Source organism: Trematomus bernacchii, unplaced genomic scaffold, assembly GCF_902827165.1.
Source record: "Trematomus bernacchii unplaced genomic scaffold, fTreBer1.1, whole genome shotgun sequence".
Taxonomy (NCBI): Eukaryota; Metazoa; Chordata; class Actinopteri; order Perciformes; family Nototheniidae; genus Trematomus; species Trematomus bernacchii.
In genome coordinates, this window is record NW_022987720.1 from 1,673,387 (window position 1) to 1,745,475 (window position 72,089).

General features: G+C 40.0%; 3 protein-coding genes across 6 annotated transcripts; 2 read left to right on the forward strand and 1 right to left on the reverse strand.

Moving 5' to 3' along the window:
* The first annotated feature begins 556 nt into the window (after positions 1 to 556).
* Positions 557 to 37,646, forward strand: sgk1 (serum/glucocorticoid regulated kinase 1). 3 transcript variants are annotated; one of them, XM_034142998.1, is made up of 13 exons: positions 557 to 676; positions 5,105 to 5,344; positions 21,761 to 21,976; positions 24,916 to 24,979; positions 33,504 to 33,579; positions 33,786 to 33,861; positions 34,006 to 34,194; positions 34,285 to 34,416; positions 35,058 to 35,294; positions 35,385 to 35,480; positions 35,679 to 35,834; positions 35,943 to 36,032; positions 36,248 to 37,646. In XM_034142998.1, the coding sequence occupies exons 1-13, from the start codon at positions 572 to 574 to the stop codon at positions 36,413 to 36,415; spliced, it is 1,845 nt and encodes a 614-aa protein (XP_033998889.1). In that variant the 5' UTR covers positions 557 to 571; the 3' UTR covers positions 36,416 to 37,646. The 3 variants fall into 3 exon arrangements, with proteins under 3 accessions (XP_033998889.1, XP_033998888.1, XP_033998887.1); XM_034142997.1 differs by lacking the exons at positions 557 to 676; positions 5,105 to 5,344; positions 21,761 to 21,976; positions 24,916 to 24,979 and adding an exon at positions 31,387 to 31,563; XM_034142996.1 differs by lacking the exons at positions 557 to 676; positions 5,105 to 5,344; positions 21,761 to 21,976; positions 24,916 to 24,979 and adding an exon at positions 33,276 to 33,405.
* Positions 37,647 to 43,531: 5,885 nt separating this feature from the next.
* Positions 43,532 to 51,756, forward strand: slc2a12 (solute carrier family 2 member 12). Of its 2 annotated transcripts, none has more exons than XM_034143169.1 (6): positions 43,532 to 43,640; positions 44,340 to 44,454; positions 48,124 to 49,413; positions 49,692 to 49,814; positions 50,975 to 51,107; positions 51,200 to 51,756. In XM_034143169.1, the coding sequence occupies exons 2-6, from the start codon at positions 44,358 to 44,360 to the stop codon at positions 51,291 to 51,293; spliced, it is 1,737 nt and encodes a 578-aa protein (XP_033999060.1). In that variant the 5' UTR covers positions 43,532 to 43,640; positions 44,340 to 44,357; the 3' UTR covers positions 51,294 to 51,756. The 2 variants fall into 2 exon arrangements, with proteins under 2 accessions (XP_033999060.1, XP_033999059.1); XM_034143168.1 differs by having other exon boundaries at positions 43,542 to 43,649; positions 51,200 to 51,465.
* A 962-nt stretch (positions 51,757 to 52,718) lies between these two features.
* Positions 52,719 to 58,069, reverse strand: tbpl1 (TBP-like 1). The gene is made up of 8 exons (XM_034143170.1): positions 57,953 to 58,069; positions 57,172 to 57,268; positions 56,620 to 56,861; positions 56,402 to 56,484; positions 56,122 to 56,185; positions 55,460 to 55,563; positions 54,725 to 54,819; positions 52,719 to 54,150 (listed from the first exon to the last, which is right to left on the reverse strand). Exons 3-8 carry the CDS (start codon positions 56,752 to 56,754, stop codon positions 54,068 to 54,070), a joined length of 564 nt encoding a protein of 187 aa, XP_033999061.1. The 5' UTR covers positions 56,755 to 56,861; positions 57,172 to 57,268; positions 57,953 to 58,069; the 3' UTR covers positions 52,719 to 54,067.
* Between the last annotated feature and the right edge of the window lie 14,020 nt (positions 58,070 to 72,089).

A 72,089-nucleotide genomic window follows, 5' to 3' on the forward strand; every position in this document is an offset into this window, starting at 1 on the left:
CAGGGCAGGGGGACACCTGAGGAGCGAGGGGCTGGAGCATCTGATCTAGGACGAGTTTTCGGAGGATAACAAAGAAGCTGCAGTGGAACCAGCAAACGCAACAGCATAGGTATGTGTGCATGCTTTATACGCACAATTTGGAGAGATATGTTAATACACTTTGCATTTGAAAACAATAACACATGCATGGATAAAGTTCGCACACACCTCACACACATCTTGGCTGTAAACAGTGCTCCTCACAGCAACAGGAGCCAGTGCCTATCTTTCTGTTTTTGTCTCACTTTCTCCCTATCCTGACACCTTTTGTTGCTCCAGTTACATCATTCTCATTGCAGAGGCAGCAGGACTGTCCCTCACATGTTGGTCCATCTGTTTCCTCCACCTCCACCTCCTCTCACTCTCCTCCTCACACCCTCTCCTTTGCCATCCTGCGCTCGGCTCTGCGAAAGCGACGTCTTTCTCCTCATGACTTAAACAGCTCTCTGTCCCTCTGTGTTTGTTGTTACTCTCCGCCAGTCTGTCCGTCACCCTGGGATCTACGGAGGCAAGCGGAGTGCCGGCGTCGGCCATGAAGCTGGTGAACGGGGGAGGCGGGGGTGGACGAGGGGGAGGTGGGGAGAAGACTGCCTTTTCCTTTAAGAAGTGCTCCGCTTTCCAGTTTGTCAAGAGAAAGGTGAGTTTGGGTGACGCACACACAAACACACAAAACACACACACACACACACAACACACACACACACACATTTTGGGATGGATGCATTTGTCCCCAAACCATGCATCTACACAGCTAGAGTGAGAGGTATGTAGGAGAGAGGAGACGTCACAGCCACAGTGTTCCCTCTTTATTTTTGGTGTGTGTGTGTGTGTGTGTGTGTGTGTGTGTGTGTGTGTGTGTGTGTGTGTGTGTGTGTGTGTGTGTGTGTGTGTGTGTGTGTGTGTGTGTGTGTGTGTGTGTGTGTGTGTGTGTGTGTGTGTGTGTGTGTGTGTGTGTGTGTGTGTGTGTGTGTGTGTGTGTGTGTGTGTGTGTGTGTGTGTGTGTGTGTGTGCCAGAGATGATGTCATTGGGAAAGCTAAGCCGCGCTACTAAGGCACAAGACTCAGCTCCCTGCGTACTTGTGTTTACCGTGTGTGTTTGTCTCTCTGAGCGTGTGTGTGTGTGTGTATGTGTAAGTGCCAAAACACTGTTGCCTTACAGAGCCCACAAGTGTCTGCTGTGTAGAAATCATGACATCACTGAGCTGGCAAGTCCCACAGTTTAGGATCTACTCAGCATATTCGGCGTTTTGCTGCAGTGCTGTCACAAGCCTGGTGTCCTGCTTAGTGTTGATGGTTTGCATTCAATGGGTTCCTTGGTTGGTGCTTGGGTAATGAGTTTGTGTGCTGACATTTCCAAAAACAAATTCAGGAATTAATTAACCCCAAAACTGCACTTGAAGGATATTTCGCTTTCTAATTAGACATACTAAATATATAAGGTTTTATATATTATAATCCACGGCTTTAATAACCGATAAATAATTTGTTCTTGAATAAAACAGCTCTGTCTCATTAGCTAACTCTTTAATGTGGTAGCGTTTACATCTGCTGAAGTTTCTTCAAACTCCAGTTATATTTATTTAAATATAGGATTAACTACATTTATACTAATGCAACACTTATTCTAGTGCAATAATTATATACATGTGCAATAAGTACATTTACTCCAGTGCAGCAATGTAGAGTGATATTAAAATGGTTATTTATTTACTATTTCAAAACCTTTGTCTGTCGACTGTGGATGTTTGTTTGCCTTAGTTATTTTAGTTTTTCTGATGTGCTTCTTTATTTTTCGGCTGTTTGACTTACAGTATGTTGTATCTTTTAAGTGCACTTAAATAGCAGCTTATTGTGTTTTTTCATACGTATCTATGTATGAGAAAGAGCTGGTTAAAAGCAAAAGTACAGTTTGTTGATTCAAAGCCATTTATTAAAACTCGCTAATCCTTTGCTAAATATGCTGTATAAGGAAGTAGATTGTCCTGTGCTTAAATAAATAAATGCATTAATCAGATAAAGTTTTAGTTCTCGATGATTGTAAATGTTATGTAATTGGGTTTCGGACTGTTTGATGTCCAATGATTACTAGAGGAAGTAATTAAAACAACCATTAGTTCCAACCATAAACAGAAAGAGCACCTATTTAAATATTCATGTTAGTGGCACGCTGACAATCCTTGTGCCCAATGCTTCTAACATTAAATAAAAAAACATTGAATATAGATTAGATAAGTAAAACAGCAACAAAAGAGAAATGACGCAACTGGATGCCCATTGTTTTTATAGTTAATTGTTATATAAGTATTGCTGATAACTGAAATGTGAATGAATGCCAAACGAGTGGACATTATCAGGAGTGTGTTGGACACAGTATCCGATGACGTTTGTCTCAAGGTCCATTGCTGTAACAATCATTCAAAGCACGCCAAGCTTCAAGCAGTTCAACTTCTGCTGCCTCAATTTTGAATAATTTGCAGCTCATTTACATGAGATCAAAAGCATGGGTGTGTGGGGGGGGGGGTAAGATGGGAATGAAATGACTAACATTACTTCCAGCCTGTGGAGGAGAGGAAGATTGATGCATTTACTCAATTATCAATTTGTTGCTTTGGGAATATGGCATCACATTCATGTTTCCATTACCAAAACAGTGTTATATAATAAATCAGATAATAAAGTAAGGGTTTATTGCACAAGATGTTCAAGTTAACACATTTTCAGCCTTAGGGAGAGAATATGTGCCAGAGAAACAACTAATTGGGTACAATCAACTATAATTCACACTTGATAAATAGCACTTGGTTTATAGTTGGTGGGCGGATTTAGATCTGGCTGTGTTCCTGCCGTGTGTTCTTGCTCGCTGTAGGGTTTTCCAAAGTGTGTGTTGGTCTCAGATGGCGTACAGTATGGTGTGGATCCCTGATGCCTCGGCCGGTTAATATGGGCAGATTGTGTTGTGTTAACACCCACACACAAACACACATGCACTCCCACAGGCACAGGGATCTGCAAAAAATAAAAATAAATATGAATTGGTAATGAGGAGCCTGAGGATCTATCTATCTGTACATCTATCCATGGTAAATTAGGGCCTGTTTCTGTGAGAACAACAGAAGCTTCCAGATATGTTTCTGTCCCAAATGGGAATTCATGCAGTAGATGGTTAATTTCTCTCTCTGTTTGTGTCTAAATAAGACTAATTACATAATTGGAAGAGCAGGCCAGACAGAACACTGTATCATACCGGTGAGTAAGGGAAATTATGGAAGGAAATATAACATCAATGGCTGTGTTTGTGTGTTTTGGTCTGTGAACTCAGACTGTACACAACACATGTGTGTGTACAGACACATATTGATTATACATGCTTTTTTGGGCAACATTAGGAGTTTTGAAATGCAACATTTCCCTGAAGTTGCGTCAAGCTGCTTTTCAGATATGAAGAGTTTAACATATAGACATATATATGTATATATACATAATGCATTTTAAAGTAGAAAAAACCTAGAAAACATCTCCCTGCAGCTGTCAGCACCTCCGTGTGTGAGGTTGAATGAGTGTTATTCTTCAGATGACATGTCTCATCATTTTCATGGTCAGCATGACATGTTAAACAAGAGATATGACAGTGCACTGTTTGATTCTTGCGGAAAATGCCAAAACATTTCTAACTCTGGTTTGAATCTCTTAAGGAATAACAAGGGAAAGAACACTCTAATTGGATGTAACATCAATCCCAAGTTCATATTCGGTGTGAAGAAACGTTTGTCAATGTTCTTATTTTAGGTGTCTGTCATCTATATATAACACCTAGTTTGTTTTTGTGTTGACCTCCTGGACCTCTGTTTTCCTTTAGACTCAACATGCCTTGACGTGCTGTCTGGCTGCCCTTTGACTTAAGCATTCATTCATAGTGTGTATGTGTAAATGTGTTTGTGTGTGTGTGTGTCACAGCTGTCTGGACTTAGGCTACTGCCCCCGTGGTGTGTGTTTGCTAAATGTTCAGTTCACGCAGCAGGACAAGATCTCACAACGTTTTTTAATGAAAATGCTGCTTGTATTTCCCGGACTCTCCAATTTGTCCCTTGTGTTGTTATCTCTTTACTTTCACCACCTCTCCTCTATGTTCCTTTAAACTAAACACACCCACCAATAACAGATATTACGATTAGTGACAGTTAGTGCTGTTTTGGGAAGTCTTAGTCACTGCAGGAGGGATGTGTGTATGCAATTTACTTGTATTGTAGTACACACCAATATGAGTGAGATCTCACCTTATTACATCATTTCTGATTTAGTGTTTTTACCGTATGGCTGCATAAAAGGACCATCTGTCAGTGACAGGATATATTAGGATTTAACGTAGCAGTAAATCATCATAATAGCCACATGTGGATTACATTCTCTCTGAAATGTTGCCTATAACAAGTTGAAGGCATACATTTTGGAGAAAGTTAGACAAGACAGAAGTCGTCTTTCATCATTTACGTGGGGACCATCAGCGTTGTTATTGCATGCAACAGGTGTTGACATGCATGTAATTAAATGTGTGTTTGATTTCTGCATCATGTGTTCAATGTGTGGAAAAGCAGAGAAGTAATCATTACAAAGGGTGTGTGTGTGTGTGTGTGTGTGTGTGTGTGTGTGTGTGTGTGTGTGTGTGTGTGTGTGTGTGTGTGTGTGTGTGTGTGTGTGTGTGTGTGTGTGTGTGTGTGTGTGTGTGTGTGTGTGTGTGTGTGTGTGTGTGTGTGTGTGTGTGTGTGTGTGTGTGTGTGTGTGTGTGTGTGTGTGTGTGTGTGTGTGTTCTTCTTCTTTCAATGAGTCGATGTTTAGGGTGTTAAGGTGTTTATTTTCTAACATTTTGTATTTGTGACAATTCGATAATGCCTCATTTGCATATTTAAAGAAAACGTTCCACTTGTGACACAACATTTTATTGTGTTGATGTTAGTTATCAACTGCAGAATTTTTTGGGTGATATCTTTAATTAAATAATGTACTCTTTTCACCTGTATCGTCTCCCTTTACTTTATGCTTTTGGCCCGATCGCTTCTCTTCTGCGCAGGTACGGAGATGGATGCGGAACCCCAAGGTGAGCGTGGAGAAGGCCCAGGGGAAAAGCCACCTTCACTCCTGTCCAAAGTGTCCTCTGGCAGACGACCTGTGGTACACACACTTCCCCTCGCCTTATGGCTGCTGTCACTACGGGGGTCTGCAGGGCGGACAGTACTACCACCAGGATCCGTGCTCACCATGCCCTGCCAGCGGACACACCAGCGGCCATGACAAGAGCAAGGGCTGCAAGGTAAAGGGAAAAACAAATACAGAGAGTGGGGGGGGAGTGTGTGCGTCAAGGAACGAATCAGTCAGTCATTCGGTAACACTGCACCCTGACACACAATGTTACCCGTCACCTTCAGAAATGAATGCTCAGTCTTCTTTAAAGGATAATGTTAGAGCCAGTATTTTGTTTATATAAGAAAGGCCACCTAATCGTGACGTCTGTAGTCAACCAGAGTATAAAAGACTACAATTCCCATGGCGCCTCCTCCAAGGTGACAGAGATGTTAGAAAGACTCCGTCGAGGAGCAGTTTTTAACCGTTCAATTACCCTTTAAGTTATCAAGTTATACAAGCCTTAACAAAGAAAGAAAGAAAGCAAGAAAGAATACCTAAGTTGTTTGTTATTTTTATTTGAGTTTTGCCTCTTTGTTTTGACTATTGTAAAGGCCTCTTTTCTTTGTTGCATGTGTAAAAGTTTGTTATTTTATTTTGAGCAAACCCATTGCATAATATTATCCAAACCATTGGAGGCCAAGCAAGTCATCAACTGTAAGTAACACAAATATAAAGGAAAGAAAAACAAGTTAGAAATGTCTGTTTAAGGCATCTAGTGGCTTGATAGAAAAGTAAGTAAGGAAGCCACGACAGATAAAGTTAGAGTCTTTTCCTAGCTTGGTCACCATTTCTATTGATTATAACAACATTGTCTATCCTATATCATAATGTGTGTCATACAGAATACATTGGAAAAGTTCCTCCCGCCATCCTCTCACTACTTATGTCCTCTGGCTGCAGGTGCAACTATAACTAACAGTTATTTTACAGATCTCTCTCTGTTCGCCCATTAGCATTCATTAAAAGAAGCCAACGAAGCCAATTAGGTTCTAACAGGACTCTAGACATTGTTGTGTTTGTCTTTGTTCTCACTTTAAGCTCTACCGTGAGTGTCGTTATGTAATATAAACACTAAGAAGACAGGGGCGTTTTTCAAAAATCCCCCTGTTGTTGTTTTCTACTGCTCGCGGGCTGGTGTTTATGAAATTAGAGCATGTTGCATGTATTCAGCAGAGAATACTAAAATGTGTCAGGAAAAAAATACACACACACACACACACACACACACACACACACACACACACACACACACACACACACACACACACACACACACAACAAACGCCTTGCCCAAACAAACGTGCGTGCGTGCGTGCGTGCGTACGTACGTACGTGCGTGCGTGCGTACGTACGTACGTGCATGCGTGTGTGCGTGCGTGCGTTCGTGCGCGTGTTTTTCTCCAGTCCAATGGGCAACAGGAGAGAATGAGTCATCACTGTCCCAGCAGGACAAAGCCACACTGTGTACTGTGTGTGTTTGCATGTGTGTGTGTGCTGAGAAACAACACTGAATCATGTTAGAATATAAAACCGCGCCTCATTATTGTCCATCACACTGTTCTCTTTCCTGCAGCCCTATAGCTTAGTTTTTTCCCCCACATTTAGTTTAAAGTTGCTCTGGTTTTCTTCCAGGCAGTTCTCTATCCCTCCATCAATTTCACCTCTTGCCCTCACCACCGATAGATCTGTCACTAATGTCTCACTGGAGATAACAAATGTGTGTGTGTGTGTGTGTGTGTGTGTGTGTGTGTGTGTGTGTGTGTGTGTGTGTGTGTGTGTGTGTGTGTGTGTGTGTGTGTGTGTGTGTGTGTGTGTGTGTGTGTGTGTGTGTGTGTGTGTGTGTGTGTGTGTGTGTGTGTGTGTGTGTGTGTGGAATTGATGGGTGTTGAAGCGAGGTGGGAGAAGACAGGGGGGGGGGGGGCTCCATGGTGAGTCATAGCTAGCTTTCACTGCAGAGTGTGTGTGAAGTCAATCCAGGAGTGTGGAGTTATACAGGAGTGACCTATAGCAGCTACTAGTGTGCGGTGTTGTGATCATGACTCAATTAGTGTTACTTTAAGCCAAAAAAATCTACCTTCATACTTCCTCCCATTTTACTCCAAATATGGTCAGGCTTACTCGGGATATGTTTGATAGGTCAACACCACGCTCATATCTGTAGGCTAGGGATGTTTCATAATTAGCATGAAAACAAGAGTGGTATCTATGTTCTCATTTAAGTTTCAGCAAAAATACACTTTAAAGGTCCCCTATTATACTGTTTTTCATCAATATATTATAGGTCTCCGTTATATACAAACATGACTGGCTCGAAATACCAAACAGATCATGCATTGCAGCATCCCATAAACCCCTTTGTTTCAGCCCTGTTTCAAAAGTGCTGATTCTCTGTCTTTAGATGAAAATAAGGAGCCACTCCCCACGCCCCTCTGAGAGATATTTGGTTAAAAAGAACACAATGGTGCTCTAGGAGGAGATTCAGGTGATAAGGTGTGGGGGGGGGTGTTACCTTGGTTGGTTATTGGCTAATGGTTAAAAAAATTGTTATGACATCATAAAGTGGCCAAAATCTGTTCAGCTCAGGTTTTACTTTTTATATAAATGGATCAGGACAAAAAGTGAGCAAATCTTTTTTCCTGAAACTTTCAGAATCTCTTTACGCAGAGGGGACACATGTTGATGTAGAAAAGACATGAACAAGTGGATTTTGCATAATAGGGGACCTTTAAAACTACAACACACATTTACTGTAGAGAGACACAACCCAAATATCGACTCTCTTCCTGTATTTTAATCTGTGTGTCATACCAAGTATTCTATGACAAAACGTATCGCACACACGCCATGTTCTGTACTGTTTCCCACGCCACACACCATATCTCAGGAACCTCTGTGCAAACATGTCACAACCCTCGAAGTTGACTTGCCAAACACTAGCAGAGCGTGACACTTGTTCCACAAAATGGAACAGTAACAGAAACATTCCCCCACTTATTCCGAAGGCGCCACTTCGTGCTCGGGGAGGCCACCCACGGCCCGACTCAAATGCAAATGAGCAAAGCTTCACTATGAAATTTGTCAGCCCATCAAAGTGAACCGTATCAGTCGCTGTCTAACGAGTGTCGCAGAAACATATTTAAGAAAGTTGGGTGGTGACGCCGAGAGGCTGCTGTCTCATTTTCGAGGAGGAGGAGATGAAAAGGACGAGGTGTTGACAGACACTGTCAGCTTACTGTTGAGTGTGCAGAGACAGAAGGGAAAGCTCAGAGGACATTTGTCATGGTCTTTATACTTTACTTTTTATGCTGTTGCTTTAAGTATTCTGTATTGTTAAACACCAAATGCTCAACATTAGCTTTTCTGCATTACACTCAATGTTAGCAAAATCTTTGGAACTGTTACCCCTGCTTTTGATATAAAGCTATAAATAGACCAACTTTATGGCGCTGATCTTATTATATTATGAAATCAGTGTGCTAAGTTTATGGTGCCTGCTTTTTTTCCATCGAGTAATAACTGCGGAGAACATGATGCAGGACAGGAGTGGAGGTTTACTGTAAGTAGAAGGTAAGGTGAGTAGGGAATTACAATCAAAAAAGGTTAACAATAGAGGCTGCATAGGGAAGATGAGAAAAGTTGAGCAATTGGTGGAAGGGAAGGGAGAGATAAAAACACATTTAAAAAAAAGTGATATAGAGAGAGAATAATAAGAGAAGCTGGGAGGACAGTTTTATTGGAAGACAGAAGATGAGGTCAGAGCATCTGCCCCACTGCCTGAGCATGACTAGAAATCAAAGGCATATAAACTCTCCTGATAAGGACGTCCTGTACTGTGCTGTAACACCAACACACTGTCAGATAGTACACACAGGCACACACACAGGCACACACACAGGCACACACACACAGGCACACACACACAGCACACACACACAGGCGCACACACACACACACACACACACACACACACACACACACACACACACACACACACACACACACACACACACACACACACACACACACACACACACACACACACACACACACAAAGCTGATGCAAATGAAGCATTTCCACTATTGACATACAAGCATGTTTTATCAACATAGCCACTACCTAAGTTGCTTATGTCATGCCATGGCATTTTCTGGGAATGGATCTGGCGTGTTGTTAATGAGTCAGTGTTTTAACACCAACACCAACTTTAGCCAGAAAGGTTACTGTCCAAAAATCATTCATGCATAAGCTAAGGAAAAAGAGCAACAAAGGCAGAAAGTCAAAGACGAAGACGGTCTCGGAGGGTAAGGGTTGTTAAGAAATCCAAGAAGATGAGAGAAGCCAAGCATGTCCAAGAAGAACAGTCATTTTTATCCACTCCCTGAGAGATGTTGTCAGATGTATTGATTAGATCTCAGCCCAAAGTAAAAGGTGAAAAACTGCATATTAAATTCTAGAAAACTCATTTGTCTGTGAGGTAAGCTCATGTTGTTTATTTTTTGTTAGAGTCAGCTGGAACTAAAAGCTTGGTAATACTCCTCACTGTTAAAAAAAAAGTCCCAGCTCTGACGTTATTAAGAGCATGGTTCTCATGCTGGCTGGATTTACCAGTGAGTTCTCAGCAGTGACAAAACAGAGGGAGACGACCTGCGACGAATCACTTGTTCTCCCTCAGCAGTGACAAGGCCCTGCAGGTTAGGCTCTGTTAGAAGAATGCTAATGCAACATAGCATTTGATGGTGGACTTAATTCATTCAAAGATCCTGTCGAGTAAGACTGGGATGCAAAGTGCAAAAGTCAACTCAAGTGCCTAATCACATAACCATAGGGATTTGAGAGGCCATCACCTTTGGCCCACATATGGGTTGTCTTCTTGGGAAAGATTTGCCATTTTTATGGTGCACGTGTTTTTCTAATGTGAGAATATGTTTCTCTGAACTCTGGACTTTAGATCTTGATGTAGTTGCATCTGTAAACTGCCTTACTTGTGGATAATGAGGGGCAGTAGATCACTTGGAGCCAATGGTGAATGACATAAGGGTCAAATTAGAAGATCCCACTGCTTCACTGCTACTCTGACGGTTTCTGAGTCGAGGGAACAGACTCTGGATTGCAGCCATCTCCAGCAGCTGTTTAAACTTAAAGTGTGAACTCTTGATGGAAAATCTTGATCTGTTGGCAGGTTTTTCGTCAATATTTAGGTCAATATATTATGAAATCCAATAACACCACAAACTGCGGTGTACAACAGGACTATAGACTCTGACACAGTCTGGTTTATTGCAGGACTGTTGTTGTGGATCACTAGTTGCACATTACATTACATTTCATTTAGCTGACGCTTTTATCCAAAGTGACTTACAATAAGTGCATTCGACCAAGAAGATACAAACTTGAAGAAAACAGAATCATATAAGTACATTAGATTTCATAGAGCCAAACCATTTTAAGTGCTACTCAACTGGCTTTAGATAATAAGCCAGTCCTTTGTTAGTATATAAGTGCTTTGTTAGTATGTAAGTGCTTTGTTAGTATATAAGTGCATTTTATTTTGTTCTGTTTTTTGTTTTTCATTTTATTGCTCGAAGTGAAGTCGAAAGAGAAGAGTTTTCAGTCTGCGCCGGAAGATGTGTAAGCTTTCTGCTGTCCTGATGTCAATGGGGAGCTCATTCCACCATTTTGGAGCCAGGATAGCAAACCGACGTGTTTTTGCTGATGGGAACTTGGGTCCCCCTCGCAGTGAGGGTGCAGCGAGCCGTTTGGCTGATGCAGAGCGGAGTGCACGTGCTGGGGTGTATGGTTTAACCCAACACAGTCTCACGGCATTTCGTGTTATAGTCACGAAATTCATCTATTGATTTGTGTTCACCAACACGATTTCGCCATTTTTTTCGTGTCACACAGAACGATTTTAAAAGCAATGTAAATAATAACAAATTAGAAGGAAAAAGACATTTAAAAAAATACAGATTTAAGTATTCTGACACAGAACGATTTTAGAAGCAATGTATTTATATTGGTAGTATGTTTCGTGCCTGCACCAAATAATAACAAATTAGAAGGAAAAAAAGATGACATAAAATACAGATTTCAGTATTCTGAGGCTCTGAGCCATTTCTTTTCCTCACTGACGGCAAAAAAACTCAGACATTATACAATTTAAAATAAAAGGGATAGGGTTAGGCTTAGGGTAAGATATTGAGTAAGAACATGTTTTTATGAACCACACAGCTTCTGGTCTTCCAACACCCGACCGGACAAAAAGACGTGTTGCAGGCACGAAACATACTACCAATAGAAATACATTGCATTTAAAATCGTTCTGTGTGACACGAAAAAAATGTGAAAATCGTGTTGGTGAACACGAATCAATAGATTAAATAATTTCGTGACTAATAACACGAAATGCCGTGAGACTGGGTTGTTTAACCATGTCCTGGATGTAGGAAGGGCCAGAACCATTCACAGCATGGTACGCAAGTACCAGTGTCTTGAAGTGGATTCTAGCAGTTACTGGAAGCCAGTGAAGTGAGCGGAGGAGCGGTGTGGTGTGGGAGAATCTAGGAAGGTTGAAGACCAGACGAGCTGCTGCATTCTGGATGAGCTGCAGAGGTCGGATGGCACATGCAGGTACACCAGCCAGGAGGGAGTTGCAGTAGTCTAGGCGTGAGATGACGAGAGCCTGGACCAGAAGCTGCGTCGCTTTCTGGGTCAGGAGGGGACGTATCCTCCTGATGTTGTAAATAGTGTATCTGCAGCAGCGGGTTGTAGCAGCGATGTTTGCAGTGAAGGACAGTTTGTTATCTAGGGTCACACCCAGATTCCTTGCAGTCTGAGTCGGGGAAACAACAGAGGAGCCGATGTTGATTGTTAGGTCAAGAGTGGGACAATCTTTTCCCGGAAGAAAAAGCAGTTCAGTCTAGTCAAGGCTGATCTTGAGGTGGTGAGCAGACATCCACTGAGAGATGTATGCTAGACAAGCAGAGATGCGTGCGACAACCTGGGTTTCAGAACGGGGAAAAGACTAAATGAATTGAGTGTCGTCAGCGTAGCAATGAAAACCATGCGGGCTAATGACAGATCCGAGCGAGTTTGTGTACAGAGAGAAGAGGAGGGGACCGAGGACAGAGCCCATGTGAACCAATGAACTCTCTTCCCTGTGTCTGACACTGACAATTACTTATCACTTGCCTAAATGGTGACCTTACTGCAAACCTCATTTGAATTCCAGCTTTAGTTGAATTTGCCATCAATAGTGTTTGTTAGCTTTGATTTGGGAATAAGCGGAAATTAAAATGTACAACTCACTTGGTCCAATTATATTTGGAACTGGGGTTGAAAATCCTAATTGAAGTGGAAGTCTTGTCATGCAGAGTGTACCAATACCAGAGAGAAATGCCTCTTGTTCAACCTCTGTTTGTAGTTGTTCGGCTAGCTGAACAGCTAGCTCTGCCGGCGGGTCTCTGTGGTCTCGCGCTGACGGCTGCTGCCCTAGCAGCAGGAGCAGGACCAACATCCACACCATCGGAGGACTGGGGGCCCGCACAGAGGGCTAAAAACACAGCAGTGGAGAACCATGCATCACCGGCTGGCTTCAGACGAGGCCGGCTAGCTGAATAGCTAGCTCTGCCGGAGGACTGTGGGTCCAACACAGTCTCACGGCATTTCGTGTTATAGACACGAAATTCATTTATTGATTCGTGTTCACCAACACGATTTCGACATTTTTTTAAATGTAATAATAACAAATTAGAAGGAAAAAAAGATTTTAAAAATACAGATTTCAGTATTCTGAGGCTCTTTGACCCATTTATTTTCCTCGCGGACGGCAAAAAAACGTACATTATACAATTTAAAATAAAAGGGATAGGGTTAGGCTTAGGGTAAGATATTGAGTAAGAAAATGTTTTTATGAACCACACAGCTTCCGGTCTTCCAAGACCCGACCGGACAAAAAGACGTGGTGCAGGCACGAAACATACTACCAATAGAAATACATTGCTTTTAAAATCGTTCTGTGTGACACGAAAAAAATGCAAAACTCGTGTTGGTGAACACGAATCAATAGATTAAATTAATTTCGTGACTATAACACGAAATGCCGTGAGACTGGGTTGGTGGGTCCGCGCCGATGGCTAGCAGCCTATCGACAGAGAACCACAAACCAACAGCTAGCTTTGACTGCTCCACTGTCAACAACGGCACGGAGGTAAAGCCTAGAAATCTGGTATTTAAAAAACACCGTTACACAAAAATGTTTCAAACAGTGAATCAAGCAAAAATAGTGTGGGATCCTCGGTGCAAACCGAAGGGACTATTCAGTGGACATTTCAATTTCCGCAGCATCTGTAATAAACATGAACAGCTAGAACATCTCCTCCTTGAGTCCAATATTGACTGTTTGGGAATATCGGAATCTTGGCTAAAACAGTCGTCACCATCCACTCTTGTATCTATGTCAGGATATAATGTGTTTAGGAAGGAGAGACTGAAGGGAAAAGGAGGGGGTGTGCTTTATGTGAGGAATACCATAACTTGTAGGGAGATTGCACTCCCAGCTAATATTGAGTTTGATTGTGTTGGTGTGGAAATCACACTATCTGAGGAAATGTCCCTTACCATGATTTGCCTATATCGACAACCCACCGCTAAGGTGGATTTCTATGATCAGGTAAAACTCATGCTGAATTCCTGTGACTCCAACAAAGAGCTAATTATTCTAAGAGACTTTAACATAAACTGGAATGATAAACAAAATAGAAAAAGCTTAAAACGGATCACGGATAAACACAACTTAATACAACTAATGGATCAACCGACTAGAATAACCAAAACCTCCAAGACTATGATAGATTTATTATTTACTAACAAAGCTGACAGAATAGTTAAAACCTACAACTTCCTGACTGGTCTTTCTGACCATAATCTTGTTCTTTTTACCAGGAAACTCACAAAAAAAAAGGTTCATGGCCACACCTAAAACCCCTGCCTTCGGTTCACGCTTCATCCCCAAAAATCTGCAACAACGTTTTATGGATGCAGTGAACATAATTGATTGGGGGGACACTCTGTCCTCTGAAGACATTGGTGAAAACAGTCATCTGTTTATATCTAAAATTAATGATACAATGTCTTCCTTCTCAAGAATAGGGTGCCTTAGGGATAGGAAGGAACATCATCTTCCCTGGCTGAATCTACAATGCAGGAATTTAATGAAATCTAGAGACCAACTATTAAGGCAGAGCTTGAAATCCCTGTCTCTAAGATAGCTGAGAAATGGGTGTCAAAACTAATCACCAAACATTTATACAAAGGTTTTGCTCCACTCCACCCAATGCAGTTTGGTTTTCGTGCTCACCACTCCACTGAGGCAGCTAACTGTGTCTTTGTGGAAAAGGTTAAATGTATGTTGGACACGAGCCTATATGTAGGTGCTGTCTTCCTTGATCTCAGTAAGGCTTTTGACACTGTTGACCACCAAGTGCTCCTTACAAAGCTCACTCATTTCAACTTTTCGGCAGTTTCAATACATTGGTTTAAGTCTTACTTATCGAACAGAAAACAGTGTGTTTTGGTCAACGGTGCCAAATCCCCCTACCTTGTCAACCCTGTTGGGGTTCCACAAGGTTCCATTCTTGGACCGTTACTTTTTTCACTGTACATTAATGACTTGCCTAATGTATGTCCTGAGTTGAATGTGCCGATGATGCGGTCATCTTTGTACATGGGAAAAACACTGAAATTATCTCATCTTGTCTCTCTAACGCTTTGGACAAGGTTCAACACTGGCTGAACAACATTTGCTTACAGTTAAACGTAAAAAAACAGTATGCATGATGTTCAGTAAATGACCAGTCAAAATCGAAGGATCCAACGTGTTTTTAAACGGAGCAGAAATAGAACTAGTCCCCCACTTCAAGTATCTTGGAGTCATAATGGACTCGAACTTGACTTTTAAGAAACATATCAAGAAAGTATCCAATAGTATTAAATTCAACTTGCAACATTTTAAACAAATTAGTCCCTTCTTAACTGTCAATGCTGCAAAGTCATACCTCCACTGTATGATTCTATCCCACATTGAATACTGTTTTACAAACTGGTCGTTTGCTTGTGCCACAAACCTTAAACCAATAGAACAGCTGTACAAGAGAGCTATCAAGGTGTTTGACAGAAAGCCAAATTCATACCACCACTGTACCATCCTTGAAAAACAAAATGTCTTGAGCTTTGATAATTTTAAGTCTTTTAAAAGTATGTGCTTTATTTGTAAATGTTTACATGGACTGGCTCCCCCTCCCTTAGGGGAATTCATCCACAAAAAACACACTGGACGCTGCACTAGGTCAGAAACCAGAGGAGACTGTGAAGTCCACCATATAGACGGACTACTTTTGTACAAAATGTCCTTTCCATTAAAGGCAGCTCACTCTGGAATAGCCTCCCAACTGAGATACGGGATTGTCCCACTCTCAATAGCTTCAAAGGTCAACTCAAAGAATGGTTGAGAAACAAACATCCGTGTAATCAAATGCACTTTAATACAGGGGTATCTTCTCTTGCACTTTATGTAGCTCTTGTATCTTCTCTTGCACTTTATATGTCGTTGCTGCTGTATTGTATTACCATGTCATAAATACTTGTGTATGCTGCTCTTGCTCTTTTGCACTTTTTGCATATCATGTATTTTGTTTTTGCGATGTTTGTAAAATGTAATCTTCTTAAATATTTTATGTGAGGGACTGCGGATGGAAATTAGCTCAAAGCTAAATCTGGCACTGTCACGCTTGACACATTTTAATGTTTTAAGTGTTCATTACTGTGCATTGTCCCTGCCTAATAAACGATTAAATAATAAATAATAATAATTGACTCAAAACTTTTATTTTCTCTTTGTTAAAGACCTCAGCACATATTCACATTCACTCCATATAAATCCGAACCTCCTGAGTTTTTCAAACCCTGTTCTTAGTAATGAAACTGGAAAAGTGCTTAGCGTTGGAATAAAGCCAGTTCGTATCAGTTTGGAAAACATCCATCTCCTTCTTCTCCTCCTGGCAACACCTGAAGGAGTCAGCTGGCTCCCAGGTGAATACCTTGCCTCTGCCTGCATCTATAACAGCAAAATAATGCCCTGTATTGTTTACAAACTTGATCTTTCATCATCCATTGCCTTTGCTATTGTCATCTTTTTCTCTCCCCTGATTTAATGATATTCAAGCAGCATTTCAATGAGGGAACTCTCCCAGGGTCTGGAAAGCAGTTCTAAGATACCACTGTTTAGCATTCACTTAGCAATGGAAAACTGCTCATCCTTTTTGCTATTCTGCTGTCCCAAAGCCAAGTGCTCTGGCAGTGGAAGAATGTGGTTAGAGTAATAAATTGCCTTTTCTTGCTTGATTTATTCTATGCTCACAGTGGATGTACAGTATATATACAACCTAAAATGGCACTATGCAATTGTTTCCATTGCTACTGCAGCATTATACACACCCCCCGAAAAAGAGATGAATACAGAAGGAATTCATACCTTGGCTGTGGTTTCCTGGATTTGTCGTGACGCAGGGGGATATGTGAATTAGCTTTGTTGTGTTTACACAAACACAGCTATAACAAGATAGAGGCGAGCTGGAAAGGAAAAGTAAGGCAGCCAGCCTGATAATCTGTGTTTGGTTTGATACAGATAAAATGGCATTCGGTACATGTAGAGAGTGATATCTACATCTGCATGACTCCATATTCTGTAGTAAAATGCAAGGGAAGTAGTTGTGAGGAAGTGACTTTATATTCAACAATTCTTTAAGGGTTTCAGACTTTTGCATAAAGGGATTTAATGGACAAACTAAAATGACTGGTGGCTGGATATATTAGCTGATTTCAAATTGACTATGTTGCAGGATATATGTAATGTATAATCAGTTACCTTAATGATCACAAGACTTGTAAGAACGGAACATATTCTCCCCTCCCTCTACACTGACATTGCCCAACAAGAAAAATAGGTAGCTTCCTTTTTTCTGAATCTCATTGTGAGGGAATTTAGACATTATTCTTGTTCTAATCTACCCTGGGAACCTGGATAATCCCATTTTGCATCTTGATGTTCCAGAGCTAACGCCAAGAAAATGCTGCGCCACAGAGGCTCAGCAGCACCCTGACGAAGCAGTGAGACTTTTTTTTCTTGCATCCACACACTCCGCTCTATTGAAACTGCTTAGTGCAATGAGGTTTATAGGGGCTTATGGCTCACACTTGACAACTAAGCTTTGAGTTGACCTGATCTGCTTCAGCATTGACAATATGCTCACTCATGACACACTAGAGCACAACAAGCAACTGTTGTTGTGCTCTGTTACTTCATTCTTCATTGTTGTGAGCTGAAAAGGGATCAGACTTATCTTACTGTTTTTCCATTTCCAGTTCAGGTTGACCATGAGTCTTCATTTAGGTTTTGTGGTGCTAAATCTTTAAGATCCATGAACAAAATCCAATTTGTTGTACAGTTAGCACTAATAAGCAATCGCAGAAGTATAGACACATGCTTTGGGACCTTGTGTTGTTTTGTTGCTCCACCACTCCGGACAGAAATATCTCAGCTACTATTGAATTGCTTTGGCATTTTGTACGGACATTCATGTTCCTCAGAAGATTAATCCTATTCACTTTCAACTGGCACTTAAAATCCTCAGTCAAACTTTAGCAAATGTGCTAATGTTATCATGGTAAGGCCTGAACACTAAGTTAAGATGTTGAACATAGCAAATATAGCATGTTATAGCCTATAGCTTGCCTGCTATGCGTTAACATTTAGCTCAAAGCATTGCTGTGCTTAAGCTGCTCATAGTTGCTAGCATGGCTGTACACTCATTTTGTTAATGTGTATGTTAAATGATTATCCAATAGTACTATTCAAGAGGAAGTTGGCATCCAGTCGCTTTAGTCAAATTAGGTAGTTACCTTAAATCAGATCAAATGAGTGTTTTGAATTTAGTATTCCATGGTTTTCCCATTTGGCCAATTTAGTTCAACTGTGCTCATGCAATGGGAAATATGTAACTATCTCAGTAAGACAGGAGTAGAGACTTGAGACAAAAAGACACATTTAGCATCAGGGATTTAGGCATACTGAATGACTATGAATAGTAAAGCTTGCCAGTAAGTCCTAGGATCAGAGACGTCAGGATTGCTCAGGATGTAATACTGAAAAGAGTCCAAATATGACCGCAGATAATGATAAAATGGCCCCAAAGCAGCTTAAGTTCAAAGTCTCAATATTGAAATCCCAGACGTATCTCTTGGTGTGTTCCCATTCCTAACAATAACATTACAGTTCTCTGCATCCTGCTGTCTTGTTACTCAGATACTCACTCTCTTATTTCAGGTCCACTCTCTCTCTCTCTGGCTCTGAACAGTATTTGTGAGACTTAATCTCCCACGGGACATGCTGTAGCTGCATTTAAATTCCATTTGGACTGCATGAAACATCTTTCTCTCTGTACTCGTTTGGATATGACTACCCCGCTCCCTCAGTATTTAAAAAAAAAATGTGTGTTTGTGATAGGAACAGAAGACAAGGGGAGAAGAAAGAGCAGTGACCTTGGTGGTAATGAGCAAGTCTTATCTGTGACAGGGAATGGGACAGTTTATGTAAGACTATCTCACACTCTCATTTTCTTTGTTTATCTTTTTGTCTTTCAAACATATTTTTCTTTGTCTCATATTCCCTTAATCTACTTTTTGATTCTCCACACCAACGCTTTCTCGCCTTTCCCTCATTTCATTACTCTTTGATGCTCAGACATATAGGATGCCACACAGCTTGTTAGAGGTGGAGTAACACACCAAGGGGAGCTGGTAGAGGACAGAAAGGGAGATGAGGACAAAAAAAAAAGGCAAAAATGGGGTTACCAGGAAATAGGGCCATAGGCTGGCTAATAAAACTACTATAAACACTGTCCTTATCTACTTCATTTTACCTCTAGATCTATGAGGCAAATCTTAAGGGTTACATACATTGTTGTTTAACAAAAACATTTGAACACCGGGAAAGAACACTTAATGACTGATGACATCATGTTTTTATTTTTTTATTTATGGACTTTGTCACAGATGTGTACATGTTGGCCTTGGTATCCCTGGACCTTAGTACATCATGAGTTTATGAGGTTAAAGGACAGATCTCTAGGACAGGCATATGCAACCTTACTAATAGAAGGACCCTTTAAATGGTTGCAGCACAAGCCCAGGTCAAAGGGCAGGCAACGGGGTTAAGAGGAAGGGGAATCTGGAGATGGCATGCATAACTGTGTGTGTGTTATATTTCCTGTGCACATATTTTCTTACCCACTGAAGGAATGCATGTATACTTTCTCTGGAACAAGGTTCACTAAGAGGCTATACATTTAAGATAATCTGCATTATAAACAGTTTCAGCTTAGCCTAATAAAGAGCAGTTTATTAGTCTGTACATAACTCTGATAAAATGTTGCCCAGGGATACAATGTGTATGACCCACAAAGAAATAACTGCATTCCAGACATCCTTCACATGTATAACTTTTATTTGAAAAATAAAAATCTTATACCCATGTATTTAATATTTGCATACAAAAAGGCTATATTTGAGGTAATTCCTTACCTCATTATTCAGATATAAATTAAAAAGCAAGATCTAAAAAATACTGCCACATAAATGAAAAATAATGAAAAATGTGTGGAAACAAAATCCAACATATGCCTGTTTCTTGCTGAAGGTAAAAAGAATATAGTGCATACTGTAGGTTGCTAACTAATAACACGTTATATCTTGTTCATTCCAATGCACACAAAAATGAGTCTCCTGTGGTTGGAAGGTAACTGCTAGGAGCCAAGAAAATGTTTAAATTGTATAACATGTATACAGATTAAACAAAGAACAAGATAAGACATTTAAATAAATGAGTTTAGTGTTGGTAGGCAGAATCTGTTAACCTATAAGAGCCTGGCTAGCTATTTCTTCCTGTTTGTGCTAAGCTAAACTAGGCTAAGCTAAGCCAAGACAAGCTAGGCTGAGCTAACCGACCACTTGCTGAAGTGTATCTTTTGAGTAAACAACAACTTTTCCAAACTAAATTAAACTTCTGCATTTAGAATGTAATAGTTGGTCTAATGGTACGTCCACACGGCTCCGTCGCGTGCTTCAACGGAGACGCTTCCCATTCACTTTGAATGGGGTGACGTCAAGCTTTGCCGAACTGCATTTTGGTTCCGTCGCGTCACTTTGCCTCCGTTGCTCGCTTCGAAAGTTGAGAAAAGTTCAACTTTTCAAGCGTCGACTGAAGCGCTATCCAATCAAATCATATGCCAGTACAAGCGCTAGCCAATCAAACCGCGTGTGTCCGGGGCGGGAGATTAATGTGATTGGTTGTTGGTCGCGCACTAGACAGGCCTACCGGCAAGCTTCAACGCGACAGAGCCGTGTGGACGTACCGTAATTGTTGTGACTTAATACCATTTTCTCAACCTGGCAAAATGATACTGAACACACAAATACAAGTATATCTTGCTCACACACACACACACACAAACTCACAAATACAGAGTTATGACAGAACAGTTTTAAATAGTGTTTGACACCATCAGTAATTGCTTAGTTCCATTCTGTCCTTCCAGCACTGAGCTACAATTATTGTCAAGGGAGCAACCATTCGTACACGGGCAGTTTGCTTGCAGTTATTTTGCAGAGTTGCACGTTTTTAACTATACTATACACACATCCACGTGCACAATCACCCTCACACACATTTCTCTATCCCAAGTTGTTGTAAAATAGAGGCCAGCAGAGCAGGAGCCACTGATAGAGGCCTTGATAAGACTCATTTTAAACGGCCGCAGCCGATGAACCTGTACGCTCTGTGAGCCAAGGACACCATTAACCTTACATAACAGCCATTCTGGGTCAATGACACTTCTAACTATGCAATTCTGTTTCCCCAAGAACTATGTGCACCTTGACCTTCCAATGTCCTATGTATTTTATATTTCTCTCACGCACCTGATCTTTCCTGTGAGTATGTGTGTTTGAAGGGTATTATCAGGGTTTATGCCCATGATGAGTACTCAGTCAGTGTTGCCTGTCCCATGCTTAATGACTGAGAAGAAGTGTTTGTGATGAATACTCAGAAGAGTGTGTCACTGCAGCTGTCACACAAGAGGAGATTACTGTTAAAACTCAGACTAACTTACTCAATGCAACCCTCAGATATTTATAGTGTGAAGGTGTTGACTCTAGCTGTGGTAGTTAAATAAGTTTAATAAACCACCTAAACAATAATAGCATGCTATGTTGGGTTTTAGTCAGAAGTAGCCCCCTTTATTATAGGCTGTTATTCATTTCATTTCATTTCAAACCTTTATTTAACCAGATTGGTCCCATTGAGATCATAGATCTCTTTTTCAAGGGAGACCTGCATATATTATACGTTATAATAATTTATTCCTCATGATGTATATGGTTTTACATTTTTTGGGCTACTGCAAAAACATGTTTACCTATCTTCACTTATAGGTCAGGAAGTGGAAGATGCTGGCTCGGCATCACAGTGAGGGCACAGGAAAACAGAAGGAAGCAGAGTGCGATGTCCACCATGGTGGTTGTCAGTCCTGGGGGATCCACGCATCGCCCCTCATGGCCAGCCCCGTCATGCTGGAGTGCTCCGTCTGCAGCGGGCCCTACATCAGCTACACCCTGGAGGACACCTGGCAGCCACGGCAACGCACACAGGCAAGTTCATTCTGCCAATAGATAATTAAATTACAAGTAACAAACACTAATTTATTTCAGTAATCACTGCATCACAAAGAAGGGAACTTCCAGGTATCCACGACAGGATTTCTAGTAAATCCCCAATCTTTGTTAAGATAATACAAGAGGGTGACGATGTACAATGAGAGTCTTTACACTGTTTTTAAAGGTGGTTACGTCCAGGTAATATCTAATATGTCACTTACGTATAGGTCACTTCGTCTTGCCAAGTTACCCTGTACTTTTTCCTACTCTCCTGCAACACACGACTGCCACAAACCGGAAGATTATGTGATAACGTAAGAAATCATTGACCGTTTTTTTGCAATATTACATCGGATTAGGTAACTATAAAAAGCACAAGCACATGTTTGTTGTTAGTATGGGAAACTCTAAGTAAAGTATATATAGTAAAGTTAAAATGCTAACATTGTAATGAATAAAAACGGGGGCCTACTTTCTATTTTAATTGAGATCTGTTTCCTTTTGATCTCTAGAAACTTTCAACTTAACATTGAATTTCTGATATTTGATAGGCAAATCAAAAAGAATTCCCAGCTATTCTGGTGTTAAAAGTGATTTATCTTATCACTCAAAGTAAAGCCGTGCAAACCTCTACCTCTCCTTGACTGTCAAGAACTATTCCTCCCTGTCTCTCTTTTTGCCTCTGCTTGAACAACCCAAACTTTCTGGCTTCTTTTGGAAACATAGAACCGTTGAAATATTAATGAACTGAGAGCCTAGATTCACCATCTCTATGGATACCACTCAGTTAGATCTCTTCTGAATCCATACAGAGTGAAGAGCACAAGAGGTAAATTCAAGGAGAAGGGGGCACAAACCGTAAAGTGATTGTTGACTGCAGAGAGATGTTGACATTGTGAGGGGATAACAGCAAGCAATATGGGTTTAAATATGAATGAGGAAGAGATGGATAGACAAGACCACTGTGAGGGTATATTAATATGTACATGGATATGAAATGACAGGCAGATTGTTGAGTAAACAAAGTGATGATATTGAAACAACTCTCTCACACACAAACATGCCTTAGCTTGCCTGCAACGTCAAAGAGAAAACTAGGCTAAGACTGTTTTTAACAAAGACACTTTCAATAGCCCAATGGTTGACTGCAACATCACAACAAAAAAGGATATCTGACATGACAGTGCAGCTTTGTGAGCAAGTCCTGAGATGCAAACGCTGCAGGTCGCGTGACGGCAGGCAATAATACTGTTGTGTAATGTGTGTGAGAAGAGAAAAAGTGGGAAAGGCTTTAGTCGTTGTTGTTGAGACCTTTGTGCATGTTCATAAGTGTTTACTTGCACATTTCTGATCCATTCAACCTGCCACGTATAAAGCAATATATTGACTTTTATAATCAAATGAACCAGGTCAGAGGTCACCACTCAACGTGCAGTGGTTGGAAAAATACATCTTCTCAAGCTGCCTTAAGTAACATTTTGAGGCACTTGTACTTTACACGAGTGATTCCATTTTAGGGAACCTTATTATTCTGCCTCCCACGTCTGAGAGAAATGTTGCACTAAACTCCTCAATATTGATTTGGTTTCTTGAGTTGGGAGTTATTTTTCATATTTAAAAAATGCATAACACAACTTATTAAAAGCTTTTTTAATGAAATGCTTGGTTGAATAATAAACAGAAGGTTCCCACATTTATGGTTTGTGGCATCTTACAAAAATGCAATGGCCTGTTTGGGCACACAGAGAGCATTTCCCCAGTTCACCTCTCACCTTTTTATAATGGTTTGGGATCAAAATCCAATATTTCCTAATAAAAGCAAATATAAGAGAAACGTCCCATTCATTGAATTTATTGGGGTAAACAATAATAATGTATCAGTCAAATTTGTTTGCAGGATTAGAAATTAGGCTTTTTAAATTAAAGTAACTTTTTTTAGATTTTAACTTTTACTGATGTAATGGAGTGTTTTTTTTTCTATGAATGTGCGGTTACTTAGACTTCTTTAAAGGATCATCATGTCATCCAAAGATATGCTGCACAGGAAACTTAACCTGGCTTAGCTATACAAGTTCTAACAGCAATTCATCTTCTTTTCATGCTGGCATTCAGTCTTGCTAAAGCACAATAATACACTCATGTTGTCATCATGTTGTTAGAGCGGATGTTTTTCCCTTCTTTCAACACAGGACTCAAGTGATTTAATGCAGTCTCACCCAGGAAACCTAACCTCATTAAAACACGTTATGTGGGAAACCAACCTAAGCTGGAGCACAAACAAGTCTGGCTCAGAACCAATGGTTTTAGTTTACTGATGTTCAAAAACATCACATCTCTTATTGTCGATAAACTATCAGTGGTTTCCAAAATTCTTTGGCTAACCCTAACCCTAACCACTTGGGACCAGTTCAACAAACAATGGATTCCCCATCCCCCCTTGTGTTGCATAAAAAGTCTCAGATTAATTTGTGTTCCTTATGAAAATGTTGATAAAGGTTTCTGCTCTCCTGTCCTGCTAATATCCACATTTGCATATCTCAGCTCTCATGTTGGAAGCTTCTGACCTAGATTGTACATTGGGCAGCCTTTTTTTAAATGTTATTATCAAATGGTGACTTGAAAGAACATTTGAGCCAAAGGGCTGTACAGTCTACACAACCTAACAAGTCATTATTGTTATTCAAGTGAATCAAACAAGAACATTTCCAAAACTGGATTTGCAGGGTTGTACAGAACACTAGCCGGTTGTTGCCTAATAAGCCATGTCAGTTATTAAGACATTAGTTAGACTTTTAGAGAATTATTTGATGCATGCAACTGAATCCAAAGTCTGACTATGTAGTGTGTGTTTATTCATGTGCTTTTATATGCATGTTTTTCACATCAAAGTATTCAATTAGTTTTTACTAAGTCGTGCCATATTCCTCCCCCAGGCGATGGACCTGTACTACCACAATGAGTCAGACCCAGACAGTTACGGTTGCCCTGGCGACAACAGTAAGTCACTAAACCTGTTGTTTTGTATTCTTCCACTTCCTCTTGTCCCTCCTTTTTTCACAACTGTTTTTTTCATGGCCATTCTCATTCCTCTGCTATTTCTCTCCTCGTCAGGCCCATCTCATTTCTTTTTATTGTCTGCAGTTTTGTTTATTTTGACCATAAATCCAAAATAATGATCTACCAGTCATTCTCTGTCTTTTTTTCTCTTGCTGGCCCTTCATCCACACACACACACACACACACACACACACACACACACACACACACACACACACACACACACACACACACACACACACACACACACACACACACACACACACACACACACACACACACACACACACACACACACACACACAACACACACTGAAGCATCTTACCACTTGGCTCTCTAATCCAACCTCCCAACCTCTAAGTTTCCAGGATAATAACTGTTGTTCATAAACCAAGATTACTGTTTTTTTGTTTTGTGGAAACTGACTTGGCGAGCAAAACAGTATTTAGAGAGACAATAGAGAGTGCTAATTATCATACACATGAATCAGGGACCTTTCCTACATTTCTTCACAACTTGTGCCACCCTCTGCAGCAGAACTGTGTGAGTTTGTTCCTGTCACTGGTGAGAGTCACTGGTTTACATCCAACATGTAAATGTCAAGGGACAGTAATTAACTTTTCCATCATGCACCTTATTTGTGCCACAAATCAAAGTCCAATCCAAAGTCCACAATATGTAGGAAATTAAAGGTGCTTTGGCTCAAAGGTAATTTCTTTTTTATTGCTGCCTTTGCCTTTATCAATCACACTTCACGTGAGTGTGATTGAACTCAGAATGACATCATTTTTAGAAACAAGCTTTGAATTTCCTTTCAAATTGACTGTGATACAAAACAATGTAGCCTAATGCATTGCAATTTTTGTATTTCATACTTTTGCACACACACTTGTCATTGGTAGAGGAGGAACTATTGAAATTCTTTACCCAAGTAAAGTCATCACCACTGCAATATAAAATACTAATTGTTGTCATCCATTGAAAATGTCTCTTGAGTGAAACCTTATTTGCTAAATGTACAAATAGTCAGAATACTTAAAAACAGATTAATATTGATGATGCATTAATGTGAAACGGCCTTTTTACAGTTGTTGGGGTTGTTTTTGTTCATGGGTATAGCTTATATGAACTATTCTATACTACTGTGGTAGTGTCATCCATAATATCACATTGTATTTTTCAATCTCATCTATGTTTTGCATACGTAAAGATGCATAAAGGATGTCTAATGAAGTACAGAAGTGAAGTACTTCCTTAGAAAGTACTTAGTTACTTTTCACCACAGCTTGTCATTCTATGCTACTGTAATAACAAAACTTTGAGGCAGATCTGCAGGTACCTGTTGGACCGTGTCCAAGAAAGCAATGTGACAAGGACCATATTCTGATGAAAGTGTTTTTCACTGGGAGTAGTCTGCCTGTTAATTATGGGACTTTTCGGCCCATGGAAAGACTTGCAAGCAATTAGCCAAGCTGGTGACAAGCTGTTCCTGTGGCCTCGGCCGTGATGCTGCTACACCCTGTCCTTCCAAGCTAAGCAATTAGAGGCGTTAGGAGCACTTAAAAGTTAGAGTTTGTCACATAGGAATCATTTAGTGATGCAGCAAAGCGTTTGGCAGAACAGAGCAATGATGGAGAGCCAGGAATAGATGCAAATAATAATACTTTTAGGGAGTGGAGTTATAACTTTCCAATGAAACAAAAGTCATGTTTGGTCAAAGAGCAGCTGCTATAGATACTCTTACTTAATATATAAGTATGTTGACCAACTTGCTACAGAGCAGTTCATAATATAATAATGGGTGATTATAAAGCTTTCTGTGTGTGTATTTGTTCTCAAACTATTGTTCTGAGTGAGGCCAAACTTATATCCATGCAGTTTTCTCTATGGAAGGCAGGTTGACACAGGTGAACAATGTGTCATGAATGATAGAATGAAAGGAGTAATTATCAGCTTCAGAGGGACCTCCACACCTCCACAAGCACGTGTTCACAAACACAACACAAAACATGTGCTTTATGCCCAACAGTCCCAAACAAGAGACAGATTTGAGGTTGTCTGAACATGTTTGTTGCCTTTACACCATGAAGATTTGCAGTAAAACATGATGTGGGTGTGTGTTCTATATTCAGAGCCACTGCTGCCGTCACTGACATAATCCCTGTTCCCTAAATCTACCTTTGACTATCAACCTTAACCTAATTTGAGCCTTAATCCAAAAGGCAAATCCTCGCCCTCATACAACCCACTAAAAAATATCCTCTCTTGCCAAATGCTCTTACTTTTTGGTACGTACTGTACTGATGGCCCAGGGGTTACAGTAAGAACTAAATGTTCCCTCTTAGCTTCCTGCTGGGATCATTTGTTGCACTTCATTCTTGGTTCTGATACCTGTCAGATACCTGTCTCTCTACTGTTGCTTTCTAGTAAAGCAGGGGTCTCAAACTCAAGGCCCAGGGGCCAAATCCGGCCCGCGACTTCATTTTATGTGGCCCCGCAAGAGCTTGCAAAGAATATAATACGTTTATTATACGGTTACATGCCACTTTACAGAAGCAGGTTGCCCATAAACTACATGTCCCACAATGCATCTCGTTTTGTGACATGCGCACTGAAGAGACTTGCAATTATTTGCCCTGGACTTCTGCTTTCAGACGTAGTTAATTACTAAGTTATTATCCTATCCGATAATAATCCAATTCAGAGGCAATAATGTAATATAATACATTATTTTATATATATTATATATTTATATAGTTACAACCGGCCCTTTGTGCGAATGTGGCCCGCGATGAAATTGAGTTTGACACCCCTGTTGTAAAGGCTTAACATTCCTCAATAATTGGTATGTTTAGTTGTGTTATATTATATGGATCAGTCCTTTAAAATTATAGTTTAAATTTTTTGCTTCTTGAGAAAATAAAATATTTTAAATCAAAAAGCAATTGAATCCAAAGAGTTGGGTCAAAGATGGCAACTATTTGAGTTAAATATTTGGTAATTTGCTCAACATGTGTTCAAGCAACCCTCCCAAAAAACTGATCGTAACAAATCAGTTCATTTCTAGGAAATGATTACAAAACTCTGGGACGTACAAAATGAAGTGTCACCTAAAAACACCCATTAACACACTAACAGTCCACCAGTCATCCCTAACAGACAGTATCACTGAAGCCCAAGGAAATCAAAACAAAAAACAGCCAGCCCAACACTCCACAGTCACCAGGAGCAAAATAAAAGCCTAGCTGTCCTCTCTGAATAGCCGCGGCCTTTATATAACGGTGTCATTTGGTTCCTCACCACCAAGGCTCATTCTCATTCAACGCCAGATCAACTGTAGCCACCAGCAGCCTCATCCTCCCCTCAATGGCCGCACAGAGAGTGGACATGGGATGGGAATATGGAAGAGATGGAAGGATATAATGTATGGATCTCTCCGGAGAAAGCATGAATCTGGGCATACGCTGCTCTTTGTTTATATGTTGGGAATTCTGTATGGGTGGGCTGATGGAGCGTGTGTGTGTATTTATTCTAGGACTTTAATTTCCTTCACCTCTAGCCCTATGGCACTGAAGCAAACTTCTTCCTGTCCTTTCATGGAATGGCCCCCTACGTGTGTGTGAGTCAATGCTGGTTTTGGCACCAATTATAGTGCCACTACTGAGTTATATAATGCACTAGAATCTCTCTCTCTCTCACAAACACACACACATAGAAAGTGGGCAATGAACAAATACTTGAGTAGTTTGGAGCCTCCTCTTGTTTGGGCCAAAGCAGCCTGACAATCGAGAAAGGTCAGGATAGGAAAACACTGAGTGGACCTTTTTTTTGGTATTGGACTCGCTCCCTCTCTCCTGATCCTCTCTCAACACCTCTCTTTCATTTCATTAAACTTGGCGATTTAAATGAGCAGAGATGCAGACATCAGAGCAGTGCGGAGGTAAAATCTTCTTCATTAGCCGTACTAAGTACTTTTCCCCGTACTTTTCGCGTTTAGTTACGTTAGTACCCCTTATGTCGCGTTCATACCAAAAAGAGTACTTAGTGCCGGGAACTTTTACCCCCATTTTTAGTGCCTGCTGAGAGGTGGTACTTTCCTGGGGGAAAAAAGTGCCCCAGTTCTGATTGGCTGGGCGAATTGCAAACCACGCCCCGTAAAACTCTGAAATGTTTTGTAGAGCTGGGAGTCCCAGCAGCTTCTACTGAAGCCAGTCCCCAACTCCGGGGACTTCCGGCCGGGGACTTCGGGTGGCAGTATACACCGTGAAGTGGTTTGCGGCCTGCCAGTAAACCCAAAGCAAAAGAAGTCGAAGTGACGTCAGCGGCTCATTTGCGTAATCTTCCCTCAGGGAACTTATTCCGGTGTGAACGCGATCTGTACTAAGTGCCCTGGGGTAATAAGTGCCGGGGCACTAAGTGCCGGCACTAAGTACGGCAAAGTACTTGGTGTGAACGCGGCTATAGTCACTTTTATTCCTCTCTTGCTACATGGTTTGGTTGTTAGTCCTTGGATAAAAAAAGCTAAGTAGCTGCTCGTTATTCGACATTTCAAACCGGTATTCTTGTATTCATCTGTGTGGAGGTTTTCAAGGTCAACAACACTTTTTCTTATTATTTGAGGAAGCAAAATTTGATGTATAAAAATGTGTATATCTTGTTTAGCACATGATGCTTTCAAGTGCTTGTGAAAGATGTTGAAAGACGCTTATAGCAACCTGTGCTGTCTTAATGAGAAATATATTTTTTCTGACAAACACTGCTACGTTCTTGTTGGTGCAGTGAGGCGAGGCGTGTTGGACACCTTGAGAAAGTTTAGGAAGTACCTGATGTGCCCTTGTGTGTGTGTGTAATCGCATGAGTAAGTGTGTGTGTTCGTGTTCTGTCAGGCTCTTCGCTGGTTTGTTTTGCCCTCCAGCTGCAAGTGAATGTGTGTGTGTAAGTGTCTTTGTGTGTGTGCATCAGGTGGCTATGAGAGACATTAATAATAGATTTGACCTGAGTAAAGGGAAATACAGAGACAAGCACAGAAAAGTTGAGGTTATATTTAAAATCTGCAGAGTCACATACTGTACATGCACAAAGATAAAACATTTCCGGGAGAGGCCAGGGGTCTTTGTATGCATGTAACATATACCAAAGCAAATTTCTCTTATGTTTAAACCTACTTGGTAATAAAACCGATCCTGATTCTGATTTGGAGCCATCTTCTAGACTCTTAGTCTTTTTTGGACAAGCTTTAATTGCACCATGTCTTTGGCTCTGCATTTTGACCGTCTAACAACAATGCTAAATGTTTCTGTAGCATAGCATTTTCCTACTGCCTCACACTTCATAAGATTTGTGATTGGAATGTCATTGGTTTAGTTAAAATACGTTATATCATCACTGTTTATTCCATGGTGTTTTCATTAGTGCATCACCTGTCCATATATTTAGTATTTTGCCACTGGTGTCCTCATTTTTACGTTTCCTTTCATTCATCTATCAGTTCTCTACTCACGCACATAAACACTAATCTGCAAAACATTGTCCTGAAATACCCCAAGCGTGTATACACATGCACAACATGTGCATGTTTATTAATACTGCCTCAACTTGTTGTGGGCTCAAAGGTTAAGTTAATGGGAACTCTGTACATTTCCAAATCCGGTTTACTTTTTAATTCCGAGCTCAGCGGGTTAACGACCTCAGCTAGCAGGCTGTAATGGAAAAAACTGTCTACAAGGGGAAATTAAATAAACCCAATGTTTGCGTAGGCTACATCCTCTAACTATGAACCAGTTCTTGAGTTTTTTTCAAGAGGTTGTTTCAAGAAGTTAGAAGGTGCTAGAAAAATGTGTCACCAACTCATAGTGATATGGTTTGACGCTATTATGTGTGTGTTGGAGTATACTTTGCAGATTGATACTGTGGACATCCATTGCCGCCAGAAGAAAAAATGCAATCAAAAAAACATATCTTGTGAGTTATTATAATGCTACATTTTCTTTAAATAATGGTTTTGTATCTCAGAACATTTAGTTATTTTCATCTTTTTTGGAAGGTTGTTCAGTAAAATTAATAAAAGCATATTTTTTGTCACTTTGGCACAAATAGGCTTCCATACCTTGCAGTCATTTTCTTTTATTTGACTCCTAAATCAAACAATTTGGTTGCTGGGAAAAGCCACGTGATATTTTTTACCTTTGTTCATTTCTTAATTAAATAAAAAGTCAGGTCTATATTCTAGATGTCTGGCTGAACTGTAAAGTAGGAGCTTATGGGGAGACTTTGAAGGCAGCACTTCCCCCGCCCTGAGGAAAACTCATGAGCCGTGCATGAAACTGGAGAGTGGAAGGAAATAGAGGCGAAACGTCTCCGCCCTGAAAAAAAAAGAAGAAATAATCTTCTGGAGGAAAGTCTTCAAGATCAGGAATGCGGGGTAGTTTGATTACCTGCCTGCCGAGGAACCTAAAGCCTCACTCCTTGTTGTGATTCAGAAAATAAAGAAACCCTATGAAAGACAAAACAACCGCTTTGACGTGTAAGTAGGCTGCATATTCATTTTGAACCAACGGCGATGGTTTCTCCATTCGAAAAAGTCTCTATGATATTTGTATAATGCCCGTATAGTTAACTGTATGTCTATGCAATATGGTTTAATGGTTGTCAGCCTATTGTGATATCGTTTCTTTGTAAGGGTAGGGCTTAAGCTCAGTAATTGTGTGTTGAGTGTTTGCAATAAAGCTGGTAGACATTCTCGGGGGGCGCTCCATTCACCCAGTAATCGCGTGACCTGGATTTATGATGCTGTTATCTATGGAAAAAGCCTGCTGATAGGGGGTCTTTTGTAAGTGCCAGAGAAAACTTGGCAACTCTATTTTGCGACTTTTTGATCCTTGACGCTGCAGGCAGTGAAATGAGAAGTCCATCAGAACTGAAAGGTTTGTTTTGTGATGAACTGTTGTGAGTAATTTAAGCAATTAAGAAACCGAATAGGCTACCTGGGACATTATACGTTTTTACGCAAGACTTGGACAATTGTTGTGCATTTGCAGACAAGTTACAGTTCATTAACCTGCATTGTTTCCACTCCGCTTTTCTCTTTAAACTCTTCAACTCAGTTTATTTTAATATGGATGTTTTGCCTATGTCTCCTTCCTTTTTACGCACGGTTATCAATATATTTTTTATAATGTGTTATAATGTGCCTCTATGGATCATATCGTCTTACATACTACATTCCTCTTGGGTGTGTTGATCAAACTTGAACCAGGTGCCTTACATAACCAAACCTCACTGTGTGGTCTTCTATGTGCCAACACACAAGGCAAATCGAGTAGTAATTTTCCACATTATACATTTTCATCATCACATTGAATTGTTTTGGCTTCTTCTGAGAGGCTTGCCGGTTTGTTGAAAACAGATCCTGGGTCTGATCTGCCGGTTTTATTCGCTTGAGTTGGATGTATTCAGAAGTTTCTCAGTCTGTACTTTTCCACTACCAGCGGCTTTTTTTCTTGGCACCGGGCCTCCCTCGACTTAGGCTCTCCCTCTAGTCTTTTGTATACCGAGGGAACCTGCGTCACTCCCGGCCGTTTTAATTGAGAAGCAGCCAAACGGTGAAGCTGATAGGCCTAGTTAAGAGGCTATCAGATTATTTGTTCAGGACCAAGTTGCAATCTCATAGGGGGAGGTCAGGTGGTGGAGTGTTACAAAAATAATCAGGAGGTTGGAGAAATATCCCAAATCTCATGAACCCTCTCTGGCAGTTTTACTTAATTTTCACTTGTTTGCATAATTTGGAGTTTTTTCTGTACTGCAGGAACATTAAATACCACTATATGTTACTTGCTGCACACATCTGGATCTCATTAGCCTATATAGGATTAGTGTTTGCAGCATAAATGCAGACTGACATTTGGCTGTCTTGATGACAATTAACCCATGGCATGTTAGGAAAATGATGGTGTTGCACAAACATATGTGCAAGCTAGTACACACCTTTGAGTGAGTAGTGGTAAAGAACTTTTTTTCCCAATTCTTCATGTTAATTGACGCAAGCACATCTTGAGGTGCGGTTGTGACGCGTTAGAAGCGCAACGGCCTCTGATTGGTCGACAACGTGATCGATCATGTTCTCACGGGCCACATAGCTGAAAGAAATGTTTGCAGCGCATCACGCCCACCAGGGGGTGTGGGTGTGTTGGGCGGCTCCTCCCTCCTCCAGCCTCTTATAAAGCTAAAGGCAAAGGAATGGGAGTTATATTTTAGTTTGAAGGCAGAGAGCTGTCTTTACCACATCACATCATGACGGTCAAAACAGAAACAGAGATGCCTGTCCTGACTTACTCCAAATCTAGAGGGATAGTTGCCTTAATCACTGGTAACTGGATATTTGATTCTTCATGGAATGGATGGACCTCTTTTTGCTTTATTTTATTGAAAATCTAAACTTTATTTTCTCTCTTTTTTGTGTTGCAGCTTTTATGAAACAGAGAAAGATGGGTCTGAACGACTTCATTCAGAGGCTGGCCACCAACTCCTACGCCTGCAAGCAGTGAGTACCATCTGACTCATGTTATTGTTCTGTGTCACTGGAGGACAAAGCATTGGGAAACACAGGCAGTCAATGCCAGTTAGTCTCTGTCCTCTGGAGGAACTTTGTGACTCCCTAATCAGCTGATTCACATATTTAAAATAATTGAATAATCTCTTGATGCTTTGTTGAATGAACTCAATTGGAACTCTTTGTTTTTTTTTCAGTCCTGAAGTTCAGTCTATTCTGAACCTGAGTCCTCCTCAGGATCCTGAGCTTATGAATGCAAACCCCTCTCCTCCTGTAAGTATTTCAATAAACAGACTATTGTGTGTTGCTTCCTCTGCTTACATTTCACCATATGCAGAACTATAAACACACTGTTTACCATACATTCTTGGGGTCATTATAAGGTTCTAACTTTGTCATCTTCTCCACCTTTTGCAGCCAAGTCCTTCCCAACAGATCAACCTCGGTTCATCCTTAAACCCCTCCGCCAAACCCAGCGACTTCCACTTCCTCAAGGTGATCGGCAAGGGCAGCTTCGGCAAGGTCCTGCTGGCACGCCATCGCGCTGATGACCAGTTTTACGCAGTCAAAGTCTTACAGAAAAAGGCCATCCTCAAGAAGAAGGAGGTAAGTGTGGCTACAGACATGCCAAAAGTGCACATGCCTACTCTTTGTCAACCTCGCTAACCTTATACCCCCTGCTCTTTTATTCCCCAGGAGAAACACATCATGTCAGAGAGGAATGTGCTGCTAAAGAATGTCAAGCACCCTTTCTTGGTGGGTCTGCATTACTCTTTCCAAACAACGGACAAACTCTACTTCATCTTGGACTACATCAATGGAGGAGAGGTGAGAAAAATACAAAGCAGAGATGATAAAGGGAGAAGCTCAGCTATTTAAAGTAGGTGCTTTAGAAGGGGTCGTTTTTGGAGAGGAATAATATTCTGAGTGCCAGAATCGAAGATGAGGCAGAAACACAGACAGACAGAGGGGATATCCTGCCATGAGATGCAGATTAGAAGCTCTCTGCCTTTCTTTCTCTAAAGGAAACACCTCTCAGGAAATCATGGGGTTGGTCGGGAGAGACTTTTGGGCCAAATTTAGCAGCACCATTCAGACTCAGTGTGTGCCCAATCCAGCTAATTTCCTGTGATTGTTGGACGAGTAAAGACAGTGCTGATTAAATATGGGCTTCATCAGGAAACAGGATGCAGTTACTTTCCTTTTCTCTTCTTTCTCTTTTCTTCCCCTCTTTCTCCCTCTACCCTGCAGCTCTCTCCCTCCACCTTTGCCCCCCTTTAATCTGTCTTCCCCTGTCAAACTTGTAAAGCCTTTCCTGCCTCTTTATTTCTTCCTATCCTGTTTCCTCTTGGCTGTCTTTATTGTTGACCTTTTCATTTACTATCCGAGCTCATGCCATTTTTAGATTATTTCAAACATAATCAAGGTATTTGAGGGTTTAACTCACTTTTTGTTTCCTTGTCTTCCAGCTGTTCTACCACCTACAGCGAGAGCGCTGCTTCCTCGAGCCCAGAGCCAGGTTCTACGCCGCAGAAATCGCCAGCGCACTGGGATACCTTCACTCCCTCAACATCGTGTACAGAGACCTGAAGCCAGAGAACATCTTGCTGGACTCACAGGGACACATCATTCTCACCGATTTCGGCCTGTGCAAGGAGAATATCGAACCCAACGGGACCACGTCGACCTTCTGCGGTACACCAGAGGTAAGGAAAAGCTTTCTGGTGACTCAGAACTTGACAGCTTTCTCTGTGATATCCTGTAATAAAGCTTAACCCATCTTTTTTTCTCTGCAGTATTTAGCTCCTGAGGTCCTACACAAGCAGCCCTATGACAGGACGGTAGACTGGTGGTGTTTAGGTGCGGTGCTCTATGAGATGCTCTATGGCCTGGTGAGTAACATTCACATTGCTTTTTAAAATCTGCACTTTAATGATGAGTTGTGCTGTACACAATGAAGCAATTCTTATCTCAGTTTTGTTCCGCGTGTCTCTACATGCATGATTTAAAAAGATGCAATCAGTGTGTTCGTCATGAGGATTATTCGCTTGTTGCCAAGATGCTTATCAGTTATTTTTGTCCCTCACCAGCCGCCGTTCTACAGCCGCAACACAGCAGAGATGTATGACAACATACTGAACAAGCCTCTGCAGCTGAAACCTAACATTTCCAACGCAGCACGACACCTGCTGGAGGGCCTGCTGCAGAAAGACAGAACCAAGAGGCTGGGCTGCACAGAGGACTTTGTAAGTGTTTAGTTATTGTGGCTGCATGTTGATATGTATGCATTTTATTGACTAAATATGTACATTAAGGGCATCATTTAATTATTGGTCATTTGTGTCTCTTCACAGGTTGAAATTAAGATCCACGTTTTCTTCTCCCCCATCAACTGGGATGACCTCAATGCCAAGAAGATCACCCCTCCCTTCAACCCCAACGTGGTACGTTCCTTTTAATACCACAATAACTGCTGATTAAAGCAGATTGAGGATTTTCTACAGTATGGTAGCCAAAGCACAGACTTTGTCCTCAGTATTCACATTTACATAACTAGATTGAGAGTGTGGAACATCCTTGCTGTGATTTAACACATTTCCAATTATGGCAAGGTATTTTACAGCCTGACTAATCCCCTTCTTGTCTTCCTCCCTCTCAGACGGGACCCAACGACCTGCGGCACTTTGATCCAGAGTTCACAGACGAGCCGGTGCCCAGCTCCATTGGCTGTTCCCCAGACAGCGCGCTCGCCACAGCCAGCATCAAAGATGGTTCAGAGGCCTTTGTGGGCTTCTCTTACGCCCCATCTATGGACTCCTACCTATAGGATTAAAACACAGGCACTCAAAGGACGCCTATTCAGACTTACAGGACATGAACTGTGGCATGTCCATGGATTGCATCTTGATCCCACTTTACATTTCCTGTTGGGTTGATGGATATTTCCGAAACCAACCCCCTGCAACAACTCTGCATCTGCAAAGAATTAAACATGTGTACTTGCCATAATCCCCTTGAACTCTTGAAAGAAGACTTGCTACAAGAGGAAGCCTGCCATGATTTAATGACACATTGGGGTTGTAATCCTCCATCCGATTTACTATCGCACAACTTCTTCAACCTTCCACAACAGACACACTCTGCAGGGCTTCACTCAGCCATCTCTTACCCGTTAGTGGAGGTCTTTTGCACACAGCTCAGGCAGCTTAGAAGCCCCTTTTGACCCTGCAGCCACAACTGACAAGCACACAAACCAATTTCAACCATATCTAGAAGAGGAAGGCTGGACCACGCTGTAACAGATCTGACCAGGATTTCTATCTTCATCACAAAAAGATCTTCCCTCTTTGAAGATTTGTTCACACCACCCATGGGGGACCAACAGTAACTGAGTTGGACTGAGTAGCTTGAAGATGACATTTATGTTGGTGCTTTAGTTTCTTCTTATTTACATTCTGTGTGGTTGGAAAAGGGAGTCATTTGAAGCTGAATGTTACAGAGGGGGAAGTTTGTTTTCTCTCTCGAAGGTGCCTTTTGTTTTTTTCTCTCCATCTTTTGGGTTCGTCTGGGTCGACCTTAGAGTCAACACGTTTAATATGTTTTTTGTTGGTGTAGCACCAGCCTAACACACCAGTTCTGGCATTTACATGCGAAACGTGAACAACTCAAATTATGTTTCATATCTACATTTGCACATAAAATAATAATGGTGATAGAGAGAGAAAGAGAGAGCACAGCTGCTAGGGGAGAAAGAGAGTTATGTGTTTGTGTAGCTCTGCTTGCCAACTGTGTCCCCCTCATATAGTCTTCCATTGCATTGAAACTGAACATTCCATTTTAATATTGCTGTTATGCAGTTTGACGGTATTTAAGTTTGTTTGTATATTTGGAGTTATGTGTACAAGTTTTAATGTATATTGAACAAAACATGACTAAAGGTATGCTTAAATATGTATATGTAACAATTCATGTTAAATGTACTGTAAATTGTCAAATTGTTTAAGATTTATGTGACCATGTTTGGTTTGCAATAAAAGTTTAACTTTATTACACCTATTCATTTTGTTTTGTATTATTGATAAATCAATTTGATTGATTTCCCTTTAGTCTGAACTGAAGTATGTCAATATTTGTAACATAAACTTGTCTTGACACTGGCAGTAAATAGAAAATAATGAAATAAAAGCGTTTGAGTCATAGAGTAAATAAAATAAATGTAAAGAATGAATATCTGGTAAACATATACTAGCCCTGGTTGTGAAGAGGCTTGAGCTACTGACCCCTGCCAAACGTCCCACATTAGTGTAATATGGACTTTACCCCCCTCCATGCGTCAGAAGCCTTACACAACAATTCCTGTGACGTGTGTGTGTGTGTGTGTGTGTGTGTGTGTGTGTGTGTGTGTGTGTGTGTGTGTGTGTGTGTGTGTGTGTGTGTGTGTGTGTGTGTGTGTGTGACCTAGCATTACTATCCTTGTGGGGACCTAAATCTGTTTACACAGTCACGTGTGGGGACTCGCCTCCCTTATGTCAATCATTCATTTTAGGGTGAAGACTTGGTTAGGGTTAGGGTTAGAGTGTGTGTGTGTGTGTGTGTGTGTGTGTGTGTGTGTGTGTGTGTGTGTGTGTGTGTGTGTGTGTGTGTGTGTGTGTGTGTGTGTGTGTGTGTGTGTGTGTGTGTGTGTGTGTGTGTGTGTGTGTGGATGGATTTGTTTGCAGGCTAATTATTGGATGGCCTCAGATAGACTGGTAAGGCCACTACAGGTCATTAGAAGAGCATTGATTTCATGCAAAAGCTATAACTGCATTAATGATGACTCAGTTATGGATAATATGAATTATATACTGTATCTTAAATAAGATTACAGCAGGGTGGTGGGTTGATAAGTCAGAGTGTCCTTCTGCTGGAGTTCAAGATTGTGTTCTTGGTAAATGGAGTCAGCCGGGTGTCTTTTAAGATGACACTGAATCAGATCTAGGGGGTTATTGTGCAGGTGACCTCTGACCTCTAACTTCCTGGGATGGAGGGAAAGTGGAAAATGAATTTCACTTTACAGATTAACATTGGAAGAGGACTGTTGGGAAGGTCTCAGTTGAAACTAATACAAGTGTCCCTTTAACATTGCCTGTCTATTAACAGCCTGTGACATAAGATTTTCAACAACATAATTACTCTGTAGCTATGTCAGTTTGACAATAAAGAACCTTGAACCTTGAACCTTGAACATGCTTTAAATGTTAAAGCTAAGGTTGATTATAGTTCAAAATGATCACACAAATCAGGAGAAATATCTTTACATCGTTTTTTGAAGGCATTACATAATTGCAATGTTCTACAGAATAGGAGAAAACCTGATAACATCTTTCAGAGCTGCTATTTTTCTATCTAACATGATGATCTACACAAAGCCTGCATCTATCTTATCTGATCTTACAGACTGTTCAAATCATTACTTTCCACTCCTTTGTATTTCCTGTTACATTCTTGTCAAACTATTTCCTCCAATGATCATCTTCCTCATTTTGACCATCGATCTTATCATAGGAAGCGGTGAACAGAGTTGCTTATTGCTGATTAACTCCAATAATAAAGGCAACTCATTCAAAATGACAACAAAAATAAAAGCTGAAACATGTATAGAAAATGCGTCACATTTGAAATAATTAGTATTTCATCAAAGGACTGTGTGACTGATTTTCAGCTCATGTGTGCTTTATAATCTCTGTCCAGAGGAAGGCTTTTGTTGGGCTGCATGATATTTCCAGATCTGCCCAGCAGCAGTAATCATGCACTGCCATCTTCTGGCCAAGTCTTAAACTGAGTCTTAAAGCACTAGTAGCAGTTTCACATACTTTCAGACAATACATTTGGCATTACACACACCATGCTTGAGTTTGTTTGCAACCCTTTGATTTGATTAACTATGAAATAGTAAGGAAACTCGCATAAATATTTGTTTAATTTCTAAAAATAATTTTTTTTATTTTATCCGAAAACATATGTATGACCTAAAAAAGTTATTCTGATATTTGTTGACATAAGTTACTATAACTTTTCTTGGACATACTATATTTTGAATTTTTTTTATCATTTACAAATAAGTGTACTATAACATTTATCAACATCAACATACTATAATATAAGGTTTTTTTCAACATACTATACAATTACGATCAACACACTATTATTTACTATGACATTTTCCTGATATTTTTAGAAATACTATACTATTATTTTTTTGACATACTATATTATTAATTATTTCCAATATAATATGACTTTTTTTCCTACATATTCCATGACGTTTTTCTGATATTTTTGGACCTATGTGGTATTTCTGACATTTTTGGACATCCTTTACTGCGATATTTTTCTGATATTTTTGGACATACTATTCTCTGAATTATTTTTCGTCATACCATACCATGTAATCATTTTGATATTTTCGACATAATATACTATGTTGTTTTTCTGAAAAAATGATTTAATCAAAAGAATGGCTCAACTGAATCAAAATTATATTCATAATTTGATTTATAATTGTTGACAACATGATGAAGAAAACAATAAAGACGTGTACTCACAGCAGCAAGCGTATCTAGCTGTATGATGAGTTGTTTGCAATTACTTTGCCTATAAGATCAAGCAAGAGAGGAAAAGATAAGGATGACAAGGATAAGAGAATGTAAACAGTGGCATGTCATCAATACATTTACATCTTTCAAATGACACTACTTCTACAACAGCCAAAGAATATCCTTTGTCCCATGATTTCTCTGTTAAATGGTAAATATATATATATATTATATCCTTTATTTAACCAGGTAAAAGTCTCGTTGAGATTAAAATCTATTTTTCAGGAAATAGACAGTATTTAAATAGCGCTTTCAGAGTCTTTAACACCCCTCAAAGTGCTTTTACCGATACAAGTCAGCATTCACACAGACATAGAGGCAGCCGTCTGCTCACAAAAAGTCACACATGCCATGCCATTGGTTCAACTTGACATTAAGTATCTTGCCCAATAATACACTGACATGTTGTGGTATAAAACCAAGGACCTTCTTATTGATAGACAACCACATTATCTCAGAGTCAGTCTCCAACCCAAATCACCCAGTCTCTAACACAGTCTCTAACACAGGCCTAAGGATGTCAGTGCTGGTTGCCATCATAAAGGAGTGGCAATTGCCTTCATGATGCATGCATCTGACACTCCAGCACTCTTACATTTTCTGATACAATGACATGCTATATTATGAGATTTTATAGGAATACCAACTTTACTTTGACTTTTAAATACTTTTTGTTACTATTCCATGTCATTTTATTATATATTTTTTTTACATACTTTATCTTGTATAGTATTTTATGATATACTATATTATGATTGACTATGACATAATTGTTCTTCGCGATCGAGCTCTCGTTGATAGGGCTTTTGTCAATGGAGCTCTCGTCAATGGAGCTCTCGGCGATGGAGCAGTTGGTGATGGAGCTGCCGCACTCCCATCATGGAGCTTTCTTCGATGGAGCTCTCGGTGATGAAGCTCTCGTGGAATGAGCTCCCAGCGATGGAGCTCTCAGCAATTGAGCTTCCAAACTCTCAGCAATGGAGGTTGCACTCTTGCCGATGGACTTCTCGGCTATGGAGCTCTAGGCGATGGAGCTGCCACGCTCTCACTCTAATATCTGAAAATCGTCAGAAAAAGTCAAAAAGTCAGTCCCGAAGGCCACACTGTCATTCAAACACTGAATAATTACCTACATAAAAGAAAAAAATATAAAATAAACTGTATAATTCATTAAGTGATTCTTTAGTGTGATAGGAGTTAATAAGCTAAACACTATGTGCGAGTAAGAGAAGGCTATATTTAATAAATATAAATAAATACCTTGCAAAATGTTATTGTTCTGCCACTGAATCAGGTTCCAGGTTTGAATATTACTGTGTCTTGAGTCGTGGATCCTGAGTCGTGGCTGTGCCAGTCGCTGTACACCTTACAATTATTTGATGGCACCCAGAGGTTGACATCCACCTGGATCCATCTTCATCTTCTTCTTATATAGACGACCTATGCATTTTTCAATTATTTGGACTACATTACATGTCACTTGTTAGACACTTTTATCCAAAGCGACTTACATACATTCTGTACTGTGGACAATCCCCACATGAGCAATTTGGGGTGAAGTGTCTTGCCCAGGGACACAACGACATGCTGACTGCAGTGGGACTCGAACTTGCTATCCCCTGATTCAAAGTTCAGCACACTAAGTTCAGCGCACTATCTCACTGAGCCACAGCCTCTATACCTATGTTGTGAATGTATTATCTTGTGAATTTACACACAGCATCTATTGCATGTCTGTCTGTCCTGGGAGAGGGATAAGGGTCTAAGGACAGAGGGTGTTGTATTCGTGTTCATATACTGTCCCCTGAGACAAATGTAAAGTTGTGAAATTTGGCTATATAAATACACTTTGATTGATTGATTGATTGATTAATTGATTGATTGATACTGCACTGCGCAATGTACGGTAACACAAGAACAGAGGAAAGTATTTCGCTATATATGTCACAGTTTCAGATACTATTTTTATTTGACAAATTCTGCTGGAAACACCAATATACAGATGGTCGACACACTCATTAAATATAGGTATGATGAAAAGGGCATTATTTACTGTAATTGGAAACTTTTATGTGTAATTTCCGCATTTTCAAATACTTTGAAGCTTATATTGTTTGTAATTCATTGCTGCTACGTGTTGGAGCTAGGTCAAATGACAATTGATTAAATAAGTTAGCATGCAAAGCAACTCACATTAAAGCACCACCCTATTCTCAGGAGCTTCACATTTAATTCACTATTCTGAGGAAGTGGGCATATTTAACTTAACACATGACAACTCTATAGTTTCTATGTTGGCTATGTGCCATATGGGTGCAATTAAGTAATATTCTTATAAGGTTCCAGGAAAGGCTTGTTGGGGAAAGTTGACATGCCAGTGATGACCTTGATCACATGTCATGATGCATTTTAGACCAATGGCTATGGGCATGTCCTCACCTGACTTACTTGTGATTTAACTTCAAATCTAAATACATAAATCTCTCTTTTCTAATTCTAGTTCTCTGCCACTTTCGGTAAATTACATTTGACTTCAGGACATTAAATTGTACATCCACTGATATTCAATTATATGCCAATTGCAACTACTATTAATTGCTTTAACTAACTGCAAAAGCCAAAACAATGTCATCATTTCTTTCTGACATAGGGCCACTCTCCAACAAGTAGGACATACATGGTTATCTTGGTTACTGAGTACTTACATAACACATGCACATACACTCTTTAACTTAAGTGAGGATCAAATGACAGTGGTTAAAAACAGGTCAAACTTTGAATTCTATAGGCGATGTCCGAACATCTAAAATACATCTCAAGAAAGCCATGCCCTAACAGGGTGTTACTGGAACATGCAGTAAGGCTACATTCTGTCATCTGTGGAGCAGGAGGGCAGGTTGGACAGCTCAGTCCTGCAGCATTCATAGAAACAGGACATGGGAACCAAGCAAAAACCAGCAGGAGGCCACCCCATGTGTTTTCACATACAGTATGAGAGAAAGACCATTATTGATACAGGTGTATTTTATGGTGGTTATATTATAGTGATCACAGCAATACAAAAAAAAGCAGCTGGAAGCGTAACAAAACAGCATAGGATAAGCTCCTTTGTAGCTCCTTATACCCTACCACAATAGATAAATATAAGCCTAAAATAATATATTGTTTCATAAAAAATGTGATATAGTGTGTAGGCACTACCAAGGACAAATCCAAGTTTTCTATTGGTCCGACCAATTTCTGGGCCGACAAGGGCGGAGCTAAACAAGTGCTTAACCAAAACAACTTTCGTGCGTGCACCGACAAGAGAGAGAGAGAGTTGCGAGCCGGGTCAAAGTCATAAAGTCTGGAGAAGAAAGCGAATGGACCGATAAACGGGGAAATAAGCTGACAACAGAGACACCGCTGGGTCGTCAGGTGAGGAAGGTAGTACTGCATATAGAGGCAAAAAGTGTTTACTGAACTTTTTAGGCATCGACATTCGACACCCGCAAAGTTGCACGTTAATTGTGGACAAGCCCAAACTCGAAGTCATTGGGTTTGAGTCCAGTTTACTTTATTGTTAGCTGTAAAAACGTTGTGTTTCCCCCTGTGGTCTTGGTTTACTGGCCTCCACAAAATGACCTTGCAACACTTTTGCTCAAGGCGAGAACACCAATAGGATGCGACTACATCAGTAGGAAAAACAAAGGTCCCAAACCATTACCATATGCCAAAGAAGGGCAACACAAAAACAAACTTAAGAAGAACTTAAAGCTTACTAGCAGCTTGACAGGATCTGGGTTTAACACCTTATAGCTACAGTTTTTGGAAGTACTGTCGAATTCACTCATTGAACAACTCTATTTCACAATCTAAAGCAACTGTCCATTGAGAGCTGGTATTTATTTGTATCCATTTATTTGTATTTTTCTTTCATATTGCCATACTTGGTAAGTATATAGCACACAACAAAAGAATAGTTAAAATATATTAAATTGCATCACTGGGTTGAAACATATTTTTGATTAAACAGTTGTTGCTAAAAACAAACAAAGTTATGCCATTTTTAAACAATAATTTCTGTGAAGTTTTTGAATGTTTCTTTGTCTGATGGTCTGTATCTGCTCTACCTAGGCCTAATGTTAGAGGTTAATGATGGACCCCAAAAGTGAGACCAAGAAGATTACCTCCCTACTCCCAGGCGACCCCTCGCCTGAGGCGCAGGAACAGACCCCTCCAAAAGGCCCAGGTACGCACAAATGGCAATTACACTTTATGAAGATAGAAAAACGATTGTTTGTTATGTGAATGTTTTTTTAGAGGCTAATTTGGAATTGTTTATGGTGTACCTTCAACACCATGTCCAAAAGGGCTCCTCCCTACAGCTTGCACTACCTCTCTACCACTTTATTATAATACCACATTTGGTTACACCAGAAAGCAATATTTGTTAAATGTTAACTAGGTGCCTCTTCCAAGAAGCAGTTTAGTTGAATTTTCTAGATAACTTTCAAAGTTATCTGGTGAATCAGTAAACCTGATTATTACAACAACAGATTAATATAAAATATATTGGCACTTTTAACATCTTCCCAGTAGCTTTTAAAAACTGATTAACGAAGACACCAAAAGTAATTTATGACTTTTATTATGCCCAGGTCACTCTAACTTTGGTTGCTTAAACCCTAAACTCAGTTAATTCTTATGTTATGTTATTATGTTGCATTGTTGGAGAAGCCTGTGACATAAGATTTTCAACTGCATAATTACTCTGTAGCTATGTCAGATTGACAATAAAGAACCTTGAACCTTGAAATGACCCACTTCTTTACCAATGATTCTTCCTGGAGAGCGATGCTGCACCGTGCTGCGCTTAGAAGTTAAGAATACATACTTCTCTATGGATAATAGAGTGAAACACAGGTCTTTGGAAGACAAAAAGAAATTCACATTTCTGCATTAAATAGGTGTAAAATATGTTAAAATGTATTACGACGCATTACAACAAGCCAGTTATTTTGTGACTAAAGACAGGTTCAAATATAGCAAAACAAGTTAATTACTAAAGTAGTATTCTATCTAAATACATTTATATTGCTCTTATTCTAAATTGTTCAGGAAGTGTAATAGGAATGTGACAACAAGCGTTTACAGCCATAAGTCTCATTACAGGAGAGAACAGTCTAACATATTAAATATTGTAATCCCATTATGATATAAAGTCTGTTATAGAAAAGGATTGACAGATGGTATGCAGTGCAACAGTCAGAGCAGATGACTTGTAGATCCTGCAGTTTGCAGCTGCGTCTCTGTTGTTCTTGCATGTTGCACCGTGGGAATTATATTAGATTAAAAAGAAAAAGGCCTGACTGGCATGATTATTAGGAAAGTTAAATACCTTGGCATTAAAGTCTTCAGCCTACTATGAAAACAGATCTTTCAGGTTTAAATACCTCAGGTGCAGTCTCCTTAGTTAAAAGCTGTTACAGGGTCAATTCATGTCATCAGAAATAATGATAGAACTTTATGACTGTTCCCTATAAATATACAAAAAAAGGTCATGCGTATTACTGTTTTTAGCTCACAAGTTTAAAGGTGCATATGTCAATTGGATATATATCTATTTGCTGAGCTGATCAGTTTTGATTCTTCCAGATTTTTCTTTCCTATCTCTCTTTTGATAACAAATGTGTGACAGCTCACAGTGGTACGCGCAAGACAGCGCAGATAGGCTTTAACCCCTCACACACACACACACACACTCACTCACACACAAACACAATGACTTACAAGATTGCTTCAGCATTCTTCTGAACTTCTGACCTCCTGTTCCACACTGTCAGAGCTTGTAAAGTGTCTTGATGGTTCGGGGAATCCTACAAGAAGAAAAGCTGTGACAATGCCGATAGTTATGGCATGATATTAATATTACAAACACTAGTATGTGTTTTATTTTTCTGCTCCCTTACATCATGATGTTAAGTACATACAGTCACTATGGATATATTTTATTCTTACTTTATGTAATTTCCTTTAAAATTCAACCGATCGTAAAACCAGTGCACCTTTGATCTCCAGAAGAAACAAATGGTTGTCTTGTTGACCTTACTCCAAGGAGGTCGTAGTGTATGGTCTGCTACATTACACAACGACCCTACCATAATAATTCCTCTCACCAATTTGCTGCCAAAGAATGAGTTTGACAAATGTTTAACTTGGAAGGAATTAAAATGTTAAAAGTATACTGGAGGCAAATATGTATTCACTTGATTTACAAACGACAAGGCAAACAAATTATCCAGATATTTGTCTGTGGTGTGTCAATATGCTTTAAGGTTATTTTTCTTTGGAAAAATGCCAACATCCACCCTGAGTCATTATCCTATACAACCGTAGGATAAAATCAGCTGATTGCTCAGAACAGGTTAGGGCTCTAAAAGCTGCCGAGGAATGGGAGAGCACTTAATGAATGCATATTACCTGGGGCAGTGTACCTGTTTAGGCCACATCTAATGTACCTAAAGTTGTGCACATTCAATATATAATTTCCTTTTATTACTACGACAACAGAGTTTAACGTTTATCGATTGGCAATAATTCACATTAATAATGTTATCGCGATATTAATTGAAGATGTGTGTTGTGCTTTCAGTCAAGGTAATCTTGTCTATTTTGGGTTTTGTCTCCTTTTTGTAAAATAATTACACTCAAAATAGGAGTGTGGGGAGGAGGATATAGACACTTTAAACCAGTGGTTCTCAACTGTGGGTCGCAGATGTGTGAGTTTTTTTTTTTTGGGAAATAAGTCAAACTTTTCTTTTGAAGGCCCGATTGTCTAACGCTGTGCATGCAGTAGGCGTTGGACTGGGAGTACAACAACATGTTTTTTCGAGTCTTCTGGCCAATCAGAATCAAGATTGTTGCCGGAAGTCCCCACGGAGAATAACTCTGCGGTAGAACTATTCTTTATACATCCATGGGTACAACTTCAGATAAAAATGAACACATAATGAAATATGACCCCCGGTTTGATGATTGACAGGTCACAGAACAATGGGGGCTATCTACCCTTACCCACAATTTAAAGGAAGTCCCACAGACTATCTCCTCTTTGCTCTTCTCTCTGTGTGGAGCAGCAAGTTCAGCTGTCAGAACAAAGTGAAAAACAAACAATGGCATAACATATTATTAATATGTCGGGTAGTAATAGATTTATTTATTTTCTTCTCAGAGTGTACCAGAATGTGTAGTTTTGTTAGTATTTCTAAAAATCTCCTGGGGGAGAATCCCCCCCAGACCCCCTGCTGGGGTTGGGTTTTCAGCATGTGTGCCTTTTTGTGTTATACAGTTCAGCTTTGATTCCATCATCTCATTAAACCTTATTTAAAAGCATACATTAGTTCTGGGATATAAGGGATATATGCACTGTACTTCACTTTAATTAATATTGTATGCTGAAAAGCGTATATATTACAGCACAATTTTTTGTTGAATAGATTTGAGTGGTTCAATATTTTGGGTCACGATTTATTGACAAAGGAAAAAGTGGATCCCGAGGCCTGACCAGTTGAGAACCACTTCTTTAAACCAAGCTGTACAGTAATGGGTAAAAAAAAGGTTATCAGATAAACTTGTAAAAAAAAAAAAGATACACAATTTAAAATTGCATTTTTAAATATCACGGTTAACGTCAAAACTGAATATCCCTACATGGGATCTTCTCTTATTTTATCTTACAGTATATTGCAAAGCCCCTATTACAAAGTAATGTCTTCTTTGAACCAGCTAACTTGTTTGTATCTCTTTTTGGAAAAAGCAGCAACATCTGTGAGATCTCGAGGATGCACATTGAGACCTTGTTGGGAAGGTATTTCCTCTCACTCTCTCTCTGTGTTTCTGTCTTCTGTCTTCTCTCCAGGCTGCAGCTGGCTGGTGGTGGTAGCGGCTCTGGCGGCCTCTCTGAGCGGCCTGATGCTGGGGTATGAAATGGGGCTGACCTCGGGGGTCCTGCTTCAGCTGCGGGAACTCCTCTCCCTCTCCTGCAGGGAACAGGAACTGCTGGTCAGCTCCCACCTGCTCGGCGCTCTGCTCATGTCCCTGGCTGGAGGTCCTCTTCTGGACCGCTACGGCCGCCGCTTCTCTTTGCTCCTGAGCGCCGCCCTGGTGGTCGGAGGGACTGTCATGCTCATCGCGTTCAACACACTGGTTTTCTTCACCCTGGGCCGGGTGATAGTCGGCATGGGTACAGCTCTGTCTGGGACAGGAGCGTGCCTGTACATCGCAGAGATCTCACCCATGGAGAGGAGGGGTCTGCTGGTCACGCTGTACGAACTGATGCTGGTTGTGGGTGTAATGCTGGGATTTGGCTGTAGCTACGTCTTCTCTACTGTGCCGCATGGCTGGGCGTATACATTTGGACTAGTAATCCCCCCCGCGCTGCTGCAGATCAGTGTCCTTGTGTTCCTCCCAGCCAGCCCACGCTTCCTGGTCACCCGGGGTAAAGTGGAGCAGGCCAGGATGGTGCTGGCCCGAATGAGAGGTGGGGTCCAGGAGCATGTGGAAAAGGAGCTCAGAGACATCCTGGCAGGACTTAAAGAGGAATCAGAGCACAGTTTCTGGGAGCTGTTCAGTAGCAAAGCTAACCTGCGCTCACGGCTGCTAACTGGCGTGGCTTTAGTCTTCCTTCAGCAGGCTACAGGTCAACCCAACATCCTCTCCTACGCCTCACCGCTCCTCCGCAGCATGGGCTTCAACAGCGACGCCGCAGCGACCTTGGCCTCCACAGGGTTCGGAGTGGTCAAAGTAGTTGGCACCATCCCAGCGGTGTTGCTGGTCGACCGCGTGGGAACCAAGAACTTTTTGTGCGTTGGTGCCGTCGGAATGGGAGTGTCGCTACTGGCCCTCGGCACATTGACACTGCAAAGCCACACCCATCTCACCAGCCTGTGTAAAAGTCACACCATACCAAACCACACACATACGCCATGGGATTTAAACGGATCCTCTATAGACTTTGGCAACAGTGCCATTTTAGCTACTGGCCTCCCCAGCCAATGGGATAGTGAGGAGGCACAGTGGACTAAAAGAGAGGACGATGGGAATAGGGAGTCAGGAAGGACTCCTGCGGAAGTGTCCTCCTTTATGAAGTGGGCCTCATTGATCAGCTTGCTGGTGTTCGTGGCAGCCTTCTCCATTAGCCTGGGGCCAAGTAAGCACCAGTTTTTTTTATTTACCCACTCCTTGGGCGTACCAAAAGCTGTAGCATCATTCCAAACTTGTAATACTTGTTGTTAACCAATAGGAGAGTGCAAAGAAGTGCATTTTATCTGCAATAAAATACTGCAGCTAACCATATGCACTGACTGGCACAGTTCAGAGAATGGCAGCAGCTTATAACACGTTGTACGGTTAAGTACAACATTTTGTTATTTGTATTATTGCGTTATTAACCATGGCCTCTTGCGTATTTGTTTCTTTCCCTTCCAGTGGTGTATGTGGTTCTCAGTGAGATCTTTCCGATGGGAGTACGAGGTAGAGCTGTGTCTGTGGTGTCGGCTGTGAACTGGGCCACTAACCTGCTCATCTCCATGACCTTCCTCACATTTACAGGTGTGTGTGTGTGTTAGGGCTGTGCAATTAATCGTATTTTAATCGCAATTACGATTTTGGCCTGCCACAATTACGAAAACAACATAATCGAATAAAGCAATTATTTTGCTTTGCTAGGTTGTGACAGTGCACTGCAACATATTTGATCTAATTTATTTTAGTCTAATTTATTTGTATTTATCATATTTACATATGTTTAGTAGCTTGTTGGAGTGCGCTCCAAAATATTTGTTGATCTTGTTTATTGGTATTTATTATTTTTGATATTATTTATTTAAATGTAAATATAAATGTATCATTTATTTAATTTATTTTTGTATTGGTTTTTCAGTTGAATTATACGTTCAGGGTAATCAACGGTTAAAAAGATACTGTTCAAATTATTATTTGTATTTGTTTTAAAGTCAATGAATAATCGTATTTAATAATCGTGATATCAATTATTGACCAAAATAATCGTGATTATGATTTTTGCCATAATCGCCCAGCCCTAGTGTGTGTGTGTGTGTTATTGGTTATCATTGTAGGTTCAAGTTCATGTGGTACATCTACAATTTTCCTGATCTTGTCTATGCAACTGGGGCAAGTATTCTGTAGTAGATCAGGTTCTCTTTTGCAAAAAAGAACTGCAAGTGAACCAACGATTTAACCTTGATCACATTGTATTTTTGTCTTTTGTCCAGGACAGGCAAACAAAGATGAACGTTTATAGTAATGGTTAAAACAACCAGCAAACAAAGTAAAACAGGTTTAAGTGTGCCTCACCCTGTTCTCACTGCTGGAAACACGATATATCAGGACCAGGAAAAACCGGAAGACAATTTAAATAACTTCTCAATATTCAAATCAGGAATCTTTTATATGCACAGTTTTTTAAGGGTTTGGCAGCCACTGCAAATCAGTGTCACTTTGTGGAAATTCTTCTTCAATGATGTCTTTTAAGGACAATGTCATCACAAAATGAAGCAGAGTTAGTCATTTAAACTGTAGAACAATTATCATAGTAGCAACTCTGTGGTGCAACGAAAAAGCCGGCATCGAGCCAAGAATGCATTCGAGCAAGGAGGGAAATACATAACAAGTAAAACAAACAAGCATGCTATCTAAGGTATTGTGTGGACATTTGAGGATGATGTGTTCTTTCCCTTTTGTTTCCCTAGAAAAGTTTGGTCTCCCCAATGTGATGTTCCTGTACGCTGTTATGAGCTTTGTTCTGCTGGTCTTCATCATCTTCTGTATCCATGAGACCAAGGGTCGCACGCTGGAGGAGATATCAAAAGAACTGGCTAAGGAGTGAGTGGGAGTTTGCTGATGAGCTTAATGTTATCAAGGTGTCAAGTCGTTTTCTAAGTAGATTGCTTTATCTTCCTTCTCTGCTTTCCCAGGAAACATTTTGAGGGGAGGCTCTGCAGGCAGGTTCAGCCTCAGAAGAGTCTGAACCGCAGCACTACGTCCACAGAGACTCCAGCAAACGTCTGATTGGGCTTGAACTCGTACATCGCTGCAGATCCTGTATTGATGGCAAACTCATATCCTTGTTGCTACGTGCTGCACGAGAAGGACGAACAACAGGAAGGTGATGGAAATTGTATTTTCAGGACATTTTTAAATGATGAAGGTTTGATTACATTAGTAGAACTCAGGTCTCACTTCAGGAAGTAAAGATACACTTTGGGGATGAATTGAATTTCTTTGTAAAAAATGCCTTTCTTGTATTACCTACCAATTCAACCCCAACATAATGACTTCCATATAAACCTTGAATTCTTGGAGAACATGTTTTTCCAATGTCTCAATAATTCAAGGGTGAACATATATACAACCGTCATATTGGGGGTAAAGTATTACCTTAAAGGGGACCTATCATGCAAAATGCACTTTTGTACGTCTTTTATACATGAATATGTGTCCCCGGTGTTCCAGGGAACTCACCAAGTGTCAGAAAACACAACCCTCTCTATTTTCCTCCATACCCAAATCTCTAAAAAAGGGGCTGCAACGGATCTGATAAAAACTGATCCAGATTTGAACACTGTCCCGACGTCAGGACGGTGGCACTACGGCTATTGGGCCAACTCCACCAATCAGGAGGAGACAGCCATGGCCATTGCCGTTCGAAAGCGCTGGAGACGCTGTAGTACATATGCCAGGCCTGTAGGTGGTGCTGTTCTGCCCTTATCTTCCCTTACAAAAACAGAGCTAAAAAATGTCAAATTGAGCAAAATGAGGCATGGCTAAAATGCATGATGTTTGGTATTTTGAAAAAAAAAAAGTATAAATATGCCTTATATGGGTATGGTCCTACACTATATTATTCAAATATAGCATGATAGGTCCACTTTAAGAATACAGTTCCAATAAGGCAGAAATGAAAGAAAACCCACTCAAACTGTTCGACTACAGGTTTTTAGTTTAGACAAAAGAATGTCTCGGTCTTGATTAGGGAAATCAAAGATGTACTAAACTATCAAACACTAATAACTTGAAATGTCTGTTTGTAACATTCTTTGAATTGCAAATTAATGCATAATGCATTATTTATGTGCTGCTCTGTCATGTAATGTAACAACACTAGAGCCCGGTGCCGCCTCTTTTTGTATGGGATTAAGCAATCAAGAAAATGATGACTCAACAAGTTCCCTTTTACTGTATGCCTGTCTGCTGAACAAATACTAAACTCATCAGGTATGGTAGTATTATTGCCAAAATTAAACTTAGATGATTAACAAGTGGGATGTTTAACATCAAAGTGTGCACTTTGATACAGCTCCTTATCTTTTTCTCCTGTAGGAATGTGTTTGTAATCGGACACACTGAAAATCTTGGATAACCATGAGTTATTCAGTGCTTCACTCCAGCTGTAATCACATGCATGTACACAAAGAGAGTAAATGATACAAAGTGAAGTGTAGTTTTAATTGTTGATCCTTTATTTTTATACAAAATACAAAATTCTGAACAAGTGTCACAAACTTTCAGTCGACACTAGTTCAAAAAGTCCATCGCACACACTTAAGACGACATGTCAACGGCTATATCGACATCTTTTCATCAGATGCCTCTATTATATACATACATCTGTTGCCTGACATTAGGTTGTCCCAATTAAAAACACTTTCTGTTGTTCAGGAGAATGAGAATATGTGTAGGATTTGATTTTTCTGGGACTGGCTAACATCGTTGTCATTGCCTCTTTGAACACTGAAATGGAACGGCTGCTGTTGAGATTATGAGTTCTTTACTTAAAAATGACACTCGATTTTTTTAAAGAGTTTCTGTTACTCTAGTCTGTGCCTCAAGCAATTTCAAAGACTAACTATGGACGGTGTTTCATAACTATTCCTTCCCTTGTGTCAGCAACAATGACCTGGGACTAACCAGAAGTTCTGTTTAGTACAAATGAGTTAGGGGTCTATGGGGACAGACACAATTAAAACATACCCTTTCAAAGTTGTTGTTTTGTATATTTGCCTTGTTTAAATCTATTATTAGGAAATGACAAGAAATGAAATCACAACTTCTGTGAATTCTGATCCAGTACCAGTTAAGAATGAAGAATGGATTTATAGTAACTGATAACCAAACCAAGTAATAAACAAATTAAAAGCAACAAGTTAATTGAGAGATTAATGCTTTCTGTGAGCAGATATGTGCATCTGCATAAAGAACTGCAGCCTCAGTCCAGACTCCATGTTTTTCTTATTGGGCAGAAATATGGATAATACAGAGGATGCCTTGTGTTTGTGTTAACACGCCATGGACGGAGATTATTTTAGAAAAACTGGCACATGGGACGACATCTTGTATGTAGAGTTAAAGGTGAGGCTTCTCAGTGTAGACCTACTGACCCGATGCAATGGTCACAACAGTTCAGCGTTAAAATGGTTAGACTGTTAAAAACGGGTCTTTCTGTGTCCACCCAGAGCAAATGAGGAACATGAGTGAATCATTTCAATGTCAGGCAGGTCTGGAAGAGCAGTTTCCACTGAAGAAGGTGATGTTTGAAAGACAAACTTGTAAGTCTAGGCGGTTAAAATCACAATAGCCACAGAATCCACAACAACAGAGACACTTGTGAGAGGGAAGTTGTTAAAAGTTCAAATCCAGGTGACTTCCAGTCTGTTGTGTTAGAAGTTTGTGGACACGTAGCGGTAAATCCAAGCAAATCAAACCCAAGGATAAGGTGCTTCCTCACTGACAAATCAGACGTGTCTTCTCTTTCCTTCAATCCCTCTGTCTTTGACACGTTTCTTCTATTTGCGGAGGGGTTTCCTACACTCGAACAGTAGTGGGTACACCTGCTCAACAGCTGTGGCCACAGTCTGCACATTTGGTCCTGGACAATGGGATAGATGGGGATGGAGTGGGGGTAGGATGAGAACATAACAATAAGGTTTTAGTACAATTAAAAGACAGAAAGAAGCCAAAAACTCAGAAGAAATTGAAGTCACATATACCATTAGCACCATTAAACGTCCTAAATTATTTCACCCAGAGTAAAATTCCTTGAGGAATTAGGTTATACAAAACCGCGTTTCTGGTTGTGACAGACTATAAAAGTGCATAACAAAAATGTGACCTCAATCCCTTCAGCTGCTGCGCCCCCTAGCTGAGGATGAGACTCAGGGCACAGTACCCTATAAGAAATGTAACGGTGTACAGCATTGCACTTTTACTATTTAATAATTATTACTAGTATAATTATCAGTTACTAAGACCGTTAAAGTAATGAGAATAGAAGAATAAAGATAGACATAGTTTTAAACCTGAAGCAAATTAGTTGACATGTTGCCAGCAGTATAGCAGGAAAAATAAACTACAGTGAGTTTATTTGAATACTGTAGATAAGGAAATGAACACAGTATGGTAACGGTCAACTGTCACACATATGTGCATGTAGCGAGAGGTACCTGTAACTGTGATGCTGCCAGTCGAGAACACCTGGACGGTAGCTTTAATATGTTTGATCCTGTAGGTGGCAGCAGGATGGAGCTCCGGTTCATAACTGACAAACACAAACAAGCACAAGGTAAGTCATCTAAAAAATCTTGATGAATCAACCATGACCTTCAATAAAAAACAAAATCATAATTGAGGTTATTCATCCAAAATACAGTATTCTCCCCTAGCATGCAGCATTACAGGGACACAGAAGGTTAATTCATTTAATTTTTGGGACAAAACTATTTCAAAAAAATAAAAGAATACACCATGTTCTTATTTTACAATCTATATCTGTGTACCTATCCAAGTACATATACAGCTTTGTGAATCAGAAGCTGTTTACACATACACATCTTTTCTCTGATGCTGGTGCCAAATGCATACTGAAATGCTGAACAGTGCTCACACCACTAGAGGTCATCCTGCCCTTCCAAATAATTAAACACTAAGGTAAAAAAACATTTTAAACAGGGCTATTTACTCAAAAATACATGTACTGAGGTGCCTCTGGCAAAAAAATTGAAATAAATGTAATTACATTTCATAAAAAATAACTGACAAACAATATAATTCTGGACTGACAGGAGAAACCATAGGTACTATGTTATATATATTTATAGCACTGCTAAGACAAATCTGGATAACAGTTATGATTGTAATCAGTGTGGTGATATTAGTTGTAATGCATAGTACTGTATTACCTGGCAATGGGTCGGTTGTTCATTGTAAAGTCTATAAGGGCGATCGAAAAGGGCATGGAGCACACTGCCAGAACATTCACCACTTTGAAGGCTGAAAACCTCACCTGTGTAGAAAAACATACACATGCAGTCACTCATATGCATGTATTTATACGTAGATGCTTTCACATGTACAAGAAGAACTCTTGTCTTTTAATGTTGGTCTCATGGCCTTAGTGCAATAATTCCTATAAATCAGCCCCCACACACACTCCAGTTATTCCAGAAATATATGCAAATGTAATCCACCGATAACCGGCAAGTAATCTGATCTGGTGAGAGGTGACCTGTCTAAACCAAATGAGAATTCACAAGAAATGTAATCATTTAAACTGTCAGTATTTTTGTTTGATTAAAGAACTGCATTAACAGCAGAGCCTTCTTGAAACGTATTGACTCTTGCTGAGTCAATAAGTCCAGGATTGTATAAAGAAAAGAAAACTCCCCTGAGAAATCACATGTTTTTCTTATAACCCTTTTTAACAGAGGCTTGAACCTTAACTCGACAGTCTAAAATGCAAACATGTTACAATACGCTTCACATTCGGATTGACATTCATAGTTATGCCTGTTTTTCAAACATAATAAAGTGCTTTTTGTTATGATACAAAGGTTATGCTCACCCTGAAGCCCAGTTTCTGCAGAACACGGGCTAACCTGCGAGCGCCCAGCTTTGCGTCATCCTCACTGCAAAATACAGAAGAGATGTTACATGGAAATTGGCAAACAAAGAGTAAGGGAGGCAAGAAATTAGAAGCCCACATTTTTCTCACCAGATAGTTAAAGAGGCTATTAATAGGGCTCTGGCAACAACAACAACCCGATTTGTTATGAGCAGTTGCAGATTTTATTCGCAGACTTCACAGGAGTTCATGGTTTGTGTTTTATGTGTAGAGTGTCTACCTTGTGGCTCCTGTGCAGATGATTTTCCCTGAGGACCAGATTGAGGCTGTTATCTTGGGTTTACGAAGCTTCATCAGGACTTTCTAAAAAAGAAAGTGTTAACATTTGAATGCAGCCAACAAGAATCATGATAAATGCACTGTACATAATCAAAAGAAAATCAAGCTATTATTTGAATCTCTTAATAAGAATTTATTTGCATTCATCCACTTCCTTACCCCACAATCCGGCTTATAGATGACATTGTTCCCCTCTAAGGCGATGGTGCGCAGGTTGAGGTGGCACCTGACCCTGAATGTGGCCACCACATTGGTGATAATGATATCGAGTGCCTCATCATTGCTGGAATCCATGAGGAAGTGTGCGATGCAGCAAGAGGACCACAGGGGCTTTCTCCTCACACATTTATCACCTATGCCTCCACCACCATGTCACTCAGGGGCCAAGGAGACAAGAAGAGCTGGAAGGGGAAAAAAGGAGTTATTAATATTTTGAGAGACAAATGTTATAATGACAGTTTATGACGAAAAACCTTGTTTGGTGATACAACTAGTGTCATACACATGCAAAGATACTACGTTTTGTAATGTCCTATATCCTTATTACTTTCCAAAATGCCTTTGTTTTCATAGTTTTTACATTATTATTCACATTTCACTGTCACATTAGCACATTTTATAACATGACCAATACGGTTAAAATCAACTCGCACACATGTATGTTCGATATGTGTAAATAACATCTGAATGAAAACGTTAAAATGAATGCACCTTAGTTGCAGCGCCAATTCATCTGATCCTCCAGTTATGTGGTTCCCTTGTACTTGATATGTAGGAGAGTGAATGGGACTAGTAATCACACAGGCATCTGAAAGACATGAGGAATCATTTATACATTTTGGGAAATTATATTTATTTTGTATGAACTTTTACGCTATGTTGGCCATGTATGTAGTTAGCTTTCCCGCTAGTTATACAGCCTGACGGGTTAGCAACTTGCTCTTCCTACAAAATCCACGCTATCCAGTAAGATACATACACATTATATATTAGAGATTAAATACATGATTTATACATCACGTTAATGTGTTAACTCGATATAGCTGGACAACGTTGTGCCTAAAACATAAGCTTTAGTGGCGTTACAGCTGATGCATCGCTCACCCCTCTGTTGTATTGCATAGTAACGCAACTGATAAGCTTGTTTAGGACACTGATGCTAAGCTAGCTAATCTTGCAAGCCTTACAAACCAGCTGTCAACTTTTAATCGCAGACTAATTTAACATTTCGACATCAACTAACATGTTTTATGAAGTTTACTGAGATTAACGATCAGGAACAAACAGTAGATCCACCTCACTACTGCCCAGATATGTTGTGATGAGGCTATCCGTTAGCTGCAACAAAGAAAGTGCTCAGGCAGTAATGAATGAAAAGTTGGCAGCTAAGCTAGCTAACAAGCTAGCTATCTAACGATGACGAGGTCGTTGCACTGTTTCCAGTGGTTGGTGTTAATGTGTGTTTCTCAAATGTATGTTGTTCTTTAGCTACCTCTTCAGCTAGCTCAGTGATGTAAGCCCGAAACATAAACAGTCCAGCCAACGGTGAAATTTGTGGACAGACCCCTTCCTCCGCGAGACACTGAACAGCGAGCCAGCTAGCTTCCTGTTTGGGCTTTCAGAATAAAACCTTGTGACGCAGGGAACTTCAAAATAACTACAACTTCCGGTTTGAACTTTAAAAATGTAGCCATGGCCCATGATAACATACAGTAGGATACTAATGTATAGTAACTTTTGATGATAACGATTTGCAGGACAAAAAAAAATATTTTAAATAGTAGTTCATTAGATATGTGTTTTCCAAAGTAAAACTACAAACAGTAAAAACTATTCTTGTTTTGCAGGAATTCATCATAAGGCATTTGGTAAACAAATATAAAGACTGTATTCTTCTTTATCATCACCAAGCAATTATTAAAAGAATTCCAAAGGTTTAAAGTTAATTGGAAATTAATTTACAGATACATTTTATGAAAAATCCATCCCTACCTGCAGCAAATATGATCAATGTATGACTCATTTCAATTGTTTGGAGAAATCCATATCAAATAGAACATTCCTTTTCTCCAATTGGCATTTAATTCCCATTCACATTAATGCGTGTATAATTGAATTACTTATAGAGATGAATTGAATGGCAAAGACAAATTAACCATATATTCATATCAATTACAACCTTTTTTGTCAAAGAAATAAAGAACATTATTATGCAGATGTTTAAACCATACGTTGGTTTAAAGTTGGTAACTTGCGCCACCATGTGGAGCATTAGGGTTGATTTCTGTAGCCAAATTCTGTTCTACAAGTTTGTTTGGGATAATCTACGTTTGCCAATATTACACTTAGTAGGCTTATGTTAACACCATTTCCAGATAACAATGTGTAATTTTTCCAGTGTTTATGGTGTATTGACATTTAAGCTATGAGGGTAAAAAAACATCTCAGAGGAAAATGAGCACATCTGGTCAGTAAATACTGCTTAGGGAATTCTGGACAGGCTACAAAAGGGGAGAAGGAGTAAAGTTTGGACGCGGTTGGGAATGTTTGTGTTATCAATGAGAGAGTTCACAGCCGCTCCCGTGGCTCATGAATGAATTTAGTGAATGGATGGAGTCCTGAGGTGTCTCTGTCACATCCTGCAGTGACTGTGACCATCAGGCTTTTGTGTGGATTAGACTTATTCTTGAGCTCTTTTGACTTACTCTCTAACTTTCCACAACAAATACATACTGATGAGAAGGACATATACTCTTTGTAACTGAGTGTGTATATGTGCACATCCATATGTACATGTTTGTGCGTGTCAATGACTTATTGCTTGCTTACACACATTTTCTCATTGTGTCCTGTAACCCCTCTCTTCTGCTCAAACCACCGCAAACTCTTCTCCCTTCTGGCCTGCGCCCAAACACAACAGAAAAATAACTTCTTTATGATTCAGCCTTGTTATTATTGTTCGTCCTCCCTGGTTACCAAATTGTCTCTCTTTCCTCCAGGGCTTATCCTGGTGATATATAGCCTTGTAATTCACATCCATTTTGCACAAGAGCCTTGTTCAGATGTCCCAAGTTGTTTACTATAAAGGTTTAGATTTAGAGCAGGTTAGGAAAGTCAGACCACAGTCACAGCATTGATGGTGTGCGTGGGTCTGTGTGTGTTGTGAAGCGGCTGACGCAGGACACAGGAGTGTGTTTACAGTTTGTTGGGCTACACAGCGCTGGGGCAGTCTCTTCCCAGGGGAACAATGCTCTTATTCTCATTAGGTCACAAGATGCAGCATGTAAACACACAGATGTGAGCACTTAAGGTTTAATAGATGCAGATATGTCTAAGAATAAATAGATGGTCCATCACTGTAATTACTGTGTGTGTGTGTGTGTGTGTGTGTGTGTGTGTGTGTGTGTGTGTGTGTGTGTGTGTGTGTGTGTGTGTGTGTGTGTGTGTGTGTGTGTGTGTGTGTGTGTGTGTGTGTGTGTGTGTGTGAGATAAATAACATTGTTATACTTCTAGGGAATATATTTTAATTGTGTGCCTATATGTGTGTGTATCAATTCTTCATCAGCTATTTGCTTACTTCAAAGTTTTCACCCCCTACATTTATACTAGTCAAACATGACACAAAAATAATAAATGTTGTGTAAAATGTTTGCTTTTGGGTGGAACAATATTATCAACCATATCCATACATCCCCAGGTCCCAAGAGGAGTGTTTCCTTCTGAGCGTATGGATGATCTGCACAGTTTGGAATTCTTATGACAAAAAGCCGAAAAGGTCAATTTGTATCCAAACAAACCAAAAGAAAAAGGGGAACTTTTAGAAATATACTAAAAACGTCATTATGTGTCTACAACTTACGAAAAACACGAAATGCTATTTGTTTTTAAAGACTTGCGCAAAACATGTAGGCAGATGCGTCTTTGCAAAGATGTTCTTCAGGGGTGACCTCACTGTTGCCGGTAAACTGGGCGTGTTTGTCAAGACCCCGGTGTTCTGTTTATGTTGCGCGCACATCACAGGCCCATCTCAAAAGGGCTTAGAGAGCTAATTCAAAGCTTTTGAGAGTCTATGCGGTCGAGTTGTAAAACTGAGTTCAGTACTGGTTTGATGGCTTTGTGGGAACTCTGTGTCACACTGCTTAATCTTTACCAGTCTGTTTTTCATCAGACAGGTTTTTAAAAGGCAGTGGAAATGAAAAATGAAATGGGCATCTTGGGACAAATTAAAGGCATGAGGGAAATGCCCTAGGACAACAAAAGTAAGTTTTAAAAGATAATACAGCGACTACCCACCTTATATATGAATGGCTGCATTTCTGCACATATCTGCCTGCCTACGTACTACAAGTGTGTATGTACGAGTGAGTGTTCTGTAGGAGACAGAGATAGATAGTGTGTTAGTTGGCCGTGTGGAGGGAATCCAGTGCTCGGGTAGTGCTGCTCTGGGGTCTTCCAGTGTAAACAGAGACGTGGGAACGACCAAGCCTGTTTATATCAGCTCCTATTCTTACTGGGACCAGACAGCCCGACATCAGGGGCACAGCCAACACACTGGCCTCGTGTGCATACATGCTCAAAAAAACAGATTTGCCTACACAGAAATGCATGCAGGCTTGTTAATGCATGCAACATCCTAAAATCCCAGATTCAGAAAGTTATGTTGGTGTTTTTTTGTGTGTGACTTATACAACGAAACAGGAATGTTAACCCACTCAGAGTCAGTTGACCTCTCTAAAGTCTGATCAAGTACATCTATAGTTTTTAACATTGGAATTCTTTGTCTCAAATAGGACAAGTTGTTTATTATTTATTTAGGTTTTTAATGGAAAAGAAAGGTTAATCAGCATATTTTGCTTAAACAATGGCATTCCCATAATATACGTTCTCTTCAGATAAAAATACCCAGAATTCAATGTTGAATTGCATGACTGTTGTTGACCTTTTCTCAGACACACTATCTAACTAAGTTAGATAATCTTAAGAACCCCCAAAAGCCCCAATGTGTCAGCAGACTAACTCACTTAGCACCAAAGTTGAGGAATCTAATTTATGCACCAGAGCCAATCAGGTAAATAAAATAAAAAAAGGTTGAAAAGGAGCTCTATAAAGAAGTGAAATCCTCTTACATCACAGCTCCAGAGGTGAGTCTGAGCTCAGACAGAGAGACAATCACTCCAACGCTCATCATGCGGCTTTACTGGGCTAACATTAACAGCACCTGCATAAATGTTATGGAGTTCCCTGCTAAGCCATGTTTAGACTAGTTTTGGAAAATGATGACACTGCCATGAGCATTATCTGGTGCAACTCCAGTCTGCAGAGAAAGCACCTGCTCTGTTCAGATGTACTGCTGAGGAACTGGGTCACGATTAAATCGAAGTCTCTTACAGATTGATTTATTTCTGTTGTTTTTCTGATACATTTTTTAATTGAGTTTTAAATTGTTTTATTGCATTTCTGCCTGCCTTGCCCTTAAACTTGCATAATGAAAATTTGGGTGATGCATTTTTTTCACTCGACATAGAGCGTCAGATCATTTACAGATTAAGTAGAAATCGTGAATTGTACAAAAAATCCCATTATAAAAGAAAAAAAATAAACATGGATCTTCACCAACTTCAAAACAAAAAACAAAGCTAGAAAAGAGTTTGGATTTTCATCAACAAAATATTTCTGCATCCCATCCAATGAAGTACTCAATATTTTGTTGTGTTTTATTTCAATTGAAAACGTAATTATTTTCAGTTAAGAGGGTATAATTTACACTTTATTTTATTTATTGTCATTATTATCTACACAAGATCTCACTATTTGTCAGTGTTTTGGTCCATTTGGTAAAAAGTAAAAAAGTACTTTCTTAAAAGGGATGAAAATAAAACACCATATTTTGTACTATATTGTCATTTGCATTGGCGCCTGTTTCATTTCAAGTGTTGATTTTAAAAGGAAATTATATTGTCTGATTACAGATATAACAGCTGAGGCCAAATGGCAGAAAAACACATAAAAAGGCATTAACTTCAAAAAGAGCAGTGAAGGAAGTAAATGCCGTTTTTTTCTTTATCAGTGAACATTTGTATTAACTTGTCTATATTAAAAGCTGCAAACAACCAGTCATTTCAAAATTAGATGGAAAATTCTCTCGGCAATACTCTTTTTTTGTGGCTCCTCACTGACACAAATGAACAAACGATACATCTCTGCTGCAGAACTGGGGCCTTTTTTCAGCACCTCAGACGGACATCCAGCCATTGTTTGGATAGAGAAGGAGTTGCTGTAAGCCTTGTGGAGTGGATTCTTCCTCTCACTAGAAATCAGCGCAATGCAAAAACATACTGCCGTAAGAGCGTGGAGAAGTGTGTCCGAAGGGCACCTAACAATCGCAGAGAAAAACCACAAATGTGTTGGCTTCGGGAGGCTCAATTACACACCTGGTTGCCTTTTGAGATAAAGTGTGTGTGTGTTAGCAATCAGTAGTGAAATGCATCATAGTCACTGTGTGTGTTAATGTATACAATGTATGTTAGGAGGAGAGGCTGGGTGCCAAGACTATCTCTGTCTTTTTAAGTATGTACTGGTAAAGGTCCGAATGTGGGTGGAATGGGGGGTGGGAGGTGTTGACATAGAAGGATGTTTTGGGGTGGCGTTTGGGGAGCAAATCGGGGTGAAGGTGTAGAAGGATGATAGGAAGGAGGGATATGTGATAAGGGGGTGTTGTGTTTTCGCGGCTCGAAGTTTGGGAGTTACAATCGTACGGTGTGCAAGGTTGATGCATGTTTGCACACATTTTCTAATTGGTCTGCTTTTGCTCATACTTGTGTCTGTGTGTGATAAAACAAAGCAACAAAATCTCCCACTCATATGCAAGCAACACACACACACACACACACACACACACACACACACACACACACACACACACACACACACACACACACACACACACACACACACACACACACACACATCCACACACACACACACACGCACACACCCACACACACACATACTGATATCTAAATTAATGGTCTCCTTGGGGAGTCATCCAAAGGCCACGGGCGTTTGGGAGAAAAGATTCTTGGAAAAAGGCTTCATCATCAGAACATGTGCTCATTAGTAACCCCATCTTAGCCATCCAGAAAGAAAGAGCGGGGTAAACCAAGGAAAACATGGACAAGGTCATATACTTATCATGTTGAAGAAGCATTTACTTTACAGTCTTTCCAAATGACGATAAAAGTCAGAGAGAGGCGATTGGGAATCAGCCAATCGGTGATGAACAGAGATGAGGGTAACAAGGTAAAGAACATAAATAGTTTAAAGAAAGTCTAAAAAACAAAAAAAGAATGAGTAAAAGGAAGGAAGGTTCTCAGCATGTTAGACTCCCTCCATCTCATTCAGCCTCACTCTTCGCAGGAAGTCATTAAAGAGTAAGCCAATAAAGCTGTGTCAGATATATTGTATCCCCATCCTCCACAGGGATATAAAATATTGGTCTCCTATTCTCATCAGACATGGGGATCAGCATTTTACAGGCTCACGATGTCCCACTTTGGAGTTCAGAGAGTTTACTTGAAGTCATCAACTGTCTTGTTGTTGGTTTTCAACATAATTGTTTCCGGTTTTATTGAACATGACTCATTCAAAGGGGCATCCTGCAGGAAATGAAAGTTTTAAATGTGGTACTGTAATGTTCATCCTTACAATTCAGTCCAGCGTTGGGTCTTGAAGTTAGATTTTTGCCAATTAAAGATCCATTTTGGGATTAATCCTGATTTGGGATTTCTCCTGAAATAAAAAAAGTCTGATTCGGTTCACTATACTTTGGTGTCGCTACTTTCCTTTCCAACTAGCGGACAGGCAAAGTTAGCAACTAGCTGGTGAACACGGTGCATCATTTAGCAACTACACAGCTATATTTTCCTCAGGAGTTGTTAGCGACCAAAACATAACTAAAAGAGATGGAAATTAGACTCACATATGGCCAGTAACCACATGCTAATCAATGCTAATGTTGCTACATATGTATCTGCTGCGTGATTATGAATCCAGCTGCTTTTCTTGGCTATATCCGCCTTGTGTAGCTTGATGATTCATAGACTAGTGGTTATGGTTAGGATAGCCCATTGGTCAAGGCGTAGAACATTATCCAACAGATGACCTGTGTTTTGGAAAAGTGGACTTCTGGCCAATCCTATTGCGCTAGAATGCTACGCAGGATGGGTCTTGCCTTTAAAAGCGGCGGGATTCATAATCACACATAGCTGTTGGACTAGTAAGTGAGCAACCATGTGAACATGTTTTGTTAAAAGCTTTTTTCTACAGCCCTGAGGAAAATAAGTTATTGCACGTAAAAATAAAACATTTAAAAAAGGAAAATCTGACATTCCTTCCAATAATGTTCTCAATCAATTCAATGACTAATGTTTACAGGGAAACTCCACCGAAAACAGATGAGCTTGTTATCACTACTATAAAAAACAACTTCAACATTTCATACTCTCTGTTTGTGTATACGTGTGGTTGCATTTCAAACCCCCACAAGGGAGGTTATGGGATGATGATTAGTCTTTCTTTGTACTTAGTTGTTCCTTTTAGATCTTAACATTTTTGGACCAGTATTTTATATCTTCCACTAACAAAGAGGATAGTTTGGAGGAAAAATAAGCGGCCCCTGTTGCTTTTTCTGTAGATAACACTCTTCCAAAAGAAATACAAAACATCTTTACATTAGTATTAGAGCAAGAAGAGAATGTGTTTTGCATGGAAATGTTGTTGTAATTAAAGTGTGTTTAATTGACAGACAGAGACAGTCAGATGAGAGATAGGTAGATTGATACATAGATACATAAATAGATGGATATGTAGCGAGTCAAGGGTAGGAAAAAGGAGCAATAAAACATGATGGAGGGAGAGAGAAGTAGAAAGTAGTGAGGAGACGAGGTTAATCCAAACAGACGTGTGCCAGGTTATTTTTACGACAGTCCCATCAGCCATTATCTGCCTGCTCTGTTATGGTTAGGGATAAATACAGACCTGGGCAATACCGAGGAGGGGCAGATTTGTGACTGTGTGAATGGTTTAGCGTCTGTGTAGTAATGTGTAGTTTTGTGAGCATGTCGTCCCTCTCCTTCTCTCTGGCTCTCATCCACTGCAGCAGCCAGGGAAGATAACCACAACAGTTTATACCATTTCATCAGACAGTCTTCTGGCGATTTTAGCCCTAATGGACACAGAACAGAACTGGCCGTTTTATCTTCTTGCTCAATAAAAATCTCAGGGCCAGTCATGAGACTCTCTGTCTACTAAACTAAATAAATATCTACCAATTTACTGAGCTGGTGAGTGGAGAAAAAAGAAAGGTTTTAGAGGAGTCTTTGTGTTAGGCAAAAGTGAAGTGCAGGGGAGTTTTCTGTGGGAAACAATTGTGTGTGAGAGGGAAAGAGATGACTAGAACGTGGTTATGATATCATGATATCTGGCATCAGTCTCTCGTCTGTAAGCTCTCCAAACACCTGTGTTTAAGGCGTGGAGTGAAGATAAACGAGGGGTTTAAAGTAAGACATACAAAGAAATTAATCTGTGTGTGTGCGTTCATGCATCTGTTTGAAAGATGTAGCGTTATGTATATTTAAAAGACCGTTACACTATTTTTATCATTCGATGCTTATTTAAACATGCATTTCAGTGTTTCCTAGCCAAAAATGCAGCATTTTAGTTAACACACACCTGCGGCCTCAGGGAAAGCCAACAAACGTGTGTTTAGGCGAGGGTGCCTCATCCCATCTGGCCATGTGAGTGTCGGTGCAAAAGAGCAGAGGTGACGGTGAGTTTGAAGCTGCAGAGAAATGATCTTCAGCGTTTATTATCTTTAATTAGCATCCAGGGGGGAAAAGATGGATAAGGACCACCATTTCGTTGATAAATCTGCTCTGTGTTTTTCCCTTAAATAAAGAAGAAAGAGTGTAGTAAAAAAAAAGCAAGAAAAACAGACTGAGGCTTCATCATTCCTAAAAAAGTCCAGATATATATTTCAATGAACTGATCATGGTATGAAATGTCAGTTTTACAAATGTTGACATAGGCCCTTAAACTGAACGTTACCGTTTTTGAAGGCTTTGATAACACATGAGTGTTGCATATTTACATTTGGCCAATATTGGAAGTAAAACTAGCTTGCATTAAATCAACTGAAATGGCGCTATAGGAGATTGAGGACTTACAGTATGCCAAGAAGGTCTGCAGAAAGGGGGTATCAAAGGGTAACGATGATCCCGGTTAAAGGTACCGAAGGTCTATGGTCACATTGACAACTACAAAACCTGCGTTAAAATTGTCACGAAGAAGCTGTTAGCCGCTACCTGGCAACACAATCCCATGTGGCTAAATATGTTATCAGTAATTGTTTGATTAAGGAAACATATAAAGTGAGACAATAAAGAGTACACCAACATGTTTGCTGACTTTCAAAGTTTCTGACCTGAGGAGGTCACTTTCAAAATGGGCAACAAATAGTTAACTGCTGAAACACAAAGGCACACAAACACACAGACACACACTTCACACCTCTTAAGATACAGAAGGCTGCTGTCAAATAAATAAGCAAAAAAGTAAATACATATCAAAAACAGCTGGACAACGGCTGTTACGCTATTATAAAGAGGATCAGCAAGAAACAAGGAATTGTATTTACACACGTGTGAGAGTGTGTGCGTGTGTGTGTGTGTTTGTGTGTGTGTGTTTCACAAGAAACAGCACTATGAGATTAACATGATGGCGTAACCGTTATTACAAAACTCAATAACCTTGTTTAAAAAAGAGTTTTTAAAAGAAGAGAGAGCACAAAACTCATTTCACCACTGCTCAGTCTGCATTTCCTTTGAAATAGCAAATATTTGTAAAATAGCAGAATCAGATTTGTTCACGATGGAGGACCGAATCATGAGTGAATGAGCAAATTATAGTTTATTAACCTTTATGGCAGACTCATCTCGGTGTTTGTGTGGGTGATCTGACCATTTTATATGGTAATAGTTCAAACAAACTTATATTGAAGCATATCATAGTGATGTCCTTTTATTTCTGTTTCAAAACTTAAAATGACCGTATTAACTAACGGATGTGAACAAACAAATAAAGTAGCTCTGCTGATTGGACAAATGTACTTTATGTGAATCTTTCTCGGATGATTATAAACAATGCCATTTACATTATAGCCAGTGGATGAATAGCTTGTGCCAAAAAAGAACTCAGTGTCAGTGTTATGGGTGAGGCTATGCAAATCAAAAATGATCTGACTTATATCATATTAAAATGGCTGTGTTAAAATCCATTTAACATGTCTGCAACAAGGCTTCATTGCTTTCTGCTATGGTTGGTAGAGAGATGGCCCTTCTTCTCTTATGTTGAGTTTATCTCTCTGAATGATTGAACACAGTTACAATGGCACATCTTACTAAATGTTTCCACTGCTAATACGAGTTTGCTAATATTGTAAAAGTCAGTTTATCTGGCAACAATATAGTACTGATGTGAGGAGTGAGGAGTTTTTCTCATAACTGCCTGCAGTGTGGTGTGTCATCAAAGAAATATGTAAGACCATGCACTTGCACTGTGGCATTTAGCATGATAAGCTAATAATCAAATGCTACAGCCAACATTTAGTACAGAGTTCAGCTCACATCTGTTTGTGATTATGCCGTAAAGGTAAGGTGCTGTTGTGTCTGTCCTCTGCTACTAAGTGGAGCTGTCTGTTTGCTGCACCGGAGCTTCGGTCACACACACACACACACACACACACACACACACACACACACACACACACACACACACACACACACACACACACACACACACACACACACACACACACACACACACACACACACAAACAAACACGTGCGCACACTAATGAGCTAATATACACGCACACACACTTGTCTGCTTCCTGCCTTGGGATTTGGGGTTCAGAGGATATTAGGGGTTCCCTTGAGACATTGAGATTTGATGTCAGATGTTTTGGTGTGTGTGTGTGTGTGTGTGTGTGTGTGTGTGTGTGCGTGTGTGTGTGTGTGTGTGTGTGTGTGTGTGCGTGTGTGTGTGTGTGTGTGTGTGTGTCAGGGTATCTTTTTATCACAGCTCTCATCTCACCCTCTTAGTCGTCTCCTGTTAGCCTCCGGTAGCTTTATGTCTGTGTCTCATGGGAGAACTGATCCACACACTCGCACAAACACAGATTAGGCTGAAATTAGATGGGAGAAGGTGTTGCTAAGGTCAGCTACCTTAATCTTTCACACAAACTCACAATTGCAATCCCTAAATACAGCAAAACATGTCTGCTTCTTTCATAATTTCACATTTCTTTCTTTTTATTCTGTCAATTTGACTTTTCTTCCATAAATACAACTTTTAATTTTTATACAATTGTTTTAGCTTTTTAATACAAACCCCCCCACTTTAAATGTTCTTTTAGTCTTTATTATTTACCTACCTTTATATTGTTTTATTTATTTTATAGGTCTTAATCTTTTTATTTTTATTTCTGTTATACCTATATGTTCACTTTGTGAATTATCATACATTTTACCTCCTTGTGTCTATTAACCTGATACCATGTTATATTTGGCTGCATGTACCTTTTAAAGGGGACCTATCATGCAAAATGCACTTTTTGATGTCTTTTATACATAAATATGTGTCCCCGGTGTGTCAGGGAACTCACAAAGTGTCAGAAAATAAAACCCTCTCTCTTTTCTTCCGTGCGCAAATCTCTAAAAACGGGGGTACAACGGAGCTGATCCAGATTTGCCAGCCGATATATGGTGTAAATTACGTCATATCGGATGGTGGACCCACGGCACTATCAGAAACGTCACTGTATCAGAAGCAATTCCCGACGTGTTTTGGACGTAATAGTATTTGTTTACATTAGCAAGCATCGCTAACACTCAGAGCTAAGGTGTACTGGAGAGAGCATGTGTAAGAAGCAGGATATAAAAAGGAACTCACCTTGTGGTAAACCCGCAAGAGAGAAAGCTTTTGAGCTCCATACTGTTTCAGAAATAATCCTTGATCTAATAATCCTTGCGTTTCATCACCGCAGCATTTTAGACAGTATCTGCCAGGTCCCGCATGAGCCGGCATAAGCTCCGGGAAAAAGAAGAAGCTTTATACCCAGAATCAGCACTTTTGGAACAGGAAGAGAAATAGAGGGAGATGAGGCATGGCTAGAATGGGTGATCTGTTTGGTGTTTTGACCAAAACACTTCATAGACATGTTTTTTATATATTTGTATATATCTGAGACCTATGTTATTGCCTAAAAATAGCATGATAGATGACCTTTAAAGTTCTTAAGAAATAATCTGAGGGGAATTTCTTGTTGTTTGTCATTTGGTAAAGCACTTTGAGCTATGTTGTATGAAAAGTGCTATATAAATAAAGCTTTATTATTATTAAATTTAGGAGATGTATTTATCCTACGCCTGGCTTTTTGTTGGTGTACAGTGTGTGTAAATGATTGTACATGTATGTTAAATGTTTGTACAAGTTTCCTCCCTGTACTTAAGGCCCTCTCTTTAGTTAGTTTAGGGTTAGGGGAGTATCAGTGGAGTAGCCCAGGAGGAGCCTTTAAACTGGGCCTCGTGGGGGTGACGGTGCCCTGTGGGACATGGAAGGAGATTGTAGGCTGGAGGAGAATCATTCAGGGAAGGAGGGCAGTATGTGTAATGTCTTTGCTGAGGAAGGCAGAGGTTTTCCTGCATTTTGGGAAGTCAACACGTCCCTGGCTATCAGCATTTCTGGATGGTTTATCCGGAGATATCGGCAGGTTATGTGGGTGTATCTTGTTCGAGTCTGGAGTTTGTTCATGTAGACAAGAGCAACTAACACTCCCCCTCCACAGAGAGACATGCAAAGAAATTCATAAATGCAACAACACATTCACTACATTCGCTCTTTGGGGACTGCTCGTATCTCTCTTCCTGGGGTCTGATAATATTCTGTCTCCCTCTGCTCCATGAGTTACAGTAATTACCAGCGAATGCCATAGAAAGTTATAGATAATCAGTCTGTGTGCGTGTGTTTATCAATGGTCTTTTGTGAATGTGCAACTATGAGCTCACTGGACCGCTGAGACAGAGGAGATATGATGGGGTGAGATCATTACATCTACAAGTGAAAGGAAAATTAAGTTAATTTTTCAAAATAAAATAATGATCCTGCACTTCAAATAGGAGTAAGAATGTTGATAATAAATAAAATACAGAATACTCCCTAAACAGATTTGTTTCCTCCTTGGTTACAATTTAGGAATGTGTGCACTCTATTTAACATGTTACAAAAATGTTCACATTTCACATATAAACACACACACACACACACACACACACACACACACACACACACACACACACACACACACACACACACACACACACACACACACACACACACACACACACACACACACACCTGTCGCTCCCCGTCCTGAGTAATGAAGAGGAAGAGGATCAAAGCAGAGAACCTGATACAGCCAATAGGAGCGCAGCACTGTTTATCATCCCTCTCCATCATCGCCCTCTGTGTTAACAATTGCCTGAGTAATCAGGTGTGAATAATATCAGCGACGCTCCAGCATTACAACGCTAATTAGGTGTGTGTAATGATAATCCTGACAATATATAACCCTTCATTTACAAAGATGAATAGATTTGATATGATTATGTCTTGGTAAGACTGGGTAGACTTGACTCAAACACTGTCATCTGAATTATCTGCGCGTTACTCATCTTAATCTTACATTTTAAATGTAATCAATACAAATGTTTAATTCCTGTAAGATAAGCGCAATGTTAGGCTACACCACACATCTTAAGTATACTACAGCTAAAATTCAAACAATTCTGATAACAAAGGTAAAATATTTTAATCTGATCTGATTTCACAATATTAATAATAGTTATTATTATATTCCATTTCTGCTAATACATCCCCTTATATATTACACACTGGCCCTTTAAGAGCCAAACAACCATATATTGCAGTTTCATCTGGCCTATAGATTTAAAGCTGACTACCACTTTGAAATACAGGTATCAGTATTTAAACAGGATCAAGTGTGTGGCTGCATCTTGGCTGAAAAGCTTGTTTGTGCTCAACTGTTTTGACTTTATTTGTTTTGGCTAGAAGGATTTGACCAGACATCCAACAACAGACAGTGGAGTCTGTAGTGGGGACAGTTAAGAAAGGGGGGGGGGGTTCAAACGGATGCTGTGAAGGATTTAGTAGGGTGCTGGGAGTTCGGATTAAACCACACACACAAACACAGACATCCAAACTGTGCAGAGACCCTCTCCCTCTCTCTGTTTATAAACTGTAGCCTCACTCATAGTGACAGAGACCAGACCTTTGACTCTGAAACCCAGCACTGTCCTACACTGCCCTGATGCCCAGTGCTGAGGAGTCACACACACACACACACACACACACACACACACACACACACACACACACACACACGCACACACACACACACACACACACACACACACACACACACACACACACACACACACACACACACACACACACACACACACTTTTGTTATCTGTGCATCCGATCACCAGGC

Bases quoted from the DNA above. Each gene is read 5' to 3' on its own strand.
- sgk1 (XM_034142998.1), top strand. From the start codon at position 572: ATGAAGCTGGTGAACGGGGGAGGCGGGGGTGGACGAGGGGGAGGTGGG. The intron at 33,862-34,005 runs GTAAGTATTTCA...CACCTTTTGCAG, and splicing joins ATGCAAACCCCTCTCCTCCT to CCAAGTCCTTCCCAACAGAT. The intron at 34,417-35,057 runs GTGAGAAAAATA...CTTGTCTTCCAG, and splicing joins ACTACATCAATGGAGGAGAG to CTGTTCTACCACCTACAGCG.
- slc2a12 (XM_034143169.1), top strand. From the start codon at position 44,358: ATGATGGACCCCAAAAGTGAGACCAAGAAGATTACCTCCCTACTCCCA. The intron at 49,414-49,691 runs GTAAGCACCAGT...TTTCCCTTCCAG, and splicing joins CTCCATTAGCCTGGGGCCAA to TGGTGTATGTGGTTCTCAGT. The intron at 49,815-50,974 runs GTGTGTGTGTGT...TTGTTTCCCTAG, and splicing joins GACCTTCCTCACATTTACAG to AAAAGTTTGGTCTCCCCAAT.
- tbpl1 (XM_034143170.1), bottom strand. From the start codon at position 56,754: ATGGATTCCAGCAATGATGAGGCACTCGATATCATTATCACCAATGTG. The intron at 56,186-56,401 runs GTAGACACTCTA...TGTATTTTGCAG, and splicing joins ATCTGCACAGGAGCCACAAG to TGAGGATGACGCAAAGCTGG. The intron at 54,820-55,459 runs GTAATACAGTAC...TGTGTTTGTCAG, and splicing joins AACAACCGACCCATTGCCAG to TTATGAACCGGAGCTCCATC.